Genomic DNA, 65,000 nt, shown 5'->3' on the forward strand with positions numbered 1-65,000 from the left:
TGGGACTTCCCTTGCTCTACTGGGAAGTCTTCCTTGAATTTCTTATTGAGCTCCTCGCACACTTCCTTGTCGTTTGTAGTGAATCTGACTGCTACTTTCCTCAGTTTCATTACCTGTTCCTTCACTGCTGTTTTTCTCTGATGTGGCTGTGCAACAATTTAGGTTGAGTTTTTGCCTTGCTTGCTATGTCGTTTTCATATTGTCCTTCTGCCTCTCTTCTGACCCTGCCGTATTCATTCCTGGCGCTCTGGTATCTTTCTCTGCTCTCAAGTGTCCTGTTATTTCTATAGTTTATTCACGCCCTTTTACTTAGTTGCACTGCTAGTTTACATCTCTGATTAAGCAATGGATTTCTCATCTGCATATAATTTTTCTCCTTTTGGAATTGGATGAACTTGTCTGCTGCCTCCTTACACTTCCGTATGACGTAATCCATCATGTCTTGGGCCATCTTTCCTCTGAGCTCTGTTTCCCAAGTTATATCTGTTAGGAATTTTCTTAACTACTCATAGTTTCCCTTTCGGAATGCCATCTTTTTGTTTTCTGTACCCTTCCTTGGGTACATTAATCCTTCTTCTACCAGATACTCATACATCAGTACACTGTGATCGCTCATTCCCACGGGGGCTTCGAAAGTGATTTCCCTTTCTGTCCGAGTGATGAAGACTATAGGTCTTCTCGACCCAGTCTTCAGTATGAAGACTAGGTCGAGTCTCGCTAACTCATCGTTGCTTCTCATTAATGTAGCTCCAATGACATACTTATTTAAAAAGTTTTTTGTCACCACTTCCAACCCTTAACTCTCATATTTCCTCACCTCCGTGTGGTTCCTTGTTTTCTCAGTCTATCCTTCCATGATTGAATTCCTACATGATGAGCAGATGGGATCTATTTCTACAGGCAGCAGTGACTGCTCTCTCAATTATAGTGTTGACTGCCATGTTGTTTCTGTCATTCTCTTGCCTGGGTCTTCTGTCGTTAGGTGGAGGGTTATATATCACTGCTACTACTACTCTTGGTCCTTTTATCATCATGGTGCCTGTAATGTAGTCTCTGAACACCTCGCAGCCTAGGATAACCGTCTCCTCGAAACTCAATTCGAGTCTTATCAGTAGGGCCGCTCTGTCTCTTCCCCTTCCTTCCATCACTCTCCTTACTACAGTGTTGTCCTGGGGAACACTGCATTTTTTATGATTCTGAGAGTTTTGTTTCCGTGAGTCCAATTACATCGAGTTCCTTTCTTGTGGTCTTTCTCTAAGTTCACTAGTCTTGCTTGTAATCCCATCGACGTTCAAGTACATTACCTTGAAACTGACACTCTTCATTCCATCCTCACTTTCTGTTGATTCCACTGGGGTAGGGGGGGGCAAGGGGAGAGAGTGTCTGGGGTGGGAGAGGCTAGGGGGAGGGGGGTAAGACTTGGAAGATTTGGGGTGAGAAGGGGCAGGGATCTGGTATGGGGAAGGTAGGAGGGTCTGAGATGGTTGAGCTGAGAAGGTCTGGGGTTGGTGGTCAATTAGGGCTTGGGATGGGGGAGAGGTCTATGGAAGGGGGGGGGAGGTCATTGATTGGTGAATGAAGGGAAGCCTTGGGTAGAGGGGCTGGGAGGTCAGGGGTTAGGGAGAGATGGGGAGCCTGGGGTGGAGGGGGCTGGGAGGGAGGGGGGTGTGGGAGGAAGGAGAGATTGGGGTGGAGGTACCGGGGAGGGTATAGGCTAGAAAAACCATGGAGGGTATGGGGGTGTGGGAACAGGTAGGGCCTTGGGTGGGGAAAGGGGTGGGGAGGAAGGAGGGCATGCAGGAAAAAATTGGGGGGCCTGGAGTTGGAGAGCAGGGGGACATGGTCTTCGGAGGGTCCCTATTGGTGGGGGGAGGTTATCTTGAGGTTATCTTGAGTTGATTTTGGGGCTTTAGTGTCCCTGCGGCCCAGTCCTCGACCAGGCCTCCACCCCCAGGAAGCAGCCCGTGACAGCTGACTAACTCCCAGGTACCTATTTACTGCTAGGTAACAGGGGCATACGGTGAAAGAAACTCTGCCCATCGTTTCTCGCCGGCGCCCAGGATCGAACCCGGGACCACAGGATCACGTGTCCAGTGTGCTGTCCGCTCGGCCGGCCGGCCGTCTGCTCCTCCCGACTGGGGAGGTGCAGGTGATTGGGGGGAATGATTGTGGGGTGGGATGGTGGGAGGTTTCTGTTATATTCCTCCTTGGGGGATGATGGCCTGCAGGTGAGGGGAGTCCTACTCTCCTCTGAGTTTACTGGAGGTACTGCCCCAAGTTCTGTGACTCCCTGTTCCCATATCTCCCCGTGCATCTCCTCCTTGCTGCTGCAGCCCTCCTCCTCTCTTCCGTCGTCATGTCCCTCTGCAGAAAAGCATCCTTGTATCCCTCTTGTCTCATAAGCTTGCTCTTCCTTGATAGGATTTCCTCTGTTGTTGCCTTGTTTGTAAGCTCTAAATTTATTAGTCATTTCCATTCATTCTTGTAAGTGCAGCTATTATGCACTTACAAGAATGAATGGAACTCCTTATTATGCACTCCTACAACTACTATGGATTTTTTTTCTAGCCTTTGAGACTTGCAATATTGCAACTTCCTGGGATATAGTCGCTTTCATAGCTGCTTCCTCTATTACAGCCTTGGCACTTGGGATATTTTGCAGAATTTCTGCAAACGGTTAAACGAGAGTTAAATTGTGTCGTTTAACCGATATAGCATAGCAAACGAGGGTCTCCCGGGAAGGAGTCTTCCATTCACTTCATCCCCTGTTTCCAGAGGGTTCCTTACCTCGTGCTGGTTCGAATTTGGATTTCCCTGAGTTTCTTTATCTCTTCCTTGGCTTCCCCATGCTCACTCTGTAGGCAGTTATTACTTCATGCATTGCAATCATTTCTCTGATGAAGTTCTCTAATGCTTGGGTGACCCATTCACAGGAAGTATCCTTCAATCTCCCTTGTCCCTGTGTTAGTGTGTGTGTGTAAGTGTGTGTGTGTGTGTGTGTGTATGTGTGTTTGCGGGGGGGGGGGGAGGTTGTACTCACCTAGTTATGCATTCCATCTATTACCTACTCTGACAATGAAAAAAGGTCTTTCTAACGTCCCTGTGGCTCATTTGGGTACCCAGTCTCCGCCTGTATCCCCATGTTCGTGTACCACCTGTGTTCAACAGTTTATCCTTATCTACCCTGTCAATTTCTCTGAGAATTTCGTAGGTAGTGATCATGTCTCCCCTTACTCTTCTGTCTTCCAATGTCGGGAGGTGCATTTAACGCAGCCTATCCCCGCAACTCATGTCTCTTAGTTTTGGGACTAGCCTAGGTGCACACCTCTGAACTTTTTCCAGCTTCATCTTGTTCTTGAAAAGGTATGGGCTCGATGCTGGGGCCGCATACTCCAGGATTGGTCTTACATATGTGATGTACAAGATTCTGTATGATTCCTTACACAGGTTCCTGAAGGCTATTCTGATGTTAAGCAGTTAGTATGCTGCAGATGTAATTATTTTTATGTGGACTTCAGGAGACAGGTTTGGTGTGATATTAAGCCCTGATCTTTCTTTCTGTCCGTTTCACGAAGTATTTCATCTCCCATTCTGTATCCTGTGTCTGGCCCTCCTGTTTCCATTGCCTAGTTTCATTACCTTACATTTACTCGGGTTGAACTTTAGTTGCCATTTGTTGGACCATTCATTTAGTCTGTCTAGGTCATCTTGTGGCCTCCTACTGTCTTCCTCCGTCTTAATCCTTCTCATAATTTTTGCATCATCAGCAAAGAATGAGAGGAACGATTCTATACCCCCTGGAAGATCATTTACATATTTAAGAAACATTATAGTTCCAAGGACTGAACCCTGCAGAACTCCACTGGTGATGCCTCACCAATCTGAGACCTCACCCCTCACAGTGACTCGCTGTCTTCTGTTGCTTAGGTACTCCCTTAACCACTGGGGTACCTTACCTTTCACTCCTGCCTGCATCTCCAGCTTTCAAATTAGTCTCTGGTGTGGTACTGTGTCAAAGGCTTTCTGGTAATCCAAAAATATGCAGTCTGCCCACCCTTCTCTTCCTTGCCTGATTTTTGTTGCCCAGTCGTGGAATTAAATTAATCCTGTGAGGCAGGACTTGCCATCCCTGGACCCATGTTGATGCTGTGTTACAAAGTTCTTTGCTCCAGATGCTCCACAAACTTTATTCGCACAATCTTCTCCATCAGTTTGCATGGTATGCAAGTTAGGGACATTCGCCTGTATTTCAGTGCCTCCTGTCTATCCCCTTTCTTGTATATCGGGACTACATTTGCCGTCTTTCATATTTTGGGCAGTTCCCATGTTACCAGTGATTTCTTATACACTGTAGAAAGTGACAGGCACAGTGCTTCTTCTCCTTCCTTTAGTATTCAAGGGGAGATTCCATCTGGGTTATAGCCTTTGCCACATACAACTCTAGCAAAGGCTTCCTTACATCCCCACTGGTAATCTCAAACTCTTATAGTGGTTCCTGGTTAACTATTCCTGGTTAACTCTTATCTCTGGAACTTCTTCTTACTCTAATGTGAAGACCTGGAATTTCTTATTCACTTCCTCACACACTTCCTTGTCGTTTGTAGTGAGTCTGTTTGCTCCTATCCTCAATAACATTAACTGTTACTTTACTGTTGTTTTTCTCCTGATGTGGCTGTGAGTTTTTGCCTTGCCTGCGATATCGTTTTCGTATTGCCCTTATGCCTCTCTTCTCAACCTGACATATTCATTCCTGGCTCTCTGGTACTTTTTTCTTCTCTCAAGTGTCCTGTTATTTCTATAGTTTCTCCACACCTTTTTACTTTGCTGCTTAGCTAGCCTACATCTCTGATTAAATCATGGGTTTCTCATCTGCATTTCGTTGTTTTCCTTTTGGACTGGGACAAACTTGTTTGCTGCCTCCTTAAACTTCTGCGTGATGTAGTCCATCATGTCTTGGGCCACCTTTCCCCTGAGCTCTGTTTCCCATGTTAAATCTGTTAGGAATTTCCTTATCTCCTCATAGTTCCCCTTTCGAAATACCAGCCTTTTGTTTTCAGTTCCCCTCCTCGAGTTCATTAACCCTTATTCCACCAGATAGTCAAACGTCAGTACACTGTGGTCGCTCATTCCTACTGGGGCCTTGAAACGGATTTCCCTTATGTCGGAGTCGTTCAGAGTGAAGATTAGCTAGAGTCTCGCTGGTTCATCATTTCCGCTCATTTTTGTGGGTTCCCTGGCATGCTGGCTTAAAAAGTTTCTTGTCGCCACATCCAATAGTTTTGCTCTCCATGTATCCTCACCTCCATGCGGTTCCTAGTTCTCCCAGTCTATCCTTCCAGGATTGAAGTCCCTCATGATGAGCAGATGGGATCTATTTCTACAGGCAACAGAGGTGTGTGAAGTGTGTATTCACCTAGTTGTATTCACTTAATTGTTCTTGCGGGGCAAGCACAATTAAGTGAATTGAGTACTTGAGCTCTGCTCTTTGGTCCCGCCTCTCAATTGTCAATCAACTGGTGTACAGATTCCTGAGCCTACTGGTCACTATCATATCTACATTTGAAACTGTGTATGGAGTCAGCCTCCACCACATCACTGCCTAATGCATTCCACCTTTTAACTACTCTGACACTGAAAAAGTTCTTTCTAACGTCCCTGTGGCTCATTTAGGTGCTAAGTTTCCACTGTGTCACCTTCTTCGCGTACCACCAGTGTTAAACAGTTTATATTTATCTACCCTGTATTCCCATGATAATTTTGTAGGTAGTGATCATGTCTCCCCTTACTTTTCTGTCTTCCTGTGTGGTGAAGTCCACTTCACGCAGTCTTTCTTCGTAACTCATGCCTCTTAGTTCTGGGACTAGTCTAGTGGCATACCTCAGAACTTTTTCCAGCTTCGTCCTGTGCTTGACAAGGTATGGGCTCCATGCCTGAGCCGCATACTCCAAAATTGGTCGTTAATATGTGGTATACAAAGTTCTGAATGATTCCTTACACTGAATGAAGGTGCGCTTGCGTGCGTGTGCACCTAGATGTACTCACCTAAATGGGCTTGCATGGACGAGCTTGGCTCATACCTCTATCCACTCTCGTTTAACCGTTCAAACTTAATCCCAATTTTAGTACGAATGAAATTCTCTCTTAACATTTATGTGGGCCATGTGTGCCTATAGTTCACACGTCAGCCACCTGAGTCAGCGGTCTTCACTGTTGAAGAATACTTCCTTGTGTACATCGTCAGTCCCCTTTGTCTTCCTTGTAGTTCAGGTCCCTTGCATTAAGAACTGTTTTTTCATATCTTTTGGAGCTTTTCTTGTTAAATGTTTTGCATTTTCCATTTTTGGCGAAGGTTCCATGGAGCTGCCTATTAGGTTCCCATGGAGGAGCTGTCTATTAAGTTCCCATGGCGGAGCTGCCTATTAGGTTCCCATGGCGGAGCTGCCTATTAGGCTCCCATAGCGGAGCTGCCTATTAGGTTCCCATGACAGAGCTGTCTATTAGGTTCCCATGGCGGAGCTGCTTTTAGGTTCCCATGACAGAACTGCCAATTTGGTTCCCATGGCAGAGCTGTGAATACATGTGTTAGTGAAACAACGGGACCCGTTGTTTCATGGGACCCGGTATATGGGTCCCATATATGGTATAATTGTCGAAATTTCTGAAGGTTTGACGGACGTTGGTCGGGTTGTGGTGTGTTTCTGACAGTGAGCTGCTAATGTATGGCCTAGAAGATCTAGCCTCATGTCTGCTCTCAGGTCTTTATCGTCTTCGGATACAAGACTTCCATATCCTCTTTATCTTATACTACTTGTCTTCTTATCCTCTTTCCAGTCCTCGTAACTTGCAATTGGCTGTGATAAATACCAGCAGCCTGACTTTCTGACGCGTGAAGAATTACATTTTGCCCATCGCTCTCTGTTGTTTTATTTGTGTCATCTTATTGTATTATTATTCGTTGTTGGTCAAGCAGGATTTTCCATCGCTAAATACATTGAGCACAATGGAGACAGTGTTTAGCTGTTCTTAGTGTTCAAGAGTCTACCTCGCAGAAGCTGTGGGACGAGTGTGTGATCACTGTGTTTGTCTCTGTGTACCTTCAGGTTTGGCTCCTCGTCCCCACCTCTTAGCTTTCAGCTATTTGGAATAACTATGCCTCTCGACATTTCTGAATTTCGTTGTAAAAAAAAATTATCTAATAAAGATTTTGGCTTGAGGAGCACTCTGTTATCTTCACCCATAGTTAACCCCACTTGCTAACCACTCATCATCTATATGATACTCATTTCATCATCATACTCACTTCAGTCATCATTTGGTCATCATAATATTATTATCAATCCCACGTCACCAAAATGTTTTTAACACTGATACCCAGCGCAAACACTTTTCCCTTTGCCTTACAAAGACCGAGCAGTGATGGGCTGTTTTATGTGATGATTGATTCATGTCTCCCTCTTCTCTTGTAGAGCCGCTCTCGACATTGTTCTCACAACCTTTTAGCAAAGTGTCTTAACTCTTAATCTGCAGACCAACTTGGAGGAGCTTCTTCCACAGTGTAAAATGTTTCATAAAAATTAAAAAGAAATTCGTTCTTATGAATTTAAATTGAAAATTATTAAGTTCTTGATCATAATTACGTAATTCTACGCACTTTTTTTTTGCCACGGGAGAAGGGAGAACAAATACTTAAGGGGAATTTAATTCATGGGAGCCCGTTCTCTTTTTAGTCTCGTTCATATTATAAGAAAGTGTAGGAAACACGTGGCAAAAACTTGGGTAAAAACTAATAATTTTAACACACCTGAAATGAAAGTGACGATGTTTCTACTCGTCCTGGACCTTCGTCAGACCCTTCGTCTAGTATGTAGCGTGGCCGAGCGGTCTAAGGCGCTGGTTTAAGGCACCAGTCTCTTCGGAGGCGTGGGTTCGAATCCCACCGCTGCAAGGTGTTCTTTTGGGGCCTAACACCTGAGTGGACAGCGCTTCGGATTCGTAGTCCTGAGGTTCCGGGTTCGATTTCCAGTGGAAGTGGAAACAAATGGGCTGAGTTTCTTTCACTCTGATGTACCTGTTCAACTAGTAGTAAATAGGTACCTGGAAGTTAGACAGCTGCTACGGGCTGCTTCCTCGGGGGTGTGTAACAAAAAGGAGGCCTGGTCGAGGACCGGGCCTCGGGGACCCTAAGCACCGAAATCGTCTCAAAATAACCTCAAGATAAGCCCACCTCTCTCCTCTCTCTCCAAACTTCTCTACACATCAAACTAAACAGTAATCCAACGACAGCAGCTGCATTAGTAGCACATTCCACAGCCGTTACAATGATTAGGAAAGCCGTTGAGGAATGGGACTCACTAGTGAACATTCTGCACCTACATCCGCCACCAAGATGATGTTATTAAAACACGACTAAAACAGAAGCGAAAAAGAAACAGGGAAAAAGGAGGAAACCCCACCTCCATATAAAACGTTAACCCAAATATCAGAGTAACAAGGTTATCGCGAATAACCGAACTCAATTACGGGCTCACCACAGCCCATGCTACTTGGAACTTTTAGTTCCGAGTAACTGAATCTAAACAACAACAACAACAAGAACGAAACAAGTGAGGTCAATCTTGGTAAGTTATAGATCATTTAGAACTGAAATTATGTCTAAAATGGTTGGTTAGCTCTAATTGTCCTCCATGATGAGTCTTAGAGCAGTTTTCCTGCAAAATAAGTATTTTGCCATCATTTCCATTCAGTTATGCACTTATAGCTCTATAGCTCTATGGAAACTTGTAGGTTGTTGCTCTTGTGATGGTGTGCTGGGCGACTACATCAAGTGCTGCTGTTGTCTCTGTGAGTGGGACAGTCGTGTGAGAAGTGCTCTCTGTGTAATTGGAGACTGGCCACTCAGCCCATCATTGGAGCCTAGGAGAAAAACGTTTAGCATCCTCCACTTGTTGAATCAAGAAACATGACAAACAGCAACTTTCATCTCAGGAGACAACTTCTGAAAAATTGATGTTCGGTGTCTGCCTAACCTTCCCTCCCGCCTTACAACAGCTTCCTTCTTCTTAGTTGATCAGTAACGGCTTGATGAGAGACCGACTGTAACGCAGTCCAGTGTGTGGGTAAGGTTAGTAGGAGACTGTGTAGTACCAGCAGCAACAGTCAGTAGGAGACTGTGTAGTACCAGCAGCAGCAGGCAGTAGGAGACTGTGTAGTACCAGCAGCAGCAGGCAGTAGGAGAGTGTGTAGTGCCAGCAGCAACAGGCAGTAGGAGAGTGTGTAGTTCCAGCAGCAGCAGGCAGTAGGAGAGTGTGTAGTACCAGCAGCAGCAGGCAGTAGGAGAGTGTGTAGTACCAGCAGCAGCAGGAAGTAGGAGACTGTGTAGTACCAGCAGCAGCAGGCAGTAGGAGAGTGTGTAGTACCAGCAGCAGCAGGCAGTAGGAGACTGTGTAGTACCAGCAGCAGCAGGCAGTAGGAGAGTGTGTAGTACCAGCAGCAGCAGTCAGTAGGAGACTGTGTAGTACCACCAGCAGCAGCAGTCAGTAGGAGAGTGTGTAGTACCAGCAGCAGCAGGCAGTAGGAGACTGTGTAGTACCAGCAGCAGCAGGCAGTAGGAGACTGTGTAGTACCAGCAGCAGCAGGCAGCAGGAGACTGTGTAGTACCAGCAGCAACAGGCAGTAGGAGACTGTGTAGTACCAGCAGCAGCAGGCAGTAGGAGACTGTGTAGTACCAGCAGCAACAGGCAGTAGGAGACTGTGTAGTACCTGCAGCAGCAGTCAGTAGGAGAGTGTGTAGTACCAGCAGCAGCAGGCAGTAGGAGACTGTGTAGTACCAGCAGCAGCAGGCAGTAGGAGAGTGTGTAGTACCAGCAGCAGCAGGCAGTAGGAGACTGTGTAGTACCAGCAGCAGCAGGCAGTAGGAGACTGTGTAGTACCAGCAGCAGCAGGCAGTAGGAGACTGTGTAGTACCTGCAGCAGCAGTCAGTAGGAGAGTGTGTAGTACCAGCAGCAGCAGGCAGTAGAAGACTGTGTAGTACCAGCAGCAGCAGGCAGTAGGAGACTGTGTAGTACCAGCAGCAGCAGGCAGTAGGAGACTGTGTAGTACCAGCAGCAGCAGGCAGTAGGAGACTGTGTAGTACCAGCAGCAGCGGGTACTACACAGTCTCCTACTGCCTGGTGCTGCTTGGTCTATGGTCTATAGGTGTTGTAGTACAGCCGCCTGCTGCCGATTCTAGTCAATACATGTTACTATTTATGTTGCCTGCTGCTGTTGTTTCTTCTGCCTGCTGCTTGAGGTGGCTCCTCGTACCTCCGCTGGTACTGCTACCTCTGCTGCTATTTCTGACGGTATTGCCTAGTGCCGAGGCTGATTGTAAGGTGGTAGGTATTATACATCAAGTGGGTTTTGCTGCTGCAACAATTGTACAGATTTTTGCGCTCTTAGTTGATATTGCAACTGCCGGCAGTTCTTCGGAGCACAGATGCTATTGCTGTTAGTTTAATTTCCTGGTGGGGATTGTTCATTTGTCTAATGTTGTTGGTGGCGGCGGATGCTGTTGGAGAGTTGGTGGCTGTTTAATTGCCTGCTTCTGTTGTTGGTTCCTGTTAAACTGCTTGTTGTTGGTGGTGGTTCATGTTTCTCTGCCTGCTGTTGTTTGTGATCCAGTTAAACTGCCTGCTGTTGTTGGTGTTCCTGTTAAACTGCCTGCTGTCGTTGGTGTTCCTGTTAAACTGCCTGCTGTTGTTGGTGTTCCTGTTAAACTGCCTGGTGTTGCTGGTGTTCCTGTTAAACTGCCTGCTGTTGTTGGTGTTTCTGTTAAACCGCCTGCTGTTGCTTGTGTTCCTGTTAAACTGCCTGCTGTTGTTGGTGTTCCTGTTAAACTGCCTGCTGTTGCTGGTGTTCCTGTTAAACTGCCTGCAGTTCTTGGTGTTCCTGTTAAACTGCCAGCTGTTGCTGGTGTTCCTGTTAAACTGTCTGCTGTTGTTGGTGGTTCCTGTTAAACTGCCTGCTGTTGCTGGTGTTCCAGGTAACCTGTCTGCTGTTGTTGGTGGTTCCTGTTAAACTGCCTGCTGTTGTTGGTGTTCCTGTTAAACTGCCTGCTGTTGTTGGTGTTCCTGTTAAACTGCCTGCTGTTGCTGGTGTTCCTGTTAAACTGCCTGCTGTTGTTGGTGGTTCCTGTTAAACTGCCTGCTGTTGCTAGTGTTCCTTTTAAACTGCCTGCTGTTGTTGGTGTTCCTGTTAAACTGTCTGCTGTTGTTGTTGGTTGCTGTATGTTATGACCACGCATACACCAGTATGATCATACTGAGGCTGGTGTATGATTGTGCTCAAACTATACAGTGATATCTTGGTTGATAGCCTCGTATCACAAAAAATATAATTATGATAAGCTTATGTGACAGTATATATTACTTACTTTGTGTATTGTCAATGTATGACATACATCACCCAGTTAATATTAATTCTGTATCAGAGATGTATGTCATGTAATTGTGGTTATATATATATATATATATATATATGATATATATATATATAATATATATATATATAATATATATACTATATGAGATATATATATATATATATATAATATATATATATATATATAAATATATATATAGACTATATATATTATATATATATATATATATATATATATATTATAATATATATATATATATGTATATATATACTATATATAATTATATATATATAGTATATCTACTATATAGGTCTATATCTATATATATGTATATATATATATTTATATACTATTATATACTATATATATATCTATTATATATATTATAGATATATATATATATCTTACTATATATATATCTTATATATATATATATATTAGTATATTTTGGTAGCAGTCTTTCCTGTAGACATATATTATTAAATATGACCGAAAAAGTAAGATTAATAATTCTAACACGAATATTTCTCAATCTTTCGCTACATTTCTTTTCACTGTTGGAGGTAATTCAAAATAATTCTCCAAAATTCATTTTTATTTCTAGTCTGACGCGACACTTGAGCGCGTTTCGTAAAACTTATTACATTTTCAAAGACTTTAGTTAAACCACATACACAACCTGAATAGAACTTACACATCTCCGATTTTGTTATAATCTACATTTGTGAGTGAGGTGGATGGGGTGAGGTTGTATTTAATAAGGTATTAATTTCATCAACACAAGCCAGAACATGAAACAATGGGTATTGAATAGAAGTGATTGTAGAAAGCCTCTTGGTCCATATTTCTTGTTGCTTCTATATTGGAGCGAAGTTTTGAGGTGGGTAGAATATAGTTGTGCATTAATTGGCTGTTGATTGCTGGTGTTGACTTCTTGATGTGTAATGCCTCGCAACGTCAAGCCGCCTGCTATCGCTGTATCTATCGATGATTTCTGTGTTGTTTACTAGGATTTCTCTGGGCGATGGTTTGGTTGTGGGAAGAGATTATATGTTCCATAATGGAGCCTGTTGCTTATAGCATCGTTAAACGTCTAGAAAGAGATGTTGTTGTCTTGCCTATATACTGTGTTTTTTGGCGCTTACAGTCCCCAAGAGGGCATTTGAAGGCATAGACGACGTTAGTCTCTTTAAAGCGTTCTGTTTGTGTCTGGAGAGTTTCTCATGAGTAGGCTGGCCGTTTTTCTGGTTTTATAGTAAATCGTCAGTTGTTGCTCTGATTTTTGTCTGTAGGGATAAACGTTTCTATTAACAATATCTTTCAGGACCCTTTCCTCCGTTTTATGAGCTGTGGAAAAGAAGTTCCTGTAAAATAGTCTAATAGGGTGTGGGAACCGACCTGTGAGATTTATATTTATTTAATTATATGAATTTATATTTACGTTAATTATATACTTCGATAGCAATTTGTATAATGATAAGTGGACTGTATTTCTGCAATAATCTCATAATCTCACAAATCGATCCTCTACACATTAGGTGGGGGTTTATATTATGTATATATATGCAGCCAATCAAAACTACAGTATTAGACTACATACATTGAAGAGGTTCCTTATCTTATAGTACAGCAGGTTTAGTCCACCAGGTATAACTAGGGTGTAGACACAAATTATCCTCTTTGAGGTAGCTTCCATCACCCAGTAACTGGTGCACAAAGTCTATGCTTCCTCGTCTTGACCTGTTAAAAGGGCGCTAGCTGTAAAGCCAGATTCTATATATGACAAGCTATATCAGAGAAAACACTATACAGGGAACATAAAGACCTGGCCTTAATTACCTTTAGTTTGAGGCGATTTCGTGATCTAACTGGCCACCCTACCCAATGACATTAATGGCCAACTAATGGTAGATATACGGGTTCGGAAAGAACACTTAACTTGATTGTAGACAGCGTGTTGAAAATGGTACACCTTTAGTTTCCAATAACACTACGTCCAAGTAAAATTAACAGGAGCCGAATTTGCTCCCGTGTGAGCCTCTGGTCTAGTATCAACAATGGCAATGTCTAACACTCCATACTATTGACGCTACTGGCCGACATTGTCCAGATATGAAAGGAGCCGACATTTGCTCCACACGTCTCGGAGGTGACACAACAATGGCTGCCCTCCTTCCTCCCTGACACCTGGCCTACATTGTCCAAATGTCAGAAAGTGATAGAAGGGTCACATTTACTCTACTTTAATATTGATAATTAAGTTAATTTATATAGAATGTTTTTATGATGGTAAAGTCCAAAGACTAATGTATTTAAGAATAATTCCCACCATAAATAGGTGGTGAATTATAATAGTGTGTGGTGATGATATCCCGTTTTCTATAGACGGTAATTCCACTACAAGTTACGTTTCCTATGGGTAACTTGTTTTATACAATACAGCTATTATCTGTATGATTATTAAATGGTGTCGGATTTTCCGACATAGGGGGTATAGGTGTTGTGTTGGTTGTCTCTTCAGAGGGTGCATGGCGTTTCACTTTCCTTCTAATGATGTCTTCGACGAAACCATTGGAGAAGCCGTTGTTGACTAGGACCTGCCCTTACCCTACAGAGTTCTTCGTCGACTTGCTTCCATTCTGAGCTGTGGCTGAGAGCACGGTCGACATATGCGTTAACAACACTCCTTTTGTACCTATCTGGGCAGTCGCTTTTGGCATTTAGGCACATTCCTATGTTCGTTTCCTTAGTGTAGACTGCAGTGTGGAAACCTCCGCTCTTTTCCATGACTGTTACATCTAGAAAGGGCAGCTTTCTATCCTTTTCCATCTCATAAGTGAAACGCAAGCACGGAACTCCGCTCAAATGCCTCTTTCAACTCCTGCAGATGTCTGACATCAGGTACCTGTGTAAAAATGTCGTCAACATACCTGCAGTATATGGCCGGTTTCATGTTCATGTCGACTAAGACTTTTTGCTCGATGGTACCCATGTAGAAGTTTGCAAACAGGACACCTAGGGAGAACCCATGGCGACCCCATCTACTTGCTTATACATGTGCCCATCCTGGCTCAAGAAGGGTGCCTCTTTAGTACAAGCTTGGAGTAGTTTCCTTAGGATATTTTCTGGTATGTCAAGAGGAGTACAGGCTGGATCACGATACACTCTGTCGGCTATCATCCCGATTGTCTCGTCCACTGGTACGTTAGTGAACAGCGATTCTACGTCCAACGAGGCTCTTATCCCTGTGGCCCGTGTGCCCCGCAGTAAGTCAACAAATTCCTTTGGAGACTTCAGGCTGAAGGCGCAAGGAACATAAGGAGTCAGCAGGCCGTTGAGTCGCTTCGCCAGTCTGTACGTGGGTGTGGGTATCTGGCTAATGACTGGCCGAAGTGGGTTTCCAGGCTTGTGTGTCTTGACATTTCCATACGCATATCCAGGTTTATATTCCCCAATGATCTTTGGCAGGTGAAGTCCGGATTTCTTGGCGTTCACAGTTTCGATCAGTTTGTTGACCTTTGCTTTCAATTCGGCTGTTACCCTTTGGGAACTTAGTTTGGTCAGAGAGTATGAGGTTTATTTTCGCCAGATATTCGTCTTTTTTTAAGAATGACATATATTGGCGACTTGTCACCTCTCCTGACATCTATCTCCTTGTTCTCACGAAGGATTTTAGCTGCCGCTTTGAGCTCAGGGGACAGTATGGTGCTTCTGTAATTGCCTCGATTCTTTCCTCCTTCTGCAATAAGTTCTGCTTGTAAGGTATCTTTGGTAGTGACCTTCTTTTGTGTCTCGAGGTCGAATATGTCGCCCAACAGAATTTCCAACTCTACTTTCCGGCCATCTCACTCGGTCTGGACATAACGTGACAGTTTATTCCCAGATTTAGGAGAGTGACTTGGTCCTCAGTGAGGTTAATTCCTGCAAGGTTCAGGAAGCCATCTCTTGGTCGTGGAATTGCCATAGGTCCTCCATATAATGTTGTTAGTTTCTTGATAATCCTTGTTTCAGTGCTGAGGTGATGTCGGTCTGTGAGGATGTCAAGGTGTTGTTCAATGCGGGTACGGATACTTTCGTCGATGTTGCTATTTCTCCACTCGTTTGAAGCATGAAGTAGTTGCGTTTTGTTGTCTTTGATTTCATTCTCTGCCTTGTATATCTGATCACGAATCAGGTCCTGGCGATATTTTATTGTGAAGGCTTGATTCCTTGCTGCTGGGTCGTGCGTTTTAATATTAGTATATTTTGGTAGCAGTCTTTCCTGTAGACATATATTATTAAATATGACCGAAAAAGTAAGATTAATAATTCTAACACGAATTTTCTCAATCTTTCGTACATTTCTTTTCACTGTTGGAGGTAATTCAAAATCAATTCTCCAAAATTAATTTTTATTTCTAGTCTGACGCGACACTTGAGCGCGTTTCGTAAAACTTATTACATTTTCAAAGACTTTAGTTAACACATACACAACTGAATAGAACTTACACATCTCCGATTTTGTTTATATCTACATTTGAGTGAGGTGGATGGGGTGAGGTGGTATTTAATAAGGTATTAATTTCATCAACACAAGCCAGAACATGTTCTGGCTTGTGTTGATGAAATTAGGGAGATGGGTTGATGGGTTAGGGAGAGATGGGGAGCCTGGGGTCATTGGGGCTGGGAGGGAGGGGGTGTTGGATGAAGGAGAGCTTGGGGTGGAGGTACGGGGAGGGTATAGGCTAGAGAAACCATGGAGGGCATGGGGGTGTGGGAACAGGTAAGGGCTTGGGTGGGGGAAGGGGGGTGGGGAGGAAGGAGGGCATGCAGGAAAAAATTGGTGGGCCTGGAGTTGGAGAGCAGGGGGACATGGTCTTCGGAGGGTCCCTATTGGTGGGGGGGAGGTTATCTTGAGGTTATCTTGAGTTGATTTTGGGGCTTTAGTGTCCCTGCGGCCCGGTCCAAGACCAGGCCTCCACCCCCAGGAAGCAGCCCGTGACAGCTGACTAACTCCCAGGTACCTATTTACTGCTAGGTAACAGGGACATAGGGTGAAAGAAACTCTGCCCATCGTTTCTCGCCGGCGCCCAGGATCGAACCCGGGACCACAGGATCACGTGTCCAGTGTGCTGTCCGCTCGGCCGGCCGGCCGTCTGCTCCTCTCGACTGGGGAGGTGCAGGTGATTGGGGGAATGATTGTGGGGTGGGATGGTGGGAGGTTTCTGTATATTCCTCCTTGGGGGAATGATGGCCTGCAGGTGAGGGGAGTCCTGCTCTCCTCTGAGTTTACTGGAGGTACTGCCCCAAGTTCTGTGACTCCCTGTTCCCATATCTCCCCTTGCATCTCCTCCTTGCTGCTGCAGCCCTCCTCCTCTCTTCCGTCGTCATGTCCCTCTGCAGAAAAGCATCCTTGTATCCCTCTTGTCTCATAAGCTTGCTCTTCCTTGACAGGATTTCCTCTGTTGTTGCCTTGTTTGTAAGCTCTAACTTTATTAGTCATTTTCATTCATTCTTGTAAGTGCAGCTATTATGCACTTACAAGAATGAATGGAACTCCTTATTATGCACTCCTACAACTACTATGGACTTTTTTTCTAGCCTTTGAGACTTGCAATATTGCAACTTCCTGGGATATAGTCGCTTTCTTAGCTGCTTCCTCTATTACAGCCTTGGCACTTGGGATATTTTGCAGAATTTCTGCAAACGGTTAAACGAGAGTTAAACTGTGTCGTTTAACCGATATCGCATACCAATGAGGGTCTCCGGGGAAGGAGTCCTCCATTCACTTCATCCCCTGTTTCCACAGGGTTCTTTGCCTCGTGCTGGTTCGAATTCGGATTTCCCTGAGTTTCTTTATCTCTTCTTGGCTTCCCCATGCTCACTCTGTAGGCTGTTATTACTTCATGCATTGCGATCATTTCTCTGATATAGTTCTCTAATGCTTGGGTGACCCATTCACAGGAAATATCCTTCAATCTCCCTTCTCCCTGTGTTAGTGTGAGTGTGTAAGTGTGTGTGTGTGTGTGTATGTGTGTGTGTGGGGGGGGGCCTCCATGCTGGGGCCGCATACTCCAGGATTGGTCTTACATATGGGGTATACAAGATTCTGTATGATTCCTTACCAGGTTCCTGAAGGCTGTTCTGATGTTAGCCAGTTAGTACGCTGCAGATGTAATTCTTTTTATGTGGACTTCAGGAGACAGGTTTGGTATGATATTAACCCCTAGATCTTTCTCTCTGTCCGTTTCACGAAGTATTTCATCTCCTATTCTGTATCCTGTGTCTGGCCTCCTGTTTCCATCGCCTAGTTTCATTACCTTACATTTACTCGGTTGAACTTTAGTTGTATTTGTTGGACCATTCATTCAGTCTGTCTAGGTCATCTTGTAGCCTCCTACTGTCTTCCTCCGTCTTAATCCTTCTCATAATTTTTACATCATCAGCAAGCAATGAGAAACGATTCTATACCCTTGGAAGATCATTTACATATTTAAAAAACAGTATAGGTACAAGGACTGAACCCTACAGAACTCCACTGGTGATGCCTCACCAATCTGAGACCTCACCCCTCACAGTGACTCGCTGTCTTCTGTTGCTTAGGTACTCCCTTAACCATTGGGGTACCTTACCTTTCACTCCTGCCTGCATCTCCAGCTTTCGACCTAGTCTCTGGTGTGGTACTGTGTCAAAGGCTTTCTGGTATGCAGAAAAATCCAAAATCCAAAAATATGCAGTCTGCCCACCCTTCTCTTCCTTGTCTGATTTTTGTTGCCCGGTCGTGGAAATAAATTAATCCTGTGAGGCAGGACTTGCCATCCCTGAACCCATGTTGATGCTGTGTTACAAAGTTCTTTTGCTCCAGATGCTCCACAAACTTTATTTGCACAATCTTCTCCATCAGCTTGCATGGTATGCAAGTTAGAGACTTTCGCCTGTATTTCAGTGCCTCCTGTCTATCCCCTTTCTTGTATAAAGGGACTACATTATTTATTTATCAATTTTTGGGCAGTTCCCATGTTACCAGTTATTTCTTATACACTGTAGAAAGTGACAGGCACAGTGCTTCTTCTCCTTCCTTTAGTATCCAAGGGGAGATTCCATCTGGGCATATAGCCTTTGCCACATACAACTCTAGCAAAGGCTTCCTTACATCCCCACTGGTAATCTCAAACTCTTATAGTGGTTCCTGGTTAACTATTCACTCTCTTATCTCTGGAACTTCTTCTTGCTCTAATGGGTAGACCTCCTGGAATTTCTTATTCATTTCCTCACACACTTCCTTGTCGTTTGTAGTGAGTCTGTTTGCCTCTATCCTCAATAACATTAACTGTTACTTTACTGTTGTTTTTCTCCTGATGTGGCTGTGAGTTTTTGCCTTGCTTGCGATATCGTTTTAGTATTGCCCTTCTGCCTCTCTTCTCAACCTGACATATTCATTCCTGGCACTCTGGTACTTTTTACTGCTGTCATGTCCTGTTATTTCTATAGTTTCTCCACACCTTTTTACTTTGCTGCTTAGCTAGCCTACATCTCTGATTAAATCATGTTTCTCATCTGCATTTCGTTGTTTTCCTTTTGGACTGGGACAAACTTATCTGCTGCCTCCTTAAACTTCTGCATGATGTAGTCCATCATGTCTTGGGCCACCTTTCCCCTGAGCTCTGTTTCCCATGTTAAATGTGTTAGGATGTGTTAAATGTGTTTCCTTATCTCCTCATAGTTCCCCTTTCGAAATACCAGCCTTTTGTTTTCAGTTCCCCTCCTCGAGTTCATTAACCCTTATTCAACCAGATAGTCAAACGTCAGTACACTGTGGTCGCTCATTCCTACTGGGGCCTTGAAACCGATTTCGCTTATGTCGGAGTCGTTCAGAGTGAAGATTAGGTAGAGTCTCGCTGGTTCATCATTTCCTCTCATTCTTGTGGGTTCCCTGACATGCTGGGTTAAAAAGTTTCTTGTTGCCACCCAATAGTTTAGCTCTCCATGTATCCTCGCCTCCATGCGGTTCCTTGTTCTCCCAGTCTATCCTTCCAGGATTGAAGTCCCTCATGATGAGCAGATGGGATCTATTTCTACAGGCAGCAGAGGTGTGTGAAGTGTGTATTCACCTAGTTGTATTCACTTAATTGTGCTTGCGGGGATGAGCTCTGCTCTTTGGTCCCGCCTCTCAATTGTCAATCAACTGGTGTACAGATTCCTGAGCCTGCTGGTCACTATCATATCTACATTTGAAACTGTGAATGGAGTCAGCCTCCACCACATCACTGCCTAATGCATTCCACCTTTTAACTACTCTGACACTGAAAAAGTTCTTTCTAACGTCCCTGTGGCTCATTTGGGTGCTACATTTCCACTGTGTCCCCTTGTTCGCGTACCACCAGTGTTAAACAGTTTATATTTATCTACCCTGTATTCCCATGAGAATTTTGTAGGTAATGATCATGTCTCCCCTTACTTTTCTGTCTTCCTGTGTGGTGAAGTCCACTTCACGCAGTCTTTCTTCGTAACTCATGCCTCTTAGTTCTGGGACTAGTCTAGTGGCATTCCTCTGAACTTTTTCCAGCTTCGTCCTGTGCTTGACAAGGTATGGGCTCCATGCCTGAGCCGCATACTCCAAAATTGGTCGTTAATATGTGGTATACAAAGTTCTGAATGATTCTTTACACTGAATGAAGGTGCGCTTGCGTGCGTGTGCACCTAGATGTACTCACCTAAATGGGCTTGCATGGACGAGCTTGGCTCATACCTCTATCCACTCTCGTTTAACCGTTCAAACTTAATCCCAATTTTAGTACGAATGAAATTCTCTCTTAACATTTATGTGGGCCATGTGTGCCTATAGTTCACACGCAGCCACCTGAGTCAGCGGTCTTCACTGTTGAAGAATACTTCCTTGTGTACATCGTCAGTCCCCTTTGTCTTCCTTGTAGTTCAGGTCCCTTGCATTAAGAACTGTTTTTCATATCTTTTGGAGTTTTTCTTGTTAAATGTTTTGCATTTTCCATTTTTGGCGAAGGTTCCATGGCGGAGCTGCCTATTAGGTTCCCATGGCAGAGCTGCCTTTTAGGTTCCCATGGCAAAGCTGCCTATTAGGTTCCCATGGCAGAGCTGCCTATTAGGTTCCCATGGCGGAGCTGTCTATTAGGTTCCCATGGCGGAGCTGTCTATTAGGTTCCCATGGCAGAGCTGTCTATTAGGTTCCCATGGCGGAGCTGTCTATTAGGTTCCCATGGCGGAGCTGTCTATTAGGTTCCCATGGCGGAGCTGCCTATTACGTTCCCATGGCGGAGCTGCCTATTAGGTTCCCATGGCGGAGCTGTCTATTAGGTTCCCATGGCGGAGCTGTCTATTAGGCTCCCATAGCGGAGCTGCCTATTAGGTTCCTATGACGGAGCTGTCTATTAGGTTCCCATGACAGAGCTGTCTATTGGTTCCCATGACGGAGCTGTCTATTAGATTTCCATGGCAGAGCTGTCTATTAGGTTCCCATGGCAGAGCTGCCTACTAGGTTCCCATGGCAAAGCTGTCTATTAGGTTCCCATGGCGGAGCTGTCTATTAGGTTCCCATGGCAGAGCTGTCTATTAGGTTCACATGGCGGAGCTGTCTATTAGGTTCCCATGGCGGAGCTGCTATTAGGTTCCCATGGCGGAGCTGTCTATTAGGTTCCCATGGCGGAGCTGTCTATTAGGTTCCCATGGCGGAGCTGTCTATTAGGTTCCCATGGCAGAGCTGTCTATTAGGTTCCCATGGCGGAGCTGTCTATTAGGTTCCCATGGCGAGCTGTCTATTAGGTTCCCATGGGAGCTGCCTATTAGGTTCCCATGGCGGAGCTGTCTATTAGGTTCCCATGGCAGAGCTGTCTATTAGGTTCCCATGGCGGAGCTGTCTATTAGGTTCCCATGGCGGAGCTGTCTATTAGGTTCCCATGGCGGCTGCCTATTAGGTTCCCATGGCGGAGCTGCCTATTAGGTTCCCATGGCGGAGCTGTCTATTAGGTTCCCATGGCAGAGCTGTCTATTAGGTTCACATGGCGGAGCTGTCTATTAGGTTCCCATGGCGGAGCTGCCTATTAGGTTCCCATGGCGGAGCTGTCTATTAGGTTCCCATGGCGGAGCTGTCTATTAGGTTCCCATGGCGGAGCTGTCTATTAGGTTCCCATGGCAGAGCTGTCTATTAGGTTCCCATGACGGAGCTGTCTATTAGGTTTCCATGGCAGAGCTGTCTATTAGGTTCCCATGGCAGAGCTGCCTATTAGGTTCCCATGGCAGAGCTGTCTATTAGGTTCCCATGGCGGAGTTGTCTATTAGGTTCCCATGGCGGAGCTGTCAATTAGGTTCCCATGGCGGAGCTGTCTATTAGGTTCCCATGGCGGTGCTGCCTATTAGGTTCCCATGGCGGAGCTGCCTATTAGGTACCCATGGCAGAGCTGCCAATACATGTGTTAGTGAAACAACGGGACCCGTTGTTTCATGGGACCCGGTATATGGGTCCCATATATGGTATAATTGTCGAAATTTCTGAAGGTTTGACGGACGTTGGTCGGGTTGTCGTATGTTTCTGACAGTGAGCTGCTAATGTATGGCCTTGAAGATCTAGCCTAATGTCTGCTCTCAGGTCTTTATCGTCTTCGGATACAAGACTTCCATATCCTCTTTATCTTATACTACTTGTCTTCTTATCCTCTTTCCAGTCCTCGTAACTTGCAATTGGCTGTGTTATATACCAGCAGCCTGACTTTCTGACGCATGAAGAATTATATTTTGCCTATCGCTCTCTGTTGCTTTATTTTTGTCATATTATTGTAATTATTCTTCTTGTTGTTCAAGCAGGATTTTCCATCGCTAAATACATTGAGCACAATGGAGACAATGTTTAGCTGTTCTTAGTGTTCCAAGAGTCTACCTCGCAGAGAAGCTGTGGGACGAGTGTGTGATCACTGTGCTTGTCTCTGTGTGCCTTCAAGCTTGGGCTCCTCGTCCACCTCTTAGCTTTCAGCTATTTGGAATAATTATGCCTCTCGACATTCATGAATTTCGTTGTAAAAAACATTTATCTACCCTTAAAGATTTTGGCTTGAGGAGCACTCTGTTACGTTCACCTTTAGTTAATCCCATTATTCCTAACCACTCATCATATATGATACTCATTTCATCATCATAACTCACATCAGTCATCATTGGTCATCATAATATTATTATCAGTCCCACGTCACCAAAATGGTTTTAACACTGATTCCCAGCGCACACACTTTCCCTTTGCCTTACAGAGACAGAGCAGTGATGGGCTGTTTTATGTGATGATCGATTTATGTCTCCCTCTTTTCTTGTAGAGCCGCTCTCGACACTGTTCTCACAACCTTTAGCAAAGTGTCTTAACTCTTAGGCTGCAGACCAACTTGGAGGAGCTTCTTCCATAGTGTAAAATGTTTCAGAAAAATTAAAAGAAATTCGTTCTTATGAATTTAAATTGAAAATTATTAAGTTCCTGAACATAATTACGTAATTCTACGCACTTTATTTTGGGCACGGGAGAAGGGAGAACAAATACTTAAGGGGATTTAATTCATGGGAGCCCGTTCTCTTTTTTAGTCTCGTTCATATTATAAGAAAGTGTAGGAAACACGTGGCAAAAACTTGGGTAAAAACTAATAACTTTAACACACCTGAAATGAAAGTGACGATGTTTTGCTCGTCCTGGACCTTCGTCAGACCCTTCGTCAAGTAGGTAGCGTGGCCGAGCTGTCTAAGGCGCTGGTTTAAGGCACCAGTCTCTTCGGAGGCGTGGGTTCGAATCCCTCCGCTGCCAGGTGTTCTTTTGGGCCTAACACCTGAGTGAACAGCGCTTCGGATTCGTAGTCCTGAGTTTCCAGGTTCGATTTCCAGTGGAAGCGGAAACAAATGGGCTGAGTTTCTTTCACGCTGATGCACCTGTTCACCTAGTAGTAAGTAGGTACCTGGGAGTTAGACAGCTGCTACGGGCTGCTTCCTCGGGGGTGTGTAACAAAAAGGAGGCCTGGTCGAGGACCGGGCCGCGGGGACCCTAAGCACCGAAATCGTCTCAAAATAACCTCAAGATAAGCCCCCTCTCTCCTCTCTCTCCAAACTTCCCTACACATCAAACTAAACAGTAATCCAACGACAGCAGCTGCATTAGTAGCACATTCCACAGCCGTTACAATGATTAGGAAAGCCGTTGAGGAATGGGACTCACTAGTGAACATTCTGCACCTACATCCGCCACCAAGATGATGTTATTAAAACACGACTAAAACAGAAGCGAAAAAGAAACAGGGAAAAAGGAGGAAACCCCACCTCCATATAAAACGTTGACCCAAATATCAGAGTAACAAGGTTATCGGGAATAACCGAACTCAATTACGGGCTCACCATAGCCCATGCTACTTGGAACTTTTAGTTCCGAGTAACTGAATCTAAAACAACAACAACAACAAGAACGAAACAAGTGAGGTCAATCTTGGTAAGTTATAGATCATTTAGAACTGAAATTATGTCTAAAATGGTTGGTTAGCTCTAATTGTCCTCCATGATGAGTCTTAGAGCAGTTTTCCTGCAAAATAAGTGTTTTGCCATCATTTCCATTCAGTTATGCACTTATAGCTCTATAGCTCTATGGAAACTTGTAGGTTGTTGCTCTTGTGATGGTGTGCTGGGCGACTACATCAAGTGCTGCTGTTGTCTCTGTGAGTGGGACAGTCGTGTGAGAAGTGCTCTCTGTGTAATTGGAGACTGGCCACTCCGCCCATCATTGGAGCCTAGGAGAAAAACGTTTAGCATCCTCCACTTGTTGAATCAAGAAACATGACAAACAGAACCTTTCATCTCAGGAGACAACTTCTGTAAAATTGATGTTCGGTGTCTCCCTAACCTTCCCTCCCGCCTTACAAGAGCTTCCTTCTTCTTAGTTGCTCAGTAACGGCTTGATAAGAGACCGACTGTAACGCAGTCCAGTGTGTGGGTGAGGTTAGTAGGAGACTGTGTAGTACCAGCAGCAACAGTCAGTAGGAGACTGTGTAGTACCAGCAGCAGCAGGCAGTAGGAGACTGTGTAGTACCAGCAGCAGCAGTCAGTAGGAGAGTGTGTAGTAACAGCAGCAGCAGTCAGTAGGAGACTGTGTAGTACCAGCAGCAGCAGTCAGTAGGAGAGGTGTAGTACCAGCAGCAGCAGCAGTAGGAGACTGTGTAGTAGCAGCAGCAGCAGGCAGTAGGAGACTGTGTAGTACCAGCAGCAGCAGTCAGTAGGAGAGTGTGTAGTAACAGCAGCAGCAGTCAGTAGGAGACTGTGTAGTACCAGCAGCAGCAGGCAGTAGGAGACTGTGTAGTACCAGCAGCAGCAGGCAGTAGGAGAGTGTGTAGTACCAGCAGCAGCAGGCAGTAGGAGACTGTGTAGTACCAGCAGCAGCAGGCAGTAGGAGACTGTGTAGTACCAGCAGCAGCAGGCAGTAGGAGACTATGTAGTACCAGCAGCAGCAGGCAGTAGGAGACTGTGTAGTACCAGAAGCAGCAGGCAGTAGGAGACTGTGTAGTACCAGAAGCAGCAAGCAGTAGGAGACTGTGTAGTACCAGCAGCAGCAGGCAGTAGGAGACTGTGTAGTACCAGCAGCAGCAGGCAGTAGGAGAGTGTGTAAAACCAGCAGCAGCAGGCAGTAGGAGAGTGTGTAGTACCAGCAGCAGCAGGCAGTAGGAGAGTGTGTAGTACCAGCAGCAGCAGTCAGTAGGAGACTGTGTAGTACCAGCAGCAGCAGGCAGTAGGAGACTGTGTAGTACCAGCAGCAGCAGGCAGTAGGAGACTGTTTAGTACCAGCAGCAGCAGGCAGTAACCAGAAGCAGCAAGCAGTAGGAGACTGTGTAGTACCAGCAGAAGCAGGCAGTAGGAGAGTGTGTAGTACCAGCAGCAGCAGGCAGTAGGAGACTGTGTAGTACCAGCAGCAGCAGGCAGTAGGAGACTGTGTAGTACCAGCAGCAGCAGGCAGTAGGAGAGTGTGTAGTACCAGCAGCAGCAGGCAGTAGGAGACTGAGTAGTACCAGCAGCAGCAGGCAGTAGGAGAGTGTGTAGTACCAGCAGCAGCAAGCAGTAGGAGACTGTGTAGTACCAGCAGCAGCAGTCAGTAGGAGACTGTGTAGTACCAGCAGCACCAGGCAGTAGGAGACTGTGTAGTACCAGCAGCAGCAGGCAGTAGGAGAGTGTTTAGTACCAGCAGCAGCAGGCAGTAGGACACTGTGTAGTACCAGCAGCAGCAGGCAGTAGGAGACTGTGTAGTACCTGCAGCAGCAGGCAGTAGGAGAGTGTGTAGTACTAGCAGCAGCAGGCAGTAGGAGACTGTGTAGTACCAGCAGCAGCAGGCAGTAGGAGACTGTGTAGTACCAGCAGCAGCAGGCAGTAGGAGACTGTGTTGTACCAGCAGCAGCAGGCAGTAGGAGACTGTGTAGTACCTGCAGCAGCGGGTACTACACAGTCTCCTACTGCCTGCTGCTGCTTGGTCTATGGTCTATAGGTGTTGTAGTACAGCCGCCTGCTGCCGATTCTAGTCAATACATGTTACTATTTATGTTGCCTGCTGCTGTTGTTTCTTCTGCCTGCTGCTTGAGGTGGCTCCTCGTACCTCCGCTGGTACTGCTACCTCTGCTGCTATTTCTGACGGTATTGCCTAGTGCCGAGGCTGATTGTAAGGTGGTAGGTATTATACATCAAGTGGGTTTTGCTGCTGTACCAATTGTACAGATTTTTGCATTCTTAGTTGATATTGCAACTGCCGGCAGTTCATCGGAGCACAGATGCTATTGTTGTTAGTTTAATTTCCTGGTGGGGATTGTTCATTTGTCTAATGTTGTTGGTGGCTGCGGATGCTGTTGGAGAGTTGGTGGCTGTTAATTGCCTGCTTATATTGTTGGTTCCTGTTAAACTGCTTGTTGTTAGTGGTGGTTCATGTTTCTCTGCCTGCTGTTGTTTGTGATCCAGTTAAAGTGCCTGCTGTTGTTGGTGTTCCTATTAAACTGCCTGCTGTTGCTGGTGTTCCTGTTAAACTGCCTGCTGTTGTTGGTGTTCCTGTTAAACTGCCTGCTGTTGCTGGTGTTCCTGTTAAACTGCCTGCTGTTGTTGGTGGTTCCTGTTAAACTGCATGCTGTTGCTGGTGTTCCTGTTAAACTGCCTGCTGTTGTTGGTGTTCCTGTTAAACTGTCTGCTGTTGTTGTTGGTTGCTGTATGTTATGACCACGCATACACCAGTATGATCATACTGAGGCTGGTGTATGATTGTGCTTAAACTATACAGTGATATCTTGGTTGATAGCCTCGTATCACAAAAATTATAATTATGATAAGATTATGTGACAGTATATATTACTTACTCTGTGTATTGTCAATGTATGACAAACATCACCCAGTTTATATTAATTCTGTATCAAAGATGTATGTCATGTAATTGTGGTTATATATATATATATATATATATATATATATATATATATATATATATATATATATATATATATATATATATATATATGTATATGTATATATATATATATATATATATATATATATATATATATATTTATATATATGTATATACATATATATATATATATATATATATATATATATATATATATATATATATATATATTTTATTAAATATGACCGAAAAAGTAAGATTAATAATTCTAACACGAATTTTCTCAATCTTTCGTACATTATGCTTCACTGTTGGAGGTAAATCAAAAATCACTTCTCCAAAATTGACGATTTACTATAAAACCAGAAAAACGGCCAGCCTACTCATGAGAAACTCTCCAGACACGAAACAGAACGCTTTAAAAGAGACTAACGTCGTCTATGCCTTCAAATGCCCACTTGGGGACTGTAAGCTCCAAAAAACCCAGTATATAGGCAAGACAACAACATCTCTTTCTAGGCGTTTAACGATGCATAAACAACAGGGCTCCATTAAGGAACATATAATCTCTTCCCATAACCAAACCATCGCCAGAGAAATCCTAGTAAACAACACAGAAATCATCGATAGATACAGCGATAGCAGGCGGCTCGACGTTTGCGAGGCACTACACATCAAGAAGTCAACACCAGCAATCAACAGCCAATTATTGCACAACTATATTCTACCCACCTCAAGACTCCGCTCCAATATAGAAGCATCAAGAAATATGGACCAATAGGCTTTCTACAAACACTTCTATTCAATATCCATTGTTTCGTGTTCTGTCTTGTGTTGATACTTTTAATACCCTATTAATATCCTCTAATGCCACATCATCCTTCCCACCTTACTCAAATGTAATGCCACATCACCCTTCCCACCTCACTCAAATGTAGATATAAAATCAGGGAAACGCAAGTTCTAATCAGTTGTGTATTTGTGAAGTCTTTGAAAATGTAATAAGTTTTACGAAACGCGCCCGTGTCGCGTCAGACTAGAAATAAAAATGAATTTTGGAGAAGTGATTTTTGATTTACCTCCAACAGTGAAGCATAATGTACGAAAGATTGAGAAAATTCGTGTTAGAATTATTAATCTTACTTTTTCGGTCATATTTAATAAAATATGTCTACAGGAAAGACTGCTACCAAAATATACTAATATATATATATATATATATATATATATATATATATATATATATATATATATATATATATATATATATATATATATATATATATATATATGCAAACAAGCCTGAATGGTCCCCAGGACAATATGCAACTGAAAACTCACACCCCAGAAGTGACTCGAACCCATACTCCCAGAAGCAACGCAACTGGTATGTACAAGACGCCTTAATCCACTTGACCATGACGACCGGACAAAATGAGGTGATAGCCGAGGCTATTTGAACCACCCCACCGCCGGCACTCGGATAGTAATCTTGGGCATAGCATTTTACCAAATCACCTCATTCTTTGGGGCACACGTGAGGAACACAAATGCGAACAAGCCTGAATGGTCCCCAGGACAACATGCAACTGAAAACTCACACCCCAGAAGTGACTCGAACCCATACTTCCAGAAGCAACGCAACTGGTATGTACAAGACGCCTTAATCCACTTGACCATCACGACTGGACAAAATGAGGTGATAACCGAGGCTATTTGAACCACCCTACCGCCGGCACTCGGATAGTAATCTTGGGCATAGCATTTTACCAAATCACCTCATTCTTTGGGGCACACGTGAGGAACACAAATGCGAACAAGCCTGAATGGTCCCCAGGACAATATGCAACTGAAAACTCCTCATTTTGTCCGGTCGTGATGGTCAAGTGGATTAAGGCGTCTTGTACATACCAGTTGCGTTGCTTCTGGGAGTATGGGTTCGAGTCACTTCTGGGGTGTGAGTTTTCAGTTATATATATATATATATATATATATATATATATATATATATATATATATATATATATATATATATATATATATATATTAGTATATTTTGGTAACAGTCTTTCCTGTAGACATATATTATTAAATATGACCAAAAAAGTAAGATTAATAATTCTAACACGAATTTTCTCAATCTTTCGTACATTTATTTTCACTGTTGGAGGTAATTAAAAAATCAATTCTCCAAAATTCATTTTTATTTCTAGTCTGACGCGACACTTGAGCGTGTTTCGTAAAACTTATTACATTTTCAACGACTTTAGTTAACACATAAACAACTGAATAGAACTTACACATCTCCGATTTTGTTTATATCTACATTTTGAGTGAGGTGGATGGGGTGAGGTGGAATTTAATAAGGTATTAATTTCATCAACACAAGCCAGAACATGAAACAATGGGTATTGAATAGAAGTGATTGTAGAAAGCCTATTGGTCCATATTTCTTGATGCTTCTATATGGGAGCGAAGTCTTGAGGTGGGTAGAATATAGTTGTGCTTTAATTGGCTGTTGATTGCTGGTGTTGACTTCTTGATGTGTAATGCCTGGCAAACGTCAAGCCGCCTGCTATAACTGTATCTATCGATGATTTCTGTGTTGTTTACTAGGATTTCTCTGGCGATGGTTTGGTTGTGGGAAGAGAATATATGTTCCTTAATGGAGCCCTGTTGCTTATGCATCGTTAAACGTCTAGAAAGAGATGTTGTTGTCTTGCCTATATACTGGGTTTTTTGGAGCTTACAGTCCCCAAGAGGGCATTTGAAGGCATAGACGACGTTAGTCTCTTTTAAAGCGTTCTGTTTTGTGTCTGGAGAGTTTCTCATGAGTAGGCTGGCCGTTTTTCTGGTTTTATAGTAAATCGTCAGTTGTATCCTCTGATTTTTGTCTGTAGGGATAACGTTTCTATTAACAATATCTCTCAGGACCCTTTCCTCCGTTTTATGAGCTGTGGAAAAGAAGTTCCTGTAAAATAGTCTAATAGGGGGTATAGGTATTGTGTTGGTTGTCTCTTCAGAGGGTGCATGGCGTTTCACTTTCCTTCTTATGATGTCTTCGACGAAACCATTGGAGAAGCCGTTGTTGACTAGGACCTGCCTTACCCTACAGAGTTCTTCGTCGACTTGCTTCCATTCTGAGCTGTGGCTGAGAGCACGGTCGACATATGCGTTAACAACACTCCTTTTGTACCTATCTGGGCAGTCGCTTTTGGCATTTAGGCACATTCCTATGTTCGTTTCCTTAGTGTAGACTGCAGTGTGGAAACCTCCGCTCTTTTCCATGACTGTTACATCTAGAAAGGGCAGCTTCCCATCCTTTTCCATCTCATAAGTGAAACGCAGCACGGAACTCCGCTCAAAGGCCTCTTTCAACTCCTGCAGATGTCTGACATCAGGTACCTGTGTAAAAATGTCGTCAACATACCTGCAGTATATGGCCGGTTTCATGTTCATGTCGACTAAGACTTTTTGCTCGATGGTACCCATGTAGAAGTTTGCAAACAGGACACCTAGGGGAGAACCCATGGCGACCCCATCTACTTGCTTATACATGTGCCCATCCGGGCTCAAGAAGGGTGCCTCTTTAGTACAAGCTTGGAGTAGTTTCCTTAGGATATTTTCTGGTATGTCAAGAGGAGTACAGGCTGGATCACGATACACTCTGTCGGCTATCATCCCGATTGTCTCGTCCACTGGTACGTTAGTGAACAGCGATTCTATGTCCAACGAGGCTCTTATCCCTGTGGCCCGTGTGCCCCACAGTAAGTCAACAAATTCCTTTGGAGACTTCAGGCTGAAGGCGCAAGGAACATAAGGAGTCAGCAGGCCGTTGAGTCGCTTCGCCAGTCTGTACGTGGGTGTGGGTATCTGGCTAATGATTGGCCGAAGTGGGTTTCCAGGCTTGTGTGTCTTGACATTTCCATACGCATATCCAGGTTTATATTCCCCATTGATCTTTGGCAGGTGGAGTCCGGATTTCTTGGCGTTCACAGTTTCGATCAGTTTGTTGACCTTTGCTTTCAATTCGGCTGTAGTGTCCTTCGTTACCCTTTGGAACTTAGTTTGGTCAGAGAGTATGAGGTTCATTTTCACCAGATATTCGTCTTTTTTAAGAATGACATATATTGGCGACTTGTCACCTCTCCTGACAACTATCTCCTTGTTCTCACGAAGGCTTTTAGCTGCCGCTTTGAGCTCGGGGGACAGTATGGTGCTTCTGTAATTGCCTCGATTCTTTCCTCCTTCTGCAATAAGTTCTGCTTGTAAGGTATCTTTGGTAGTGACCTTCTTTTGTGTCTCGAGGTCGAATATGTCGCCCAACAGAATTTCCAACTCTACTTTCCGGGCCATCTCACTCGGTCTGGACATAACGTGACAGTTTATGCCCAGATTTAGGAGAGTGACTTGGTCCTCAGTGAGGTTAATTCCTGCAAGGTTCAGGAAGCCATCTCTTGGTCGTGGAATTGCCATAGGTCCTCCATATAATGTTGTTAGTTTCTTGATAAATCTTGTTTCAGTGCTGAGGTGATGTCGGTCTGTGAGGATGTCAAGGTGTTGTTCAATGCGGGTACGGATACTTTCGTCGATGTTGCTATTTCTCCACTCGTTTGTAGCATGAAGTAGTTGTGTTTTGTTGTCTTTGATTTCATTCTCTGCCTTGTATATCTGATCACGAATCAGATCCTGGCGATATTTTATCGTGAAGTCTTGATTCCTTGCTGCTGGGTCGTGCGTTTTAAAATTAGTATATTTTGGTAGCAGTCTTTCCTGTAGACATATATTATTAAATATGACCGAAAAAGTAAGATTAATAATTCTAACACGAATTTTCTCAATCTTTCGTACATTTCTTTTCACTGTTGGAGGTAATTCAAAAATCAATTCTCCAAAATTCATTTTTATTTCTAGTCTGACGCGACACGAGCGCGTTTCGTAAAATTTATTACATTTTCAAAGACTTTAGTTAACACATACACAACTGAATAAAACTTACACATCTCCGATTTTGTTTATATCTACATTTTGAGTGAGGTGGATGGGGTGAGGTTGTATTTAATAAGGTATTAATTTCATCAACACAAGCCAGAACATGTTCTGGCTTGTGTTGATGAAATTAGGGAGATGGGTTGAGGGGTTAGGGAGAGATGGGGAGCCTGGGGTGGATGGGGCTGGGAGGGAGGGGGGTGTGGGAGGAAGGAGAGCTTGGGGTGGAGGTACCGGGGAGGTGTATAGGCTAGAGAAACCATGGAGGGCATGGGGGTGTGGGAACAGGTAGGGCCTTGGGTGGGGAAAGGGGGTGGGGAGGAAGGAGGGCATGCAGGAAAAAATTGGTGGGCCTGGAGTTGGAGAGCAGGGGGACATGGTCTTCGGAGGGTCCCTATTGGTGGGGGGAGGTTATCTTGAGGTTATCTTGAGTTGATTTTGGGGCTTTAGTGTCCCTGCGGCCCGGTCCCCGACCAGGCCTCCACCCCCAGGAAGCAGCCCGTGACAGCTGACTAACTCCCAGGTACCTATTTACTGCTAGGTAACAGGGACATAGGGTGAAAGAAACTCTGCCCATCGTTTCTCGCCGGCGCCCAGGATCGAACCCGGGACCACAGGATCACGTGTCCTGTGTGCTGTCCGCTCGGCCGGCCGGCCGTCTGCTCCTCCCGACTGGGGAGGTGCAGGTGATTGGGGGGAATGATTGTGGGGTGGGATGGTGGGAGGTTTCTGTTATATTCCTCCTTGGGGGATGATGGCCTGCAGGTGAGGGGAGTCCTACTCTCCTCTGAGTTTACTGGAGGTACTGCCCCAAGTTCTGTGACTCCCTGTTCCCATATCTCCCCTTGCATCTCCTCCCTGCTGCTGCAGCCCTCCTCCTCTCTTCCGTCGTCATGTCCCTCTGCAGAAAAGCATCCTTGTATCCCTCTTGTCTCATAAGCTTGCTCTTCCTTGACAGGATTTCCTCTGTTGTTGCCTTGTTTGTAAGCTCTAACTTTATTAGTCATTTTCATTCATTCTTGTAAGTGCAGCTATTATGCACTTACAAGAATGAATAGAACTCCTTATTATGCACTCCTACAACTACTATGGACTTTTTTTCTAGCCTTTGAGACTTGCAATATTGCAACTTCCTGGGATATAGTCGCTTTCTTAGCTGCTTCCTCTATTACAGCCTTGGCACTTGGGATATTTTGCAGAATTTCTGCAAACGGTTAAACGAGAGTTAAACTGTGTAGTTTAACCGATATAGCATACCAACGAGGGTCTCCGGGGAAGGAGTCCTCCATTCACTTCATCCCCTGTTTCCACAGGGTTCTTTGCCTCGTGCTGGTTCGAATTCGGATTTCCCTGAGTTTCTTTATCTCTTCCTTGGCTTCCCCATGCTCACTCTGTAGGCTGTTATTACTTCATGCATTGCGATCATTTCTCTGATATAGTTCTCTAATGCTTGGGTGACCCATTCACAGGAAATATCCTTCAATCTCCCTTCTCCCTGTGTTAGTGTGTGTGTGTAAGTGTGTGTGTGTGTGTGTATGTGTGTGTGTGGGGGGGGGCCTCCATGCTGGGGCCGCATACTCCAGGATTGGTCTTACATATGGGGTATACAAGATTCTGTATGATTCCTTACACAGGTTCCTGAAGGCTGTTCTGATGTTAGCCAGTTAGTACGCTGCAGATGTAATTCTTTTTATGTGGACTTCAGGAGACAGGTTTGGTATGATATTAACCCCTAGATCTTTCTCTCTGACCGTTTCACGAAGTATTTCATCTCCTATTCTGTATCCTGTGTCTGGCCTCCTGTTTCCATCGCCTAGTTTCATTACCTTACATTTACTCGGTTGAACTTTAGTTGCCATTTGTTGGACCATTCATTCAGTCTGTCTAGGTCATCTTGTAGCCTCCTACTGTCTTCCTCCGTCTTAATCCTTCTCATAATTTTTACATCATCAGCAAACAATGAGAGGAACGATTCTATACCCCTTGGAAGATCATTTACATATTTAAGAAACAGTATAGGTACAAGGACTGAACCCTGCAGAACTCCACTGGTGATGCCTCACCAATCTGAGACCTCACCCCTCACAGTGACTCGCTGTCTTCTGTTGCTTAGGTACTCCCTTAACCATTGGGGTACCTTACCTTTCACTCCTGCCTGCATCTCCAGCTTTCGACCTAGTCTCTGGTGTGGTACTGTGTCAAAGGCTTTCTGGTAATCCAAAAATATGCAGTCTGCCCACCTTTCTCTTCCTTGTCTGATTTTTGTTGCCCGGTCGTGGAATTAAATTAATCCTGTGAGGCAGGACTTGCCATCCCTGAACCCATGTTGATGCTGTGTTACAAAGTTCTTTTGCTCCAGATGCTCCACAAACTTTATTTGCACAATCTTCTCCATCAGCTTACATGGTATGCAAGTTAGAGACATTCGCCTGTATTTCAGTGCCTCCTGTCTATCCCCTTTCTTGTATAAAGGGACTACATTATTTATTTATCAATTTTTGGGCAGTTCCCATGTTACCAGTGATTTCTTATACACTGTAGAAAGTGACAGGCACAGTGCTTCTTCTCCTTCCTTTAGTATCCAAGGGGAGATTCCATCTGGGCATATAGCCTTTGCCACATACAACTCTAGCAAAGGCTTCCTTACATCCCCACTGGTAATCTCAAACTCTTATAGTGGTTCCTGGTTAACTATTCCCTCTCTTATCTCTGGAACTTCTTCTTGCTCTAATGTGTAGACCTCCTGGAATTTCTTATTCATTTCCTCACACACTTCCTTGTCGTTTGTAGTGAGTCTGTTTGCCCCTATCCTCAATAACATTAACTGTTATTTTACTGTTGTTTTTCTCCTGATGTGGCTGTGAGTTTTTGCCTTGCTTGCGATATCGTTTTCGTATTGCCCTTCTGCCTCTCTTCTCAACCTGACATATTCATTCCTGGCACTCTGGTACTTTTTACTGCTGTCAAGTGTCCTGTTATTTCTATAGGTTCTCCACACCTTTTTACTTTGCTGCTTAGCTAGCCTACATCTCTGATTAAATCATGGGTTTCTCATCTGCATTTCGTTGTTTTCCTTTTGGACTGGGACAAACTTATCTGCTGCCTCCTTAAACTTCTGCGTGATGTAGTCCATCATGTCTTGGGCCACCTTTCCCCTGAGCTCTGTTTCCCATGTTAAATCTGTTAGAAATTTCCTTATCTCCTCATAGTTCCCCTTTCGAAATACCAGCCTTTTGTTTTCAGTTCCCCTCCTCGAGTTCATTAACCCTTATTCCACCAGATAGTCAAACGTCAGTACACTGTGGTCGCTCATTCCTACTGGGGCCTTGAAACCGATTTCGCTTATGTCGGAGTCGTTCAAAGTGAAGATTAGGTAGTCTCGCTGGTTCATCATTTCCTCTCATTCTTGTTGGTTCCCTGACATGCTGGGTTAAAATGTTTCTTGTTGCCACCTCCAATAGTTTAGCTCTCCATGTATCCTCGGCTCCATGCGGTTCCTTGTTCTCCCAGTCTATCCTTCCAGGATTGAAGTCCCCCATGATGAGCAGATGGGATCTATTTCTACAGGCAGCAGAGGTGTGTGAAGTGTGTATTCACCTAGTTGTATTCACTTAATTGTGCTTGCGGGGAATGAGCTCTGCTCTTTGGTCCCGCCTCTCAATTGTCAATCAACTGGTGTACAGATTCCTGAGCCTGCTGGTCACTATCATATCTACATTTGAAACTGTGAATGGAGTCAGCCTCCACCACATCACTGCCTAATGCATTCCATCTTTTAACTACTCTGACACTGAAAAAGTTCTTTCTAACGTCCCTGTGGCTCATTTGGGTGCTACGTTTCCACTGTGTCCCCTTGTTCGCGTACCACCAGTGTTAAATAGTTTATATTTATCTACCCTGTATTCCCATGAGAATTTTGTAGGTAATGATCATGTCTCCCCTTACTTTTCTGTCTTCCTGTGTGGTGAAGTCCACTTCACGCAGTCTTTCTTCGTAACTCATGCCTCTTAGTTCTGGGACTAGTCTAGTGGCATACCTCTGAACTTTTTCCAGCTTCGTCCTGTGCTTGACAAGGTATGGGCTCCATGCCTGATCCGCATACTCCAAAATTGGTCGTTAATATGTGGTATACAAAGTTCTGAATGATTCCTTACACTGAATGAAGGTGCGCTTGCGTGCGTGTGCACCTAGATGTACTCACCTAAATGGGCTTGCATGGACGAGCTTGGCTCATACCTCTATCCACTCTCGTTTAACCGTTCAAACTTAATCCCAATTTTAGTACGAATAAAATTCTCTCTTAACATTTATGTGGGCCATGTGTGCCTATAGTTCACACGTCAGCCACCTGAGTCAGCGGTCTTCACTGTTGAAGAATACTTCCTTGAGTACATCGTCAGTCCCCTTTGTCTTCCTTGTAGTTCAGGTCCCTTGCATTAAGAACTGTTTTTCATATCTTTTGGAGTTTTTCTTGTTAAATGTTTTACATTTTCCATTTTTGGCGAAGGTTCCATAGCGGAGGTGCCTATTAGGTTCCCATGGCAGAGCTGCCTTTTAGGTTCCCATGGCAAAGCTGCCTATTAGGTTCCCATGGCAGAGCTGCCTATTAGGTTCCCATGGCGGAGCTGTCTATTAGGTTCCCATGGCGCAGCTGCCTATTAGGTTCCCATGGCGGAGCTGTCTATTAGGTTCCCATTGCGGAGCTGCCTATTAGGTTCCCATGGCGGAGCTGTCTATTAGGTTCCCATGGCGGAGCTGCCTATTAGGCTCCCATAGCGGAGCTGCCTATTAGGTTCCCTTGGCGGAGCTGTCTATTAGGTTCCCATGACAGAGCTGTCTATTAGGTTTCCATGACGGAGCTGTCTATTAGGTTTCCATTGCAGAGCTGTCTATTAGGTTCCCATGGCAGAGCTGCCTATTAGGTTCCCATGGCAGAGCTGTCTATTAGGTTCCCATGGCGGAGCTGTCTATTAGGTTCCCATGGCGGAGCTGTCTATTAGGTTCCCATGGCGGAGCTGTCTATTAGGTTCCCATGGCGGAGCTGTCTATTAGGTTCCCATGGCAGAGCTGTCTATTAGGTTCCCATGACGGAGCTCTCTATTAGGTTTCCATGGCAGAGCTGTCTATTAGGTTCCCATGGCAGAGCTGCCTATTAGGTTCCCATGGCAGAGCTGTCTATTAGGTTCCCATGGCGGAGCTGTCTATTAGGTTCCCATGGTGGAGCTGTCTATTAGGTTCCCATGGCGGAGCTGTCTATTAGGTTCCCATGGCGGAGCTGCCTATTAGGTTCCCATGGCGGAGCTGCCTATTAGGTACCCATGGCAGAGCTGCCAATACATGTGTTTGTGAAACAACGGGACCCGTTGTTTCATGGGACCCGGTATATGGGTTCCATATATGGTATAATTGTCGAAATTTCTGAAGGTTTGACGGACGTTGGTCGGGTTGTCGTATGTTTCTGACAGTGAGCTGCTAATGTATGGCCTTGAAGATCTAGCCTAATGTCTGCTCTCAGGTCTTTATCGTCTTCGAATACAAGACTTCCATATCCTCTTTATCTTATACTACTTGTCTTCTTATCCTCTTTCCAGTCCTCGTAACTTGCAATTGGCTGTGTTATATACCAGCAGCCTGACTTTCTGACGCATGAAGAATTACATTTTGCCTATCGCTCTCTGTTGCTTTATTTTTGTCATAATATTGTATTATTCTTCGTTGTTGTTCAAGCAGGATTTTCCATCGCTAAATACATTGAGCACAATGGAGACCATGTTTAGCTGTTCTTAGTGTTCAAGAGTCTACCTCGCAGAAGCTGTGGGACGAGTGTGTGATCACTGTGCTTGTCTCTGTGTGCCTTCAAGCTTGGCTCCTCGTCCCCACCTCTTAGCTTTCAGCTATTTGGAATAACTATGCCTCTCGACATTCATGAATTTCGTTGTAAAAATCATTTATCTACCCTTAAAGATTTTGGCTTGAGGAGCACTCTGTTACGTTCACCTTTAGATAATCCCATTTGCTAACCACTCATCATATATATGATACTCATTTCATCATCATACTCACATCAGTCATCATTTGGTCATCATAATATTATTATCAGTCCCACGTCACCAAAATGTTTTTAACACTGATACCCAGCGCACACACTTCCCCTTTGCTTACAAACAGTGACAGAGCAGTGATGGGCTGTTTTATGTGATGATCGATTTATGTCTCCCTCTTCTCTTGTAGAGCCGCTCTCGACACTGTTCTCACAACCTTTTAGCAAAGTGTCTTAACTCTTAGGCTGCGGACCAACTTGGAGGAGCTTCTTCCATAGTGTAAAATGTTTCAGAAAAATTAAAAAGAAATTCGTTCTTATGAATTTAAATTGAAAATTATTGAGTTCCTGAACATAATTACGTAATTCTACGCACTTTATTTTGGGCACGAGAGAAGGGAGAACAAATACTTAAGGGGGATTTAATTCATGGGAGCCCGTTCTCTTTTTTAGTCTCGTTCATATTATAAGAAAGTGTAGGAAACACGTGGCAAAAACTTGGGTAAAAACTAATAACTTTAACACACCTGAAATGAAAGTGACGATGTTTCTGCTCGTCCTGGACCTTCGTCAGACCCTTCGTCAAGTAGGTAGCGTGGCCGAGCGGTCTAAGGCGCTGGTTTAAGGCACCAGTCTCTTCGGAGGCGTGGGTTCGAATCCCACCGCTGCCAGGTGTTCTTTTAGGGCCTAACACCTGAGTGAACAGCGCTTCGGATTCGTAGTCCTGAGTTTCCAGGTTCGATTTCCAGTGGAAGCGGAAACAAATGGGCTGAGTTTCTTTCACGCTGATGCACCTGTTCATCTAGTAGTAAGTAGGTACCTGGGAGTTAGACAGCTGCTACGGGCTGCTTCCTCGGGGGTGTGTAACAAAAAGCAGGCCTGGTCGAGGACCGGGCCGCGGGGACCCTAAGCCCCGAAATCGTCTCAAGGTTATCTCAAGATAAGCCCACCTCTCTCCTCTCTCTCCAAACTTCCCTACACATCAAACTAAACAGTAATCCAACGACAGCAGCTGCATTAGTAGCACATTCCACAGCCGTTACAATGATTAGGAAAGCCGTTGAGGAATGGGACTTACTAGTGAACATTCTGCACCTACATCCGCCACCAAGATGATGTTATTAAAACACGACTAAAACAGAAGCGAAAAAGAAACAGGGAAAAAGGAGGAAACCCCACCTCCATATAAAACGTTGACCCAAATATCAGAGTAACAAGGTTATCGGGAATAACCGGACTCAATTACGGGCTCACCATAGCCCATGCTACTTGGAACTTTTAGTTCCGAGTAACTGAATCTAAAACAACAACAACAACAAGAACGAAACAAGTGAGGTCAATCTTGGTAAGTTATAGATCATTTAGAACTGAAATTATGTCTAAAATGGTTGGTTAGCTCTAATTGTCCTCCATGATGAGTCTTAGAGCAGTTTTCCTGCAAAATAAGTGTTTTGCTGTCAATTCCATTCAGTTATGCACTTATAGCTCTATAGCTCTATGGAAACTTGTAGGTTGTTGCTCTTGTGATGGTGTGCTGGGCGACTACATCAAGTGCTGCTGTTGTCTCTGTGAGTGGGACAGTCGTGTGAGAAGTGCTCTCTGTGTAATTGGAGACTGGCCACTCCGCCCATCATTGGAGCCTAGGAGAAAAACGTTTAGCATCCTCCACTTGTTGAATCAAGAAACATGACAAACAGAACCTTTCATCTCAGGAGACAACTTCTGTAAAATTGATGTTCGGTGTCTCCCTAACCTTCCCTCACGCCTTACAACAGCTTCCTTCTTCTTAGTTGATCAGTAACGGCTTGATAAGAGACCAACTGTAACGCAGTCCAGTGTGTGGGTGAGGTTAGTAGGAGACTGTGTAGTACCAGCAGCAACAGTCAGTAGGAGACTGTGTAGTACCAGCAGCAGCAGGCAGTAGGAGACTGTGTAGTACCAGCAGCAACAGTCAGTAGGAGACTGTGTAGTACCAGCAGCAGCAGTCAGTAGGAGACTGTGTAGTACCAGCAGCAGGCAGTAGGAGACTGTGTAGTACCAGCAGCAGCAGGCAGTAGGAGACTGTGTAGTACCAGCAGCAGCAGGCAGTAGGAGACTGTGTAGTACCAGCAGCAGCAGGCAGTAGGAGACTGTGTAGTACCAGCAGCAGCAGGCAGTAGGAGACTGTGTAGTACCAGCAGGAGCAGGCAGTAGGAGACTGTGTAGTACCAGCAGCAGCAGGCAGTAGGAGACTGTGTAGTACCAGCAGCAGCAGGCAGTAGGAGACTGTGTAGTACCAGCAGGAGCAGGCAGTAGGAGACTGTGTAGTACCAGCAGGAGCAGGCAGTAGGAGACTGTGTAGTACCAGCAGCAGCAAGCAGTAGGAGACTGTGTAGTACCAGCAGCAGCAGGCTGCTGCTGGTACTTGTCGTTTGTCCTTGTCGTTTGTAGTGAGTCTGTTTGCCCCTATCCTAAATAACATTAACTGTTTCTTTACTGTTGTTTTTCTCCTGATGTGGCTGTGAGTTTTTGCCTTGCTTCCGATATCGTTTTCGTATTGCCCTTATGCCTCTCTTCTCAACCTGACATATTCATTCCTGGCACTCTGGTACTTTTTTCTGCTCTCAAGTGTCCTGTTATTTTTTTAGTTTCTCCACACCTTTTTACTTTGCTGCTTAGCTAGCCTACATCTCTGACTAAATCATGGGTTTCTCATCAACATTTCATTGTTTTCCTTTTGGACTGGGACAAACTTATCTGCTGCCTCTTTAAACTTCTGCGTGATGTAGTCCATCATGTCTTGGGCCACCTTTCCCCTGAGCTCTGTTTCCCAGGTTAAATCTGTTAGGAATTTCCTTTTCTCCCCATAGTTCCCCTTTCGAAATACTAGCCTTTTGTTTTCAGTTCCCCTTCTCGAGTTCATTAACCCTTATTCAACCAGATAGTCAAACGTCAGTACACTGTGGTCGCTCATTCCAACTGGGGCCTTGAAACCGATTTCGCTTATGGCGGAGTCGTTCAGAGTGAAGATTAGGTAGAGTCTCGATGGTTCATCATTTCCTCTCATTCTTGTGGGTTCCCTGACGTGCTGGCTTAAAAAGTTTCTTGTCGCCACCTCCAATAGTTTAGCTCTCCAAGTATCCACACCTCCATGCGGTTCCTTGTTCTCCCAGTCTATCCTTCCAGGATTGAAGTCTCCCATGATGAGCAGATGGGATCTATTTCTACAGGCAGCAGAGGTGTGTGAAGTGTGTATTCACCTAGTTGTATTTACCTAATTGTGCCTGCGGGGGATGAGCTCTGCTCTTTGGTCCCGCCTCTGAATTGTCAATCAACTGGTGTACAGATTCCTGAGCCTGCTGGTCACTATCATATCTACATTTGAAACTGTGAATGGAGTCAGCCTCCACCACATCACTGCCTAATGCATTCCACCTTTTAACTACTCTGACACTGAAAAAGTTCTTTCTAACGTCCCTGTGGCTCATTCGGGTGTTAAGTTTCCACTGTGTCCCCTTGTTCGCGTACCACCAGTGTTAAACAGTTAATATTTATCTACCCTGTATTCCCATGAGAATTTTGTAGGTAATGATCATGTCTCCCCTTACATTTCTGTCTTCCTGTGTCGTGAAGTCCACTTCACGCAGTCTTTCTTCGTAACTCATGCCTCTTAGTTCTGGGACTAGTCTAGTGGCATACCTCTGAACTTTTTCCAGCTTCGTCCTGAGCTTGACGAGGTACGGGCTCCATGCCTGAGCCGCATACTCCAAAATTGGTCTTAAATATATGGTATACAAAGTTCTGAATGATTCCTTACACTGAATGAAGGTGCGCTTGTGTGCGCGTGCACCTAGATGTACTCACCTAAATGGGCATGCATGGACGAGCTTGGCTCATACCTCTATCCACTCTCGTTTAACCGTTCAAACTTAATCCCAATTTTTGGTACGAATGAAATTCTCTCTTAACATTTATGTGGGCCATGTGTGCCTATAGTTCACACGTCAGCCACCTGAGTCAGCGGTCTTCACTGTTGAAGAATACTTCCTTGTGTACATCGTCAGTCCCCTTTGTCTTCCTTGTAGTTCAGGTCCCTTGCATTAAGAACTGTTTTTTCATATCTTTTGGAGCTTTTCTTGTTAAATGTTTTGCATTTTTCATTTTTGGCGAAGGTTCCATGGAGCTGCCTATTAGGTTCCCATTGCAGAGCTGTCTATTAGGCTCCCATGGCAGAGCTGCCTATTAGGTTCCCATGGCAGAGGTGCCTATTAGGCTCCCATGGCAGAGCTGCCTATTAGGCTCCCATGGCAGAGCTGCCTATTAGGTTCCCATGGCAGAGGTGCCTATTAGGTTCCCATGTCAGAGGTGCCTATTAGGTTCCCATTGCGGAGCTGCCTATTAGGTTCCCATGGCAGAGCTGTCTATTAGGCTCCCATGGCAGAGCTGTCTATTAGGCTCCCATGGCAGAGCTGTCTATTAGGTTCCCATGTCAGAGGTGCCTATTAGGCTCCCATGGCAGAGCTGTCTATTAGGTTCCCATTGCGGAGCTGCCTATTAGGTTCCCATGGCAGAGCTGCCAATACATGTGTTAGTGAAACAACGGGACCCGTTGTTTCATGGGACCCGGTATATGGGTCCCATATATGGTATAATTGTCGAAATTTCTGAAGGTTTGACGGACGTTGGTCGGGTTGTCGTATGTTTCTGACAGTGAGCTGCTAATGTATGGCCTTGAAGATCTAGCCTAATGTCTGCTCTCAGGTCTTTATCGTCTTCAGATTCAAGACTTCCATATCCTCTTTATCTTATGCTACTTCTCTTCTTATCCTCTTTCCAGTCCTCGTAACTTGCAATTGGCTGTGATAAATACCAGCAGCCTGACTTTCTGACGCGCGAAGAATTACATTTTGCCCAATCACTCTCTGTTGCTTTATTTCTGTCATCTTATTGGATTATTCTTCGTTGTTGGCCAAGCAGGATTTTCCATCGCTAAATACATTGAGCACAATGGAGACAATGTTTAGCTGTTCTTAGTGTTCAAGAGTCTACCTCGCAGAAGCTGTGGGACGAGTGTGTGATCACTGTGTTTGTCTCTGTGTGCCTTCAAGCTTGGCTCCTCGTCCCCACCTCTTAGCTTTCAGCTATTTGGAATAACTATGCCTCTCGACATTCCTGAATTTCGTTGTAAAAAGCATTTATCTACCCTAAAGATTTTGGCTTGAGGAGCACTCTGTTACCTTCACCCATAGTTAACCCCACATGCTAACCACTCATCATCTATATGATACTCATTTCATCATCATACTCACTTCAGTCATCATTTGGTCATCATAATATTATTATCAATCCCACGTCACCAAAATGTTTTTAACACTGATAACCAGCACTCACACTTTCCCTTTGCCTTACAAAGACAGAGCAGTGATGGGCTGTTTTATGTGATGATCAATTTATGTCTCCCTCTTCTCTTGTAGAGCCGCTCTCGACACTGTTCTCACAACCATTTAACAAAGTGTCTTAACTCTTAGGCGGCGGACCAACTTGGAGGAGCTTCTTCCACAGTGTAAAATGTTTCAGAAAAATTAAAAAGAAATTCGTTCTTATGAATTTAAATTGAAAATTATTGAGTTCTTGAACATAATTACGTAATTCTACGCACTTTTTTTTGGCCACGGGAGAAGGGAGAACAAACACTTAAGGGGGATTTAATTCATGGGAGCCCGTTCTGTCTTTTAGTCTCGTTCATATTATAAGAAAGTGTAGGAAACACGTGGCAAAAACTTGGGTAAAAACTAATAACTTTAACACACCTGAAATGAAAGTGACGATGTTTCTGCTGGTCCTGAACCTTCGTCAGACCCTTCGTCAAGTAGGTAGCGTTGCCGAGCGGTCTAAGGCGCTGGTTTAAGGCACCAGTCTCTTCGGAGGCGTGGGATCGAATCCCACCGCTGCCAGGGTTTTTTTTTGGGCCTATTACCTGAGTGAACAGCGCTTCGGATTCGTAGTCCTGAGTTTCCAGGTTCGATTTCCAGCGGAAGCGGAAACAAATGGGCTGAGTTTCTTTCACGCTAATGCACCTGTTCACCTAGTAGTAAGTAGGTACCTGGGAATTAGACAGCTGCTACGGGCTGCTTCCTCGGGGGTGTGTAACAAAAAGGAGGCCTGGTCGAGGACCGGGCCGCGGGGACCCTAAGCCCCGAAATCGTCTCAAGATAACCTCAAGATAAGCCCACCTCTCTCCTCTCTCTCCAAACTTCCCTACACATCAAACTAAACAGTAATCCAACGACAGCAGCTGCATTAGTAGCACATTCCACAGCCGTTACAATGATTAGGAAAGCCGTTGAAGAATGGGACTCACAAGTGAACATTCTGCACCTACATCCGCCACCAAGATGATGTTATTAAAAGACGACTAAAACAGAAGCGAAAAAGAAACAGGGAAAAAGGAGGAAACCCCACCTCCATATAAAACGTTAACCCAAATATCAGAGTAACAAGGTTATCGCGAATAACCGAACTCAATTACGGGCTCACCATAGCCCATGCTACTTGGAACTTTTAGTTCCGAGTAACTGAATCTAAAACAACAACAACAACAAGAACGAAACAAGTGAGGTCAATGTTCGGTGTCTCCCTAACCTTCCCTCACGCCTTACAACAGCTTCCTTCTTCTTAGTTGCTCAGTAACGGCATGATAAGAGACCGACTGTAACGCAGTCCAGTGTGTGGGTGAGGTTAGTAGAAGACTGTGTAGTACCAGCAGCAGCAGGCAGTAGGAGACTGTGTAGTACCAGCAGCAGCAGGCAGTAGGAGACTGTGTAGTACCAGCAGCAGCGGGTACTACACAGTCTCCTACTGTCTGCTGCTGCTTGGTCTATTGCCTACAGGTGTTGTAGTACAGCCGCCTGCTGCCGATTCTAGTCAATACATGTTACTATTTATGTTGCCTGCTGCTGTTGTTTCTTCTGCCTGCTGCTTGAAGTGGCTCCTCGTACCTCCGCTGGTACTGCTACCTCTGCTGCTATTTCTGACGGTATTGCCTAGTGCCGAGGCTGATTGTAAGGTGGTAAGTATTATACATCAAGTGGGTTTTGCTGCTGCAACAATTGTACAGATTTTTGCGCTCTTAGTTGATATTGAAACTGCCGGCAGTTCTTCGGAGCACCGATGTTATTGTTGTTAGGTTAATTTCCTGGTGGGGATTGTTCATTTGTCTAATGTTGTTGGCGGCTGCGGATGCTGTTGGACAGTTGGTGGCTGTTTAGTCGCCTGCTTCTGTTGTTGTTGGTTGCTGTTAAACTGCCTGCTGTGGTTGGTGGTTCCTGTTAAACTGCCTGTTGTTGGTGGTGTTCCTGTTAAACTGCCTGCTGTTGTTGGTGGTTCCTGTTAAACTGTCTGCTGTTGCTGGTGGTTCCTGTTAAACTGCCTGTTGTTGTTGGTGTTCCTGTTAAACTGCCTGCTGTTGTTGGTGGTTCCTGTTAAACTGTCTGCTGTTGCTGGTGGTTCCTGTTAAACTTCCTGCTGTTCCTAGTGTTCCTGTTAAATTGCCTGCTGTTGCTGGTGTTCCTGTTAAACTGTCTGCTGTGGTTGTTGGTTCCAGTTAAACTGCCTGTTGTTGTTGGTGGTTCCTGTTAAACTGCCTGCTGTTGTTGGTGTTCCTGTTAAACTGCCTGCTGTTGTTAGTGTTCCTGTTAAAATGCCTGCTGTTGGTGGTGATCCTGTTAAACTCTCTGCTGTTGTTGGTGTTCCTGTTAAACTGCCTGCTGTTGTTGGTGTTCCTGTTAAACTGCCTGCTGTTGTTGGTGGTTCCTGTTAAACTGCCTGCTGTTGTTGGTGTTCCTGTTAAACTGTCTGCTGTTGTTGGTGTTCCTGTTAAACTGCCTGCTGTTGTTGGTGGTTCCTGTTAAACTGCCTGTTGTTGTTGGTGTTCCTGTTAAACTGCCTGCTGTTGTTGGTGTTCCTGTTAAACTGCCTGCTGTTGTTGGTGTTCCTGTTAAACTGCCTGTTGTTGTTGGTGTTCCTGTTAAACTGTCTGCTGTTGTTGGTGTTCCTGTTAAACTGCCTGCTGTTGTTGGTGGTTCCTGTTAAACTGCCTGCTGTTGTTGGTGTTCCTGTTAAACTGCCTGCTGTTGTTGGTGTTCCTATTAAACTGTCTGCAGTTGCTGGTGGTTCCTGTTAAACTGTCTGCTGTTGCTGGTGGTTCCTGTTAAACTGTCTGCTGTTGTTGGTGGTTCCTGTTAAACTGCCTGCTGTTGTTGGTGTTCCTGTTAAACTGCCTGCTGTTGTTAGTGTTCCTGTTAAACTGCCTGCTGTTGTTGGTGTTCTTGTTAAACTGCCTGCTGTTGTTGGTGGTTCCTGTTAGACTGCCTGCTGTTGTTGGTGTTCCTGTTAAACTGCCTGCTGTTGTTGGTGTTCCTGTTAAACTGCCTGCTGTTGTTGGTGTTCTTGTTAAACTGCCTGCTGTTGTTGGTGGTTCCTGTTAAACTGCCTGTTGTTGTTGGTTGCTGTATGTTATGACCACGCATACACCAGTATGATCATACTGAGGCTGGTGTATGATTGTGTTCAAACTATACAGTGATATCTTGGTTGATAGCCTCGTATCACAAAAATTGTAATTATGATAAGCTTATGTGACAGTATATATTACTTACTTTGTGTATTGTCAATGTATGACTTACATCACCCAGTTTATATTAATTCTGTATCAAAGATGTATGTCATGTAATTGTGGTTATAAATATATATATATATACATATATATATATATATATATATATATATATATATATATATATATATATATATATATATATATATATATATATATATATATATATATATATATGTCGTACCTAGTAGCCAGAACGCACTTCTCAGCCTACTATGCAAGGCCCATTTTGCCTAATAAGCCAAGTTTTCATGAATTAATTGTTTTACGATTACCTAACCTACCTAACCTAACCTACCTAACCTAACCTAACCTAACTTTTTCGGCTACCTAACCTAACCTAACCTATAAAGATAGGTTAGGTAGGGTTGGTTAGGTTAGGTTATATATCTACGTTAATTTTAACTGCAATAAAAAAAAATTACCTCATACATAATGAAATGGGTAGCTTTATCATTTCATAAGAAAAAAATTGAGAAAATATATTAATTCAGCAGAACTTGGCTTATTAGGCAATTCGGGCCTTGCGTAGTAGGCCGAGAAGTGCATTCTGCCTACTAGGTACGACATATATATATATATGTATATATATATATATATATATATATATATATATATATATATATATATATATATATATATATATATAGATGTTGTTCCTAGTAGCCAGAGCGTCGTACTCGGCCTGCTATGCAAGGCCCGATTTGCCTAATAAGCCAAGTTTTCATGAATAAATATATTTTCTCTCATTTTTTTCTTATGAAATGATAAAGCTACCCATTTCATTATGTATGATGTGGGAACCGACCTGTGAGATTTATATTTATTTAATTTATATGAATTTATATAGAATTTATATTTACGTTAATTTGTATACTTCGATAGCAATTTGTATAATGATAAGTGGACTGTATTTCTGCAATAATTTCATAATCTCACAAATCGATCCTCTACACATTATCGGGGGTTTATAATAATTTAATTTATATATATGCAGCCAATCAAACTACAGTATTCGACTACATACATTGAAGAGGTTCCTTATCTTATTGTACAGCAGGCCTTAGTCCACCAGGTATAACCAGGATGTAGACACCACATTTTCCCTCTTTGAGGTAGCTTCCATCACCCTGGTAACTGATGCACAAAGCCTTGCTTCCTCGTCTTGACCTGTCAAAAGGGGACTAACTGTGAAGCCAGGTTCCTAATATATGACAAGCTATATCAGAAAAAACACTGTACATGGAACAATGATGACCTGGCTTAATTACCTTTAGTATGAGGCTATCTCGTGCTCTAACCGGAACACCCTATATCCAGACATTAATGGCCATAAATGAAAGATAAATGGGTTTCGGAAGAACACTTAACTTGAATTTGTTGACAGTGTGTTGAAGATGGTACACCTTTGGTTTCCATAACACTATGTCCAAGTAAAATTAACAGGAGCCGTATTTGCTCCCGTGAGCCTCTGGTCTAATATCAACAATGGCTGCCCCTCCCTCACCCTCACGCCTGGCTTACAATGTCCAGATGACAGAAAGTGATAGAAGGGTCACATTTACTCTAATTCTGATAATTAAGTTAATTTATATGAGATGTTTTTATGATGGCAAAGTCCAAAGACTAATGTATTTAAGAATAATTCCCACCATAATAGGTGGTGAATATATAATAGTGTGTGGTAATGATATCCCGTTTTCTATAGACTGTAATTCCACTACAAGTTACATTTTCTATGGGTAACTTGTTTATACAACACAGCTATAATCTGTCTGTATGATATATTAAATGGTGTCGGATTTTCCGACATAATTCCACAGGGGCTGCTCACAGGTCGAAGTTCTATTTAGAACAGACGAACACCGATACTCCTCCTTCGAATTATTAGATTAATTTGATGTTAGTAGTTAGTAATCACACATTTGTGCATCTGTTCGTACAGGACGGATGTCCCGTACTAGAGTTGCAGGGGTTAGAAGTCTAATGCGATTTCATTTCCCTGTTAACTCTTGAAAGGCTAATATTCAAGCCTAATTACATATTATTTAACCCAGAAGACTGAATGTGATCAAGTACTACAGTCAAGTATGATTCAGGGACTGCAGTGAGATCAGTGACATTGGATATAACTTGAAGTTTGTTCAGGTAACTGGTCACTGATATATAAACACTGAGGCCCATGGAATACATCTTGATTAAATAATAAATGTATCAAATCAGTCATCAGATTTATTGGGGTTTAATTTAGTTAATTGATTCAGAAGATTGAATAGCTCATCATTAAAGTAAAGTATGGTTCTGAGACTGCAGTGGGTTCAGTGACATTGGTCGTAGTGACTTGTAGCTGTTTTAGGCTACTGTTCACTGATTTGCCACTGAGGCCTCATGAACTCATCTTCAGCTTTATATGATGATACTAACATCAACCTCTGTTGGTATAGTCAGCTGTAATCTCCTTAGTATAATGCTACTGGAGAAATATAATCAGCTGACAAATTTAGATTTCTATTGGTATTGTTTATCTGCAGGCATAGGTCTCCTCAGGCTTGATACTGGGCCCAAGAGTAATTTACCTCCTGCAGAGTTTAACATGGTTATACCCTGATATTTAGTAGGGCTACCGATGAATCGATGACAATAGTCTGTCCCTACAAGGAGACCGAAGTCGGTGAGGTGATCAGACTTAATATTATCTGCCAATTTTATTCCTCTATTTCTCAGGAATTGGGCTGTTGCTCTCAGACCTTGAAATTGTAGGTCTACTGGTATTTTGTCCACCACAATGGCTTGTACTCGACAGACGTACCTGCCTAAACGTACTGATGGTTGTACCACCTGGTAGACTTGAGGTCCTGCATCTGTTACAAACCCTGAGATATTGAATGACATCTGGGCTACAAGCCTTAATTGTAGTTCATCTGCCAACTTTTTAGTGACATATGTTCTATGGGATCCTTGGTCAAACAACCCACGGGTATAGACCTTGGCCCTCTTATTCAGGATGGTAATTTGGGCAGAAGGCAAAGTCGTATTACCTTTAGACTTTGCCGATTGGACACTCTTTGTTTGTTGCACCTTGCAGTACTGTACTGAGGTGGGAATGCTATCTTCCACCTTGGGGTTTGGAGACGTTGTTTTGGTGTCTCTGCACAATGCTGCATGGTGCTGACCTTTGTTACACCTATTACAGGTGTGTAATTGGGTCTCACAGTCCTTGATGTTATGTTTCCTGAAGCACCTCATGCAATGTTGCAAATCTTTGAGTCGCTCAACACGGGCGTCACTATCAGGAAAATTAGGGCAGTGGTACATTGAATGTTTCTCATTGCAGAACAAACATGTTCCATAGCTTCCAGTACCCTTTGGTGTCACGTTCTTGGGTGACACAGTAACTATAGGCTTGGAGGGGCCCACTGCATATACGCCCACACTGCTACTGTTCCACTTTGGTGTTGAATTATATTGTCTAGATTGATTTTGAGTACCTTTGGTACTCTGTGGTTTACTATTATTGGTTTCTGAGGGTTTACTTGGTGGTTTTAATTTGTCATGTGTTCGTAATTGATGAACTACTGACTTTAAACCTTCAGATATTTCATTCATGGATAAGATACTTTTATTGTAATGAGCACTCATTTGTCTCAATATGTCCCTAGGTATTTTCTCCTGGACAATTATTTTCAAGACCCACTCAGCCCCGTTTGTATCTGCTGTCAGGCTGAGGGCATTGATCAATGATTCTACCTCCAGCTTGAAGACTTGGAGTGAATCAGCTGAAGCCTCCGGTGGGGGTAAATGCAACAGCTCATGAACAAAATGTGATGTTCTTACTTCTGGATCAGCATAATTATCCTTGAGGAGTTTTACTGCCAGATCATAGCCGTCATTAGTTAATCTCAGATGGGATACTACTGTTTTAGCCTCACCTGATAATTGGCCTTGCAAATAAGAGAATTTACTACTCTTTGGTAAGATTGTTTTGAGTCTACAAGGTCAACGAATTTGTTCCAAAATTCGTCCCAATCTTCCTCATCTTTTCCTGAGAAAGTGGGTAAATTAATTGGAGGGAGTCGAGCTTCTGCTTGACTCGTATTAGATGCAACTGTTGTTGTTGTTGCCTTGTTCTGGGCAATTAACTTGACATAAGGCTGTAATGTGGCCTGAGTGTGATCTTCATAATTCGCAAGATCAACCATAATGTCATCTATTTCTGTTTCTGATAAATTAGTGTTGGCAAGTTCAGCCACATATGTTGCTATTTGGCATTTGATTTGCTCAAATTTACCTGCAGCTGCTTGATAATAGCTTTCCAGGTCAGCATAATCAACTTGAGATTGTTGTGACAAATCTTCACATTTCTTGATCTGTCTTGTTAAGTGGCCTTTAAGACCTGCAAGGGTTCTTTTCATTCTCCCTGCATTATCCATACTGGCTAGTTGGTGAAGCCTTGTGGGACTTGTACTTGGGCTGCTCATAATACTGAACAAGCTCTAATGGTAGCCTAGGGTAAAATGCACTCACTAGGCAATAATCCTACCTCTACTAGAGGTTAGCACTTAAAATTAATACACATTATATATATACAATCATACACACTAATGATTTGAGTGATAAACCAGTGTCATTGGAAGTACCTTTAGGTTAGCTCTTCTATATCACCCTGGGATGGAATTGACACTAATTAATCACTCAAAGGTGTAATGATCATAAGTAAATTATTATATATACACAACTCAACTCGAGTTGATAAAAATTACACCCAAAATAGGGTCTGGACCATTCATTAATGGTGTTAGGTTGATCAATATAGTACAACTGACTATGGTAATAAAGGGACTAGGATGAGCAATAATAGTTCAACTAGTCAATGGTAATTTCTCACCCTGTTGTGGGTTGGCAATTAGTAAATATTATACTGTGATCACTAGTGCAATATATATTAAATAATTCTCTATTTTGGAGAAATAATATACACAATTATTGATAATAGCCTCTTAATTAGCCTCTATGAAACTTCTAATATTATCTAGAGTATTAAATATTATTAGTGACCTCGCGAAATAAAGTCCACAAAATTCGTAGATAATCTCTCGCGAAATTTAACACCACGAAATCCGTGAACAATCTCGTGACACAGCCACTAATTTGGATGGCTTCAATATTAGCGCTGTCATTTCACAGAATAACACGCCACCAAATATATGTGGGTGTGCATGAAACCGCTGACTAGGCTGATCTGAACTGAGCGGGGCTCGTGAACTCTCACGAGGTAACGCCGCTGTCTTTGACTGGCTGGCCTTTGTTTAAATCACACTGCACTAGTTTATTTAATGAATCCACTGGTTAACTGGTTCATCCGGTACTAAGATGACTGAATGTGGGTTCAAAGGATCAAATAATCCGTCATCCGGTTCGAAGATGACCAAATAATGTGGGAACTGACCTGTGAGATTTATATTTATTTAATTTATATGAATTTATATAGAATTTATATTTACGTTAATATGTATACTTCGATAGCAATTTGTATAATGATAAGTGGACTGTATTTCTGCAATAATCTCATAATCTCACAAATCGATCCTCTACACATTATCGGGGGTTTATAATAATTTAATTTATATATATGCAGCCAATCAAACTACAGTATTCGACTACATACATTGAAGAGGTTCCTTATCTTATTGTACAGCAGGCCTTAGTCCACCAGGTATAACCAGGATGTAGACACCACATTTTCCCTCTTTGAGGTAGCTTCCATCACCCTGGTAACTGATGCACAAAGCCTTGCTTCCTCGTCTTGACCTGTCAAAAGGGGACTAACTGTGAAGCCAGGTTCCTAATATATGACAAGCTATATCAGAAAAAACACTGTACATGGAACAATGATGACCTGGCTTAATTACCTTTAGTATGAGGCTATCTCGTGCTCTAACCGGAACACCCTATATCCAGACATTAATGGCCATAAATGAAAGATAAATGGGTTTCGGAAGAACACTTAACTTGAATTTGTTGACAGTGTGTTGAAGATGGTACACCTTTGGTTTCCATAACACTATGTCCAAGTAAAATTAACAGGAGCCGTATTTGCTCCCGTGAGCCTCTGGTCTAATATCAACAATGGCTGCCCCTCCCTCACCCTCACGCCTGGCTTACAATGTCCAGATGACAGAAAGTGATAGAAGGGTCACATTTACTCTAATTCTGATAATTAAGTTAATTTATATGAGATGTTTTTATGATGGTAAAGTCCAAAGACTAATGTATTTAAGAATAATTCCCACCATAATAGGTGGTGAATATATAATAGTGTGTGGTAATGATATCCCGTTTTCTATAGACTGTAATTCCACTACAAGTTACATTTTCTATGGGTAACTTGTTTATACAACACAGCTATAATCTGTCTGTATGATATATTAAATGGTGTCGGATTTTCCGACATAATTCCACAGGGGCTGCTCACAGGTCGAAGTTCTATTTAGAACAGACGAACACCGATACTCCTCCTTCGAATTATTAGATTAATTTGATGTTAGTAGTTAGTAATCACACATTTGTGCATCTGTTCGTACAGGACGGATGTCCCGTACTAGAGTTGCAGGGGTTAGAAGTCTAATGCGATTTCATTTCCCTGTTAACTCTTGAAAGGCTAATATTCAAGCCTAATTACATATTATTTAACCCAGAAGACTGAATGTGATCAAGTACTACAGTCAAATATGATTCAGGGACTGCAGTGAGATCAGTGACATTGGATATAACTTGAAGTTTGTTCAGGTAACTGGTCACTGATATATAAACACTGAGGCCCATGGAATACATCTTGATTAAATAATAAATGTATCAAATCAGTCATCAGATTTATTGGGGTTTAATTTAGTTAATTGATTCAGAAGATTGAATAGCTCATCATTAAAGTAAAGTATGGTTCTGAGACTGCAGTGGGTTCAGTGACATTGGTCGTAGTGACTTGTAGCTGTTTTAGGCTACTGTTCACTGATTTGCCACTGAGGCCTCATGAACTCATCTTCAGCTTTATATGATGATACTAACATCAACCTCTGTTGGTATAGTCAGCTGTAATCTCCTTAGTATAATGCTACTGGAGAAATATAATCAGCTGACAAATTTAGATTTCTATTGGTATTGTTTATCTGCAGGCATAGGTCTCCTCAGGCTTGATACTGGGCCCAAGAGTAATTTACCTCCTGCAGAGTTTAACATGGTTATACCCTGATATTTAGTAGGGCTACCGATGAATCGATGACAATAGTCTGTCCCTACAAGGAGACCGAAGTCGGTGAGGTGATCAGACTTAATATTATCTGCCAATTTTATTCCTCTATTTCTCAGGAATTGGGCTGTTGCTCTCAGACCTTGAAATTGTAGGTCTACTGGTATTTTGTCCACCACAATGGCTTGTACTCGACAGACGTACCTGCCTAAACGTACTGATGGTTGTACCACCTGGTAGACTTGAGGTCCTGCATCTGTTACAAACCCTGAGATATTGAATGACATCTGGGCTACAAGCCTTAATTGTAGTTCATCTGCCAACTTTTTAGTGACATATGTTCTATGGGATCCTTGGTCAAACAACCCACGGGTATAGACCTTGGCCCTCTTATTCAGGATGGTAATTTGGGCAGAAGGCAAAGTCGTATTACCTTTAGACTTTGCCGATTGGACACTTTGTTTGTTGCACCTTGCAGTACTGTACTGAGGTGGGAATGCTATCTTCCACCTTGGGGTTTGGAGACGTTGTTTTGGTGTCTCTGCACAATGCTGCATGGTGCTGACCTTTGTTACACCTATTACAGGTGTGTAATTGGGTCTCACAGTCCTTGATGTTATGTTTCCTGAAGCACCTCGTGCAATGTTGCAAATCTTTGAGTCGCTCAACACGGGCGTCACTATCAGGAAAATTAGGGCAGTGGTACATTGAATGTTTCTCATTGCAGAACAAACATGTTCCATAGCTTCCAGTACCCTTTGGTGTCACGTTCTTGGGTGACACAGTAACTATAGGCTTGGAGGGGCCCACTGCATATACGCCCACACTGCTACTGTTCCACTTTGGTGTTGAATTATATTGTCTAGATTGATTTTGAGTACCTTTGGTACTCTGTGGTTTACTATTATTGGTTTCTGAGGGTTTACTTGGTGGTTTTAATTTGTCATGTGTTCGTAATTGATGAACTACTGACTTTAAACCTTCAGATATTTCATTCATGGATAAGATACTTTTATTGTAATGAGCACTCATTTGTCTCAATATGTCCCTAGGTATTTTCTCCTGGACAATTATTTTCAAGACCCACTCAGCCCCGTTTGTATCTGCTGTCAGGCTGAGGGCATTGATCAATGATTCTACCTCCAGCTTGAAGACTTGGAGTGAATCAGCTGAAGCCTCCGGTGGGGGTAAATGCAACAGCTCATGAACAAAATGTGATGTTCTTACTTCTGGATCAGCATAATTATCCTTGAGGAGTTTTACTGCCAGATCATAGCCGTCATTAGTTAATCTCAGATGGGATACTACTGTTTTAGCCTCACCTGATAATTGGCCTTGCAAATAAGAGAATTTACTACTCTTTGGTAAGATTGTTTTGAGTCTACAAGGTCAACGAATTTGTTCCAAAATTCGTCCCAATCTTCCTCATCTTTTCCTGAGAAAGTGGGTAAATTAATTGGAGGGAGTCGAGCTTCTGCTTGACTCGTATTAGATGCAACTGTTGTTGTTGTTGCCTTGTTCTGGGCAATTAACTTGACATAAGGCTGTAATGTGGCCTGAGTGTGATCTTCATAATTCGCAAGATCAACCATAATGTCATCTATTTCTGTTTCTGATAAATTAGTGTTGGCAAGTTCAGCCACATATGTTGCTATTTGGCATTTGATTTGCTCAAATTTACCTGCAGCTGCTTGATAATAGCTTTCCAGGTCAGCATAATCAACTTGAGATTGTTGTGACAAATCTTCACATTTCTTGATCTGTCTTGTTAAGTGGCCTTTAAGACCTGCAAGGGTTCTTTTCATTCTCCCTGCATTATCCATACTGGCTAGTTGGTGAAGCCTTGTGGGACTTGTACTTGGGCTGCTCATAATACTGAACAAGCTCTAATGGTAGCCTAGGGTAAAATGCACTCACTAGGCAATAATCCTACCTCTACTAGAGGTTAGCACTTAAAATTAATACACATTATATATATACAATCATACACACTAATGATTTGAGTGATAAACCAGTGTCATTGGAAGTACCTTTAGGTTAGCTCTTCTATATCACCCTGGGATGGAATTGACACTAATTAATCACTCAAAGGTGTAATGATCATAAGTAAATTATTATATATACACAACTCAACTCGAGTTGATAAAAATTACACCCAAAATAGGGTCTGGACCATTCATTAATGGTGTTAGGTTGATCAATATAGTACAACTGACTATGGTAATAAAGGGACTAGGATGAGCAATAATAGTTCAACTAGTCAATGGTAATTTCCCACCCTGTTGTGGGTTGGCAATTAGTAAATATTATACTGTGATCACTAGTGCAATATATATTAAATAATTCTCTATTTTGGAGAAATAATATACACAATTATTGATAATAGCCTCTTAATTAGCCTCTATGAAACTTCTAATATTATCTAGAGTATTAAATATTATTAGTGACCTCGCGAAATAAAGTCCACAAAATTCGTAGATAATCTCTCGCGAAATTTAACACCACGAAATCCGTGAACAATCTCGTGACACAGCCACTAATTTGGATGGCTTCAATATTAGCGCTGTCATTTCACAGAATAACACGCCACCAAATATATGTGGGTGTGCATGAAACCGCTGACTAGGCTGATCTGAACTGAGCAGGGCTCGTGAACTCTCACGAGGTAACGCCGCTGTCTTTGACTGGCTGGCCTTTGTTTAAATCACACTGCACTAGTTTATTTAATGAATCCACTGGTTAACTGGTTCATCCGGTACTAAGATGACTGAATGTGGGTTCAAAGGATCAAATAATCCGTCATCCGGTTCGAAGATGACCAAATAATGTGGGAACTGACCTGTGAGATTTATATTTATTTAATTTATATGAATTTATATAGAATTTATATTTACGTTAATATGTATACTTCGATAGCAATTTGTATAATGATAAGTGGACTGTATTTCTGCAATAATCTCATAATCTCACAAATCGATCCTCTACACATTAGGGGGGGTTTATATTAATTTAATTTATATATATGCAGCCAATCAAACTACAGTATTAGACTACATACATTGAAGAGGTTCCTTATCTTATTGTACAGCAGGCCTTAGTCCACCAGGTATAACCAGGATGTAGACACGAACATTTTCCCTCTTTGAGGTAGCTTCCATCACCCTGGTAACTGATGCACAAAGCCTTGCTTCCTCGTCTTGACCTGTCGAAAGGGCGCTAACTGTGAAGCCAGGTTCCTAATATATGACAAGCTATATCAGAGAAAACACTGTACATGGAACAATGAAGACATGGCTTAATTACCTTTAGTATGAGGCTTTCTCGTGCTCTAACCGGAACACCCTATATCCAGACATTAATGGCCATAAATGAAAGATAAATGGGTTTCGGAAGAACACTTAACTTGAATTTGTTGACAGCGTGTTGAAGATAGTACACCTTTGGTTTCCATAACACTACGTCTAAGTAAAATTAAAAGGAGCTGTATTTGCTCCCGTGAGCCTCTGGTCTAATATCAACAATGGCTGCCCCTCCCTCACCCTCACGCCTGGCTTACATTGTCCAGATGACAGAAAGTGATAGAAGGGTCACATTTACTCTACTTTAATTCTGATAATTAGGTTAATTTATATGAGATGTTTTTATGATGGTAAAGTCCAAAGACTAATGTATTTAAGAATAATTCCCACCATAATAGGTGGTGAATATATAATAGTGTGTGGTAATGATATCCCGTTTTCTATAGACTGTAATTCCACTACAAGTTACGTTTTCTATGGGTAACTTGTTTATACAACACAGCTATTATCTGTCTGTATGATATATTAAATGGTGTCGGATTTTCCGACATATGAGATCAATTTTTTTTATTAGAGTTAAAATTAACGTAGATATATGACTGAACCTAACCAACCCTACTTAAACTAACCTAACCTATCTTTATAGGTTAGGTTAGGTTAGGTAGCCGAAAAAGTTAGGTTAGGTTAGGAAGAGACTCGAACCCATACTGGATTAAGGCGTCCCTGTACATACCAGTTGCGTTGCTCCTGGCAGTATGGGTTCGAGTCACTTCTAGGGCGTGTGTTTTCAGTTGCATATAGTCCTGGGGACCATTCAGGCTTGTTCGCATTTGTGTTCCTCACGTGTGCCCCAAAGAATGAGGTGATTTGATAAAACCCTATGCCCAAGATTACCATCCGAGTGCCGGCGGGGAAGTGGTTCAAATAGCTTCGGCTATCACTTCCTTATGTCCGGTCGTGATGGTCAAGCGGATTAAGGCGTCCCTGTACATACCATTTGCGTTGCTCCTGGCAGTATGGGTTCGAGTCACTTCTAGGGTGTGATTTTTCAGTTATATATATATATATATATATATATATATATATATATATATATATATATATATATATATATATATATATATATATGTATATATATATATATATATATATATATATATGTCGTACCTAGTAGCCAGAACGCACTTCTCTGCCTACTATGCAAGGCCCGATTTGCCTAATAAGCCAAATTTTTATGAATTATTGGTTTTTCGACAACCTAACCTACCTAACCTAACCTAACCTAACTTTTTCGGCTACCTAATCTAACCTAACGTATAGAGATAGGTTAGGTTAGGTTAGGTAGGGTTGGTTAGGTTCGGTCATATATCTACGTTAATTTTAACTCCATTAAAAAAAAATTGACCTCATACATAATGAAATGGGTAGCTTTATCATTTCATAAGAAAAAAAATTAGAGAAAATATATTAATTCAGGAAAACTTGGCTTATTAGGCAAATCGGGCCTTGCATAGTAGGCCGAGAAGTGCATTCTGGCTACTAGGTACGACATATATATATATATATATATATATATATATATATATATATATATATATATATATATATATATATATATATATATATATATATATATATATATATATATGTGTGTGTGTGTGTATATCACGAAAATAAACACGTGATTAAGAATGTGACAATGTCAGACCACGGGGGAAAAATGAAACAGGAAATTTCCTTAAGTACTTTCGTATATTAAATACATCTTCAGAAGGTCATTTTACAGATCGAGTGATGGGTATAAATAGGCAGGAAGGGGTGGTGAAGTAAGGTGAGGTACAATACTTGGACAACGCAGACGGCCCATTGGCCCATCAGATGCACCCAATTGGCACATCCGATGTAGCCCAATGGCCCATCTGATACAGCAGACATACAAGCATAATATATAGGTAATTATAACATAAAGAAGTAAATATATACAATAAATTAGTGAGACAAATGTTTTTCAATGATTCTACTTAAATCGCCCTTTAGCTGATCTATTAGAAATGGATCTAAGTTATATAGCCCACTGCTAATATTCAAATTACTTTCTTTGGTGATCTGTATCAAAGCAGATTCAATTATGTTTCTGTTATAGGTGCTTTTACAATTTGTTATTGAAGAAGCACTCTCCCAATCAATTTGGTGAGCTTTTTCTGACAAATGCACAAACAAAGCATTAGACAATTGGCCATGTCTTACAGAGTATTTATGTTGCGATATTCTACATTTTAAATCTTTAGATGTTTGCCCGACATAGAACTTATTACATTCCTTACAAGGTATTTTATAAATGACGCAATTATCACTACGAGGGCTGTTCCTTACTAATAGCTTACCAACAGTGTTTTCGTAGCTAAACATTACATCTATATTAAAAAGTTTCAAGGCCTTGACAATATTCTCAAACCCAGAGAAATATGGTAAACATAACACATTCTTTGGGCGAATCCTTTCACTGCATACATTATTATCATCTTCAGAAATGACCTTCTGAAGATGTATTTAATATACGAAAGTACTTAAGGAAATTTCCTGTTTCATTTTTCCCCCGTGGTCTGACATTGTCATATATATATATATATATATATATGCGAACAAGCCTGAATGGTCCCCAGGACTATATGCGAATGAAAACTCACACCCCAGAAGTGACTCGAACCCATACTTCCAGAAGCAACACAACTGGTAACTACAGGGCGCCTTAATCCGCTTGACCATCACGGCCGTCAAAAGGAAGTGATAGCCGAGGCTATTTGAGCCACTTCCCCGACGGCAACTCGGATGGTAATCTTGGGCATAGCATTTCACCAAATCACCTCATTCTTTGGGGCACACGTGAGGAACACAAATGCGAACAAGCCTGAATGGTCCCCAGGACTATATGCGAATGAAAACTCACACCCCAGAAGTGACTCGAACCCATACTCCCAGAAGCAACACAACTGGTAACTACAGGGCGCCTTAATCCGCTTGACCATCACGGCCGTCAAAAGGAAGTGATAGCCGAGGCTATTTGAGCCACTTCCCCGACGGCAACTCGGCCGTGATGGTCAAGCGGATTAAGGCGCCCTGTAGTTACCAGTTGTGTTGCTTCTGGGAGTATGGGTTCGAGTCACTTCTGGGGTGTGAGTTTTCATTCGCATATAGTCCTGGGGACCATTCAGGCTTGTTCGCATTTGTGTTCCTCACGTGTGCCCCAAAGAATGAGGTGATTTGGTGAAATGCTATGCCCAAGATTACCATCCGAGTTGCCGTCGGGGAAGTGGCTCAAATAGCCTCGGCTATCACTTCCTTTTGACGGCCGTGATGGTCAAGCGGATTAAGGCGCCCTGTAGTTACCAGTTGTGTTGCTTCTGGGAGTATGGGTTCGAGTCACTTCTGGGGTGTGAGTTTTCATTCGCATATAGTCCTGGGGACCATTCAGGCTTCTTCGCATTTGTGTTCCTCACGTGTGCCCCAAAGAATGAGGTGATTTGGTGAAATGCTATGCCCAAGATTACCATCCGAGTTGCCGTCGGGGAAGTGGCTCAAATAGCCTCGGCTATCACTTCCTTTTGACGGCCGTGATGGTCAAGCGGATTAAGGCGCCCTGTAGTTACCAGTTGTGTTGCTTCTGGGAGTATGGGTTCGAGTCACTTCTGGGGTGTGAGTTTTCATTCGCATATAGTCCTGGGGACCATTCAGGCTTCTTCGCATTTGTGTTCCTCACGTGTGCCCCAAAGAATGAGGTGATTTGGTGAAATGCTATGCCCAAGATTACCATCCGAGTTGCCGTCGGGGAAGTGGCTCAAATAGCCTCGGCTATCACTTCCTTTTGACGGCCGTGATGGTCAAGCGGATTAAGGCGCCCTGTAGTTACCAGTTGTGTTGCTTCTGGGAGTATGGGTTCGAGTCACTTCTGGGGTGTGAGTTTTCATTCGCATATAGTCCTGGGGACCATTCAGGCTTGTTCGCATTTGTGTTCCTCACGTGTGCCCCAAAGAATGAGGTGATTTGGTGAAATGCTATGCCCAAGATTACCATCCGAGTTGCCGTCGGGGAAGTGGCTCAAATAGCCTCGGCTATCACTTCCTTTTGACGGCCGTGATGGTCAAGCGGATTAAGGCGCCCTGTAGTTACCAGTTGTGTTGCTTCTGGGAGTATGGGTTCGAGTCACTTCTGGGGTGTGAGTTTTCATTCGCATATAGTCCTGGGGACCATTCAGGCTTGTTCGCATTTGTGTTCCTCACGTGTGCCCCAAAGAATGAGGTGATTTGGTGAAATGCTATGCCCAAGATTACCATCCGAGTTGCCGTCGGGGAAGTGGCTCAAATAGCCTCGGCTATCACTTCCTTTTGACGGCCGTGATGGTCAAGCGGATTAACGCGCCCTGTAGTTACCAGTTGTGTTGCTTCTGGGAGTATGGGTTCGAGTCACTTCTGGGGTGTGAGTTTTCATTCATATATATATATATATATATATATATATATATATATATATATATATATATATATATATATATATATATATATATATATATATATATATATATATATATTTATATATATATATATATATATATATATATATATATATATATATATATATATATATATATATATATATATATATATATATATATATATGCAACTGCAACCTGTTCTCGCAAATTCGTAAAGTCAATATTGACTTATTAACTACGTGCACAGGTGATATACTAAACATAATAGATACCCTTAAAAAGATTCATAGAAAACACCGACCTTACCTAACCTTTTTAGTATCTTAAGATAAGCATCTTATTGCTTCATAATTACAATTATTACTTAACCTATACCTATTATAGGTTAGGTAATAATTGTAATTACGAAGCAATAAGATGCTTATCTTAAGATACTAACAAGGTTAGGTAAGGTCGGTGTTTTCTATGAATCTTTTTAAGGATATCTATTATGTTAAGTATGTCACCTATTCACATATTTAATAAGTCAATATTGACTTATTAAATTTGCGAGAACGGGTTGGCAACTGAGTTTTCAGTTGCATATATATGCCTGGGGACCATTCATATATATATATATATATATATATATATATATATATATATATATATATATATATATATATATATATATATATATATATATATATATATATATATATATATATATATATATGTCGTACCTAGTAGCCAGAACGTACTTCTCAGCCTACTATGCAAGGCCCGATTTGCCTAATAAGCCAAGTTTTCATGAATTAATTGTTTTTCGACTACCTAACCTACCTAACCTAACCTAACCTAACTTTTTCGGGTACCTAACCAAACCTAACCTATAAAGATAGGTTAGGTTAGGTTAGGTAGGGTTGGTTAAGTTCGGTCATATATCTACGTTAATTTTAACTCCAATAAAAAAAATTGACCTCATACATAATGAAATGGGTAGCTTTATCATTTCATAAGAAAAAAATTAGAAAAAATATATTAATTCAGGAAAACTTGGCTTATTAGGCAAATTGGGCCTTGAATAGTAGGCCAAAAAGTGAGTTCTGGCTACTAGGTACGACATATATATATATATATATATATATATATATATATATATATATATATATATATATATATATATATATATATATATATATATATATATATATATGTCGTACCTAATAGCCAGAACACACTTCTCAGCCTACTATGCATGGCCCGATTTGCCTAATAAGCCAAGTTGTCATGAATTAATATATTTTCTCTAATTTTTTGCATATTAAATGATAAAGCTACCCATTTCATTATGTATGAGGTCATTTTTTTTTATTGGAGTTAAAATTGACGTAGATATATGACCGAACCTAACCAACCCTACCTAACCTAACCTAACCTATCTTTATAGGTTAGGTTAGGTTAGGTAGCCGAAAAAGTTAGGTTAGGTTAGGTTAGGTAGGTTAGGTAGTCGAAAAACAATTAATTCATGAAAACTTGGCTTATTAGGCAAATTGGGCCTTGCATAGTAGGCTGAGAAGTGCGTTCTGGCTACTAGGTACGACATATATATATATATATATATATATATATATATATATATATATATATATATATATATATATATATATATATATATATATATATATATATATATATATATATATATATATATGTCGTACCTAGTAGCCAGAATGCACTTCTCGGCCTACTATGCAAGGCCCGATTTGCCTAATAACCCAAGTTTTCATGAATTAATAGTTTTTCGACTACCTATCCTACCTATCCTAACCTAACCTAACCTAACTTTTTCGGGTACCTAACCTAACCTAACCTATAAAGATCGTAATACCAGCTGTTGTTGGTGATACTTGCTGTTGTTGGTGATACTAGCTGTTGTTGGTGATATTAGCTGTTGTTGGTGATACCAGCTGTTGTTGGTGATACCAGCTGTTGTTGGTGATACCAGCTGTTGTTGGTGATACCAGCTGTTGTTGGTGATACCAGCTGTTGTTGGTGATACCAGCTGTTGTTGGTGATACCAGCTGTTGTTGGTGATACTAGCTGTTGTTGGTGATACCAGCTGTTGTTGGTGATACCAGCTGTTGTTGGTGATACCAGCTGTTGTTGGTGATACCAGCTGTTGTTGGTGATACCAGCTGTTGTTGGTGATACTAGCTGTTGTTGGTGATACCATACCTCATGTTCTCTCTCATATGTTATGTTTACTTCCTTCGTTTCCTTTCTGCCTCCTACTTCCATTATTTTTATCAGTTTCCCATGTTTCCCATCTTCCATCACAACCTCTCGCGTTTACGAGTCAATTGATTACAATGACGGAAGAGATAAATGTTTGTTTCGGTAATTGGACATTGTATGAGGAGACCTGGGAAGTGAGGCGGAGATCCGCCGGATGGAGGCGTCCGCATACACGGTAATTGTTGGGAGTAAATAGTGAAGAGGTTCAGCAGCCGGACGGGACCATGCTGGGGGACACTACACTCCTGGTCCAGCGGGTGTCATCCCTCGGGTACACGCTCAGGTCTCAGGGGCAAGATTCACGAAGCAGTTACGCAAGAACTTACGAACGTGTACATCTTTTCTCAAGCTTTGACGGCTTTGGTCATATTTGTTTACCAGTTTACAAGCATGAAAACTTGCCAATCAACTGTTGTTATTGTTATAAACAACCTCCTGGTGCTTCAGAGCTCATTAACTGTTCAATAATTGTAAACAAAGCTACAAAAGATTGAAACAAGATGTCCACGTTCGTAAGTGCTTGCGTAACTACTTCATGAATCTTGCCCCAGGTCCCTGAAAACTCCATTCTCTCTCCTCTCTCTACCATTCTCCCTCATTCCCTCACATTCTCCCTCTCACTCATTGTGTTTCTCTCCCATTCTTACTCCCCCATACCCTCCCATTCTTACTCCCCCATACCCTCCCATTCTTACTCCCCCATACCCTCCCATTCTTACTCCCCCATACCCTCCCATTCTTACTCCCCCATACCCTCCCATTCTTACTCCCCCATACCCTCCCATTCTTACTCCCCCATACCCTCCCATTCTCCCTCCCGCCTTACCTCACAGTACCTCACCCTCCTTCCCTTCTCTAACCCCCCCTCACGCTCTCCCTTTCCTCTCCCAGTAGGCAAAAAACGCCTACCTTAGTGCTCCAGGGCCTCCCTAAGTATCTCACTTCCTACTGATATTAATAGGGTATTAAAAGTATCAACACAGGACAGAACAAGAAACAATGGGAATCAATTGGATAAGTTTAGATTTAGGAAAGACCTGGGTAAATACTGGTTCGGTAAAAGGGTTGTTTTGTGGAACCAATTACCGCATAACTTAATAGAAGTAGGATCCCTTGATAGTTTCAAGCGTTGGTTAGACATATATATGAGTGAGATTGTGTGGATAAAACGGGAGCGGCCTCGTATGGGGCCAATA

General features: G+C 42.8%; 4 non-coding genes across 4 annotated transcripts; all 4 read left to right on the forward strand.

Annotated features, from left to right (window-relative positions):
* The first annotated feature begins 7,863 nt into the window (after nt 1-7,863).
* TRNAL-AAG (transfer RNA leucine (anticodon AAG)) lies at nt 7,864-7,945 on the forward strand. The gene has a single exon. It is a non-coding gene; the product is annotated as a tRNA-Leu (tRNA).
* Nucleotides 7,946-23,126: 15,181 nt separating this feature from the next.
* On the forward strand, nt 23,127-23,208 carry TRNAL-AAG (transfer RNA leucine (anticodon AAG)). Its single transcript has one exon. It is a non-coding gene; the product is annotated as a tRNA-Leu (tRNA).
* Nucleotides 23,209-38,432: 15,224 nt separating this feature from the next.
* On the forward strand, nt 38,433-38,514 carry TRNAL-AAG (transfer RNA leucine (anticodon AAG)). The gene has a single exon. It is a non-coding gene; the product is annotated as a tRNA-Leu (tRNA).
* A 5,180-nt stretch (nt 38,515-43,694) lies between these two features.
* Nucleotides 43,695-43,776, forward strand: TRNAL-AAG (transfer RNA leucine (anticodon AAG)). The gene has a single exon. It is a non-coding gene; the product is annotated as a tRNA-Leu (tRNA).
* The last annotated feature ends 21,224 nt before the right edge of the window (nt 43,777-65,000 follow it).

The sequence above is a fragment of the Procambarus clarkii genome, chromosome 64, assembly GCF_040958095.1.
Source record: "Procambarus clarkii isolate CNS0578487 chromosome 64, FALCON_Pclarkii_2.0, whole genome shotgun sequence".
NCBI lineage: Eukaryota > Metazoa > Arthropoda > Malacostraca > Decapoda > Cambaridae > Procambarus > Procambarus clarkii.